Source organism: Centroberyx affinis, unplaced genomic scaffold (assembly GCF_046629955.1).
Source record: "Centroberyx affinis isolate AG114_WGS23_722 - 3 ecotype Tasmania unplaced genomic scaffold, CSIRO-AGI_Caff_v1 ptg000969l_1, whole genome shotgun sequence".
NCBI classification, from domain to species: Eukaryota; Metazoa; Chordata; class Actinopteri; order Beryciformes; family Berycidae; genus Centroberyx; species Centroberyx affinis.
In genome coordinates, this window is record NW_027279540.1 from 128,027 (window position 1) to 200,115 (window position 72,089).

The following is a 72,089-nucleotide window of genomic DNA, read 5'->3' on the forward strand; positions in this document are numbered from 1 at the left end:
GTGGGATTTGGGAGATTGTGGTTCACTTCAGTCGATGTTAAAACTGGAAACATTAGCACATTAACACATTTTTTTATAATATGAAATGACAACAGCACAGGTGTTGGACTTAGCCTTAACACAGAGATATGATATCTGGATAATGTTGCATCATATTACAATTATGATAAACACAGGCCAACATTCATCGTGGCAGTGACAGAATACTTGCCCCCTTCTCCACATACCAATCCGCCCTCTATCTGGCCTCCCTATCTGAGTGAATCCAACCTGTGGGTGGGGTGAATTTCCCAACAGTTTTATGTTCACCAATTGCCATAAACCAAATTGCGCTGAACTATAAAAGTAGGGAGGAGATTCTTCGGAGTGCATCCGTTCATGCTAAAAGCTTGCCTGGCACCTGGCCTGCTGTCTGTGGTAATGCAGGCAGCTGGCACACAGAATAGGCTTCCCTTAGTGTTGTTACTGCCTTCCACTAATATCACAAAGAACCATTTTTACTGAACATGCTAACATACCTAACATGGAAATCTCATTTTGACATAACACTAACTATATAAGATGTTAAAGTGTGTGTTATGTTAGTTATGTTAGAATAATATTTATTCATGTGGTTTATTCATGTGGTCAATTCTATCTGTTTTTAGTTATATCTCTGTCTGTTTTCTATGTGCATCTCTTGTATTACCTTTTATTCCTATTTTTCATTTATGTATTTATTCTTCTTTATTCAACTTTATTTGATTTAATTGTGGTATTTTTACATGACTGTCTGTTAGGGTTTTATTGTATGCAAAGCACTTTGTAAACATTGTTTTTAGAAAAGTGCTATACAAATAAAGTTATTATTATTTACATGCTAGATCACATCAGAGGCACCAAGTGATTAGCAGAGACTGAAAAACAAGGTTTGATAGTAAAGACCAGTCTCTGATTTATATAGATTATCATATACCTCAGTGATATACTGATGGTTGTTCTCACATTTCATATAAGACAATGCTTCTGCACACAGCATGTTTATAACTTGACAAAACTATTTGTCACACGTAGGAAGTGTGTGTGAATTACAAGAGGAAGATTCAAAGACTCCCCTCCGCCTTGGCTCAGGAAAGATAGAGAGCGTCTGTTACTGTTTGATGCATGGGTGAATGATTAGCCAAACAAGTCAGTGATTTGAGCTTCCTCGTGTCTCAAGAGGAGAGGAAAAGGCCAAAGCTATTGCTTCTTAATCCTTTATGATTTTATGTTCACCTCGGCTAAATTTAGTGCCGTCTCAAGTCTGCAGCTGTGGATGATGTTGGGAATATGAAATATGAAGAGAACCAACATGTTGAGAGATTCACTTGATGTCATTTGGATTCATTTAGAGTTTTTTTGTTTATGAACGGTAGCTGGTTGTGGTTGTGGAATGACTATTGAATGACTAGAGATCTCTGGAGTTAAAAAGTTGAAGCAGGTGTTTGGCTCAGTTATCATTTATTGTTTTCATAATGCTAGTTCTATGAAGCCCTTTGAGACTGTAACTGTAATTAAGGACTATACAAATAAACTTGACTTTACTCTAGAGCTGCTGTGAATGTACACCAAACAAACTCAGATTCATAAACTACTCAACTGTAGAAACACACAGTGCAACCCAACATTTTCATCATATACTGTAAATTGATGCACAAAGGCCCAGTAATTAGTTTGTTCTGCATGTTAGTATGCCTGCCAGGAGAGGGGGCTGTTCTATAATTAGAAGCAGTTTAAATTAGCTCTTGCCCCCTCAGAAAACTACATTCTAGACTAGAAGAATAAAGCTCCAGTAATAAAATCTATAATAATAGCCTCATTAAGTTATTTTTCTCTCAACTTTCACTTGGTGAGACACATAAAAGCGTATCTTTCATGTGCTGAACTGAATCTATTGTGAATACATTATGGGCAACTTACATCTAAATCTTGTTGACAGTTTGAAATAATATTTTCTCAACAAATTTGTAAATTGTTGCTTGCGTGTATTTCTCAGTGCTGGATGTGAACTTTCTGGCCTTTCCCTGTGAGCCAAATACTCGGTGCAATGCATAATCTCCTCACTGTGTGCTGTTATGCTGCTGATGACGATTTTCACAGTCAGACACGCTTTAGTTTAGTTGCCCTATATAGGCCGTCTCCAAAAACGAAAGCCAATTCCTGTGTTAAAACCAAAGCCAAGCATCAATAATTCACACAGGAATCTTCTCTAGGTCTCCTACTGGTGATCAAATATAACCTGCCTTATCCTGCCAGAGTAAGACGCGTGTGAACACACATTAAATATGAATGTTGCTGCTCACATACACGCACACGCGCACAAACACTGACAGATAGACAGCCGCACAAACTGAAAGTAGAACTGTACACATTTTTATGATGATATGGGATTGGTCCACAGCAATGATCATTATACAATTATTGGTTGGTGATGTGACTAGACAGGAATCTTCAGCTTAGACTCACACTAGGAAGCAAAGATGATAAGGGAAAAGAATCAGAAATAGGGGAGTGAGGGGACATATTTGGAAAAGAGAGGTGTGTGGAGGGAAAGAGATGGGGCAGATGAGAGTGGAGGGACAGAGATGGTGGCGGTGGTGTTGGTGGTGGAGGTTAGTGGGGCAGGGAAGGAGAGGGCTCCACCCCCTGGTATAGACTGACACCTGTTTTCCACTTTGTGTCATTGAGAGCTAGCTCTGCTCCCCATCTGTAGCCCAGGCTAAATCAGAGCACAGGGCTCTAACCCTTACTGCTCACCTGGTCCACCTGCCACCTGGACCCACTCTCAGCTTCATCTACAGGAGGCAAACAAGGAAAAAAAAAAAAAAAAAAAAAACTACAGGGAGAGTCAGGAGACAAAAAGACCCATCAGGGACCAAAAGCTGAGGACATAAAGAACCAAGAGAGAAGACCAATCCAGAGAAGTTATCAAGGGTTTTTCTTCTTCTCTCTCTGGAGGATGTAGACCTCCAAGGCTGAGCAAAGGACTGTAGTCTTTCAAGTGGGGTATTCTTGACTTAACTAAGCAACAAGGTGACGACCAGAGCCAGGCACCATGTCCAGTGACGGTCAGGACAGAGACCCTGATATCGAACTCTTTGTCAAGGTAAGATAGAGACAGCATAAGGCTTATGGTATTTTAGTTTTGATAGCGGATACAAGAGGTACATCAGCAGAGTTTTCAGTGTGGCATCAGTACCGCTGTGTGTTGTGGAAAGCCTGTGTAACCCAATAGCGGAGGTAGAGTTTCAGTGGCACGTTCTGCTCTAAGTTGACCCAGGATTGTTGTGACAGTGATACTGTAGCTGCTTGCTGATAGTAGGAAGCTCGCATCGGGGCAGCGCTGTGGCACCATGACTTCATCCAATACAGTAGATTAGGAGTAGGCAAACTTTTTTACATCAAGGACTGCATCATGTAATTGGCTAAGGTGCTATTTTTAGATTTAACGTTGCAGTGCATAGTGGGATACTGGAGAATAAATACCTATTTGTACTAACTGGTAAATTAAATAATAGAAATATGGAGGTTTTCTTCAGTTTGCTTTGAACCGTCTCGATCCCATTAAATCAGCCACTCTTTTCTTTTATATTCAAGTATTCCAAATATATCCAACTTTAATTTGGCTCTAGTTTGCGCTGATCCGTTGATGCTCCAGCTCATCATCTGGAATAGAGCAAAAATGATAAAAGCACCGGTTTTGAAGTGCCACCTACATACTGCAGTGTTGTTTTGTTCCTCATCAGTGATTGCTCTTGAGCCCCCCTGAGAAAAGTTAGAGGCAGATGAATGTACCTGAGGCAGGTGAGGGGGAAGCAGGTGGAAAATCGCACGGTTCATGTGCTGCCTAGATGCGCTGACCCAATTAGCTGGTGAGCAGGGTGGATTCAGCCAATCTGCTAGCTAACCTTAGTCTCAAAGGGGCCGAAAGTTCACTGACATTTACAAACACAGTCTGTTTGCATCACCCTCAAGCCTCGCCATTTACAGCTTCCCTCTATGTTGTTACAGCACATGATTCTGTTATTCCTACTCAGCAGAATAATGTGGATGGGTATGCTTTGGCAAATGTAACGTGGGCCACGTCTCTGTGTCCCTGTTTCCATATAGTTCATGCACAAACATCCACACCATGTGTTATGTGCAATATTTGGTGAGAGTTGTAAAATGACAGAATTTTGTTTGCATTAAAAGAATTTCACCAAACTGATTTGCGGCTCTATGTGAAGTGTGTTGAGTTTAGAACTGGAGATGTAGCCCCATTTCAGCCTGACTGATGCACAAACCTGTTATGGACTGGGGTTTCCATAGTAGCTGCAACCCTGATATTAGGTTATTTCACCATGCTGCCATCTGAGATGTGACCTAGAAGCATCCTGCCTGGCTGCGACCCCTTTAATGCCCCCAACCCCACATAGCATTAGACTTTCCACTGAACAATTTATTCAAGATATCTTGACACAGTTTGAATATTTTGTAGGTTAATGAAACACTTGCTGGACTGCGGAGTTGAATCTTAGCTCTGTTTATTCGACTTAAGGAGGGAAGTGGTTCACATGCTGTAGGTGAGCATGTGTAAGCGTGGACAGAGGCCTCATCAGTAACTAAATTTGTTCAAATGCTGAATCTCAAAACTCATGATTGAGTCATAAGCCCGTCCTGAGCAGCAAAACTCAGGAAAGTGTTAGTAGATTGCCCCCCACAGTTGTCATATCAGTAGAGAGGCCTGTAAACACTAGGTAATTTTGCTTAGAATATTTTTCTGGGTAGCCAAGGAACTTCACTATCTTTGTCATTTCTGATGGGATTAGAAGTTCAGAAGTTCCAGATCTTCCCTGGTAATCCCAGCGCTAACCAAAGTGGGCTATGATGATTTTTTGTTTTTTCTTATGAATACGAATTGACTTATCAATATGAATTGACTTCTAATGACAAAGGTGATGACATGGCATTCTCTAATGGCCTGCTGTGACCCTGCTCTGTGATTATGTTAAATAAGGAGGGTGCATTTTTCTGGCTGGACTGAAGAATTTGGAGTACATGGTCCAAATACAGTTATAATAATACAGTAATACAGTTCAGTTTGTACAATAAATTTAAATTCTGTGATATAGGCTACCATTAAAATGCCATTAAAATCATTTGGAAGAAAAAAACTTAATTGAGTTGGATATGCAACATATTATTTATCCCAAGGCATCCTCTGAGCCCTGTTATATAATCTTCTGTTGGATCAATGCACCATTGTACAAGTCCAAACATGGCTGTAATATCAATTCATTACAGAACAAAAACTTAAAGATATGAGGAATTGAATTGATTGATTTATCCTGCCTTGCTAATGATATGTTACTGTTGAGGTCATTAACGTATGTAAGGACACCAATATAAGGCCATTGAAGTTTCTGAAATCAATTCAAATATAATTTTTCTACAGATCTGGTAATGGGTGTTGAAGTCTAGGAGGGATATTGCCTCCCGTGGATCCACTCATCATCAGATCACTCCGGGGCTGCATGCACTCACTTTCCATTTGCCTACAGGCCCAGTTGTGTGTGACAGCTTTTGTCCTCCATGTTCTAGATCTTGATTGGCTATTATCAGCGGCTGTGTATTGTGTTACCCCCGTGCCATTGAGCCCAGCCACAACAATGCACAGATAGAAGCTTCACAGGCCGCACGGCAGAACTGGGCATCAATGGCTGGCATACATACAGTTGGCTCAGCTACTTTTAGACTGACATCTCTGTTTTCTGGTGTTTGCTAGGAGCTGTGGACTGGTGGTTACATATTACAAAATGTGATCTGCCATTTTTGAAAATGTGACACCTATTCTTATGAAATGACTGCTGGCACTGCAGGAAAGTCAAACACGTGGAATGGTATTTGTGATATTAGCCATCTCAAGACCTTTACATACAGGATAATAACATTTTACACCATGTAATTATCTGTATTGTTGATGCATTTGAGCAAAGAGCATATCAATAATAAATAAATAAATAAAAGAAATATAGAAAGATATGTTGATTAAGCACATTGAGCAGTAGAATCCTCATTGTTTTGATCATATTTTGACCAATAAAATGATAGACGGATAAAAAGGTTTCAAACGAGCTTGCAAGGTTTAAGTTCTATAGTTGGACCGATGTGCCAAATTAAAAAAAAAATCCATTTATGATTGGCAAAGCTATTGAATTGCTTTTCGCACATTAAAATCCACCAGAAATGAAGGCTAAATCACCTCTTTAGATCTCCTGTTTATCAAATCCGAATTGAATAGATATTTAGGATTATTGTGGTGATGCCAGAGATGTTTTTGTTATAATATTTCTCTCTGGGAAATAACAACATGAAAACCAGATCTTCAGAATGAAGACTATGCAAGACTCTAATAACTCATTAGTCTACCAGTCAACTAGCATAGAGCCTACACCTACAGTAAAGAAAAGCACTCAAACTTTTTACTGTCAATCTTAGCTGAGAGTGGATATTTGTAGGATTTAAAGGATTGTGCTGAATTTTGTCAAATAAGCTCTTTGATCAGCTTATTCCTCTGCATGTCCAGTATCTATTATGCTTGCCATTGTGTATAATAATGGCTTAAAGAGTGGTGTTTGTATGGTTTGTGGATTGTATGCATTAGCTTTGCACCACGTCAAAAGCACTGCAGCATGTTAAATCCTGAACACACAGAAAAATCGAACTGCTGAAGTTGGTTAAAGAGAGTTTATTTACCAAATCCTCAATGCATCCCATCTCAATGAGGAGGACCATCTGACTTGACAAGTAAAATCTCTGCTTAACCCGCTGACCTAGTGGTCAATGCACCTGCAGGCCTGATGTGGGCCTGTCCTGCGTTACTCTGCCTAAAGGTCTGACCCTGCACTCTGTGTCCTAGTGGCCAGTGAACCAGGTAATGGAATCACTATGTATAATTCAGCTGGTCCACTGGATCAGGTGTCACTGTTAGTCCTCTAGTTCATATCCATACACGCAGACACATGATCTCACCTCATGTACACAGCTATGTCACAGAAAGGAAAAGATTCTTTCAATAGTGCCGCTGTCGGATAAAAACCTTGTAACTCCAATTTTGGTGTCATGTTTTCACTTCAGCTGAAGGATCACATGGTCCTCTGTAGGGTGAGAAAATTCTAAAACCATTCATGAAATCCTTTCAAAACCATGTTCAAGTTCAAGTTCTATTTATTTAAAGTGCATTATCACAAGTCCCAACACACTTTACAAAAGAGAAATTTAAAACAACAGTAAAAACAGCTCATATCACATAGAATATGATAGAATATCATATAACATAGTATAAAACAAGGATGAAACAATACAAAGGAAATAAAGCAGCACATAAGAATGTAGAATGTTACATGATGTTGGGCCAGCTAGACTATTCAGGGTACACCATATAATTTAGAGAATAAATATGTATATGGACATTATTTAGTTTAAATTTGAATATTATTACTAGGGTAGAATGTACAAGCAGATCTGCAGAGAGCTCTAGTTTTGGTTTTGACTCTGTCCTTATCATAGGTTTATAATGGGGATTTTACATGTGTGACTGCCTGCATAAGTGTTTACTTTTACACACCACATGACCAGGCTCTTCCCCGATCGACCTTACTAGTCAAATAAAGTCTCACAGATAACAGTTATCTCATCCAAGTGCGTATTTAATTGGAAGTGGCGAGATTGCCAGGTTGTCAGAGAGACGACCTCACGACCAGAGGGTCACAGATTTGATTTTCATGACAAGATGGCAGCAGGAGGGCTTAGCGAGTAGGGAGACCGTCCTTCAACCCCACCGCTCGGGTTCAAGCCCTCTGTGACCTGGAGCAGGACATTTAATCCCTCCCAGCTCTAGGGGTGCTGCTCTGTAGCTGAACCTGGGCTCTGACCCCCCCCCCTGTGGAGGTCAGAAATTTATCCTACAGGGATTAATAGAGTATCACAAAAGAAGAGAAAAGGCTGCTATGCCAAATACTGAACCTCTACCTGCTTATTTATGTGTGACTTGAGAGAATTACATATACAGTATGTGTGTGTGTGACACTCAGGATCATATGTAAATGTTATCCACATATACATGATCTTTGAATATTACTTTATTCTCATGTGGTGTTATTTTTTGGGTTAAATATTTAAGAAGGTAGAAAGTATATAACAGTTTTACCTGCTGGGTTGCCAAAACTGACGCTCAGTATACTGCTCTCCACTCAAATATAACTTTATAATTCCAAGATCACGAAATATCTAACTACACTATGTGTAATATGGCAATCTGGAGTCCTATATTCCTAAAACACATCTTCAACAAGTTCTAAATACTCCTCATCTCTTCCTCCTGTTCCACTGATTCTGATCACTGAAGCAATGATTAACACCAACACTGTCGTGACAGAAGTCAGGACTAGAAAAAAGTGTGACTCATAAAATATAAAAAATTGGGTCATTTACTGCATCTCAAGTACATGGTGATGGATTGTGCTCAGTGCATCTGCTTGTGTGTGTGTGTGATAGAACCATGAAACAGAAAAAACAGAATGCTCAGACAGGCTGTGGGATAAAAACCTAAAAACTTAATCCATGAGATTAATGTAGAAGAGCTTGGGCATTGGCCTCCTGTGTGGCTGCTGCAGCGCTCTGACTTGTGTTCTGCTGTGTTTCTGTGCAGGCTGGCACCGATGGAGAGAGCATTGGCAACTGTCCCTTCTCTCAGCGCCTCTTCATGATCCTCTGGCTTAAAGGAGTGGTGTTCAACGTCACCACGGTTGACCTCAAGAGGTAAGGAGCAACACACACACACACACACACACACACACAAACCCAACCACACACTTACACATGCATTGATTTTCTCATAATACACTGCTTTCCTTATTTCTTTTGCAGAAAGCCAGCAGATCTGCATAACCTCGCTCCAGGGACGCACCCTCCCTTCCTGACCTTCAACGGAGAGGTCAAGACTGATATCAACAAGATCGAAGAGTTCCTTGAGGAAATGCTGAGTCCTCCAAAGTAAATCACTGGAAAAACACTCATTCTACAATATCACATGTGCAGAACTGACTACGCACACAGTCTAGTTAATTCATTTTAGTAACTAAGGAGTCATGCTTATTGCTAGATCCATTTAATTTCAGCAGCACTGTTGAAAGTCTATGAAACATTTTACTGCAGTAAAAGGTGAGTATATGGTGTATGGTGTAAACTCCCCCTCTGGACTGGAACTTGATAACTGGCTGATTTTAGTGATCTTGTTTCTTTGATGATCTTATTCTTCTGTTGACACTGTTCCTCTGTAATGACTGTTCAAACTGTTGCTGTTTGTCATTGATGGCTGTTGTAAATGTTCTGTGAATGAGAATTTTCCTCTTCAGGGCAGTAAACTAAACAAACTCAAAAGATATTAAAACAGAAGATAAATCAGAGGATAGATGCTCCACTGACTAACAGCCAAAGCCTTTCTGAAATTTTAGCAAAAGCAAGCCAGGTTCACCGTCTTTTCCTGCTGACATTCCAAAAAGTTGCAGCCAGTGTGCGAGCAGTCACAGAGAATGTTACATGAAGTCAATCTTTATTTTATTGCCTGTAAAGTTTTTCGCATTAGAAATGGCGCTCGGTGTGAGAAAGCTTAAAGGGTGGGCAGCCGGCTCAGTGTGACTGTGTAACATGTTTTCAGTCTGAGCAGAGCGCCAGCCCAGGTGTTAATACTATCCAGATGGCTCCGTCTGCGTCTCTGACTGCGTCTGCTGCCTCTGTCCCCGTCTCCTCAGGTATCCCAAACTGTCCGCCAAGCAGAGAGAGTCCAACACAGCTGGAAATGACATCTTCGCCAAGTTCTCAGCCTACATCAAGAACACCAAGCCAGACGCCAACGCTGGTGGGCTGCTCATTTAGTCCTAGTTATGATTGTGTGCATAGACACACATGTACACACACAACACACACACACACACACACACAACAGAACAAGCTAAAAAAAATAGGCCAGCCATTATTATGTTCTTCCACTAGGTAGTAGCAGAGTCCAGTACATGAGGATCTGACTCATATGAGTTGCTTTGCTGCCACCTAGTGAACTTTTCAAATGCCAGCGAGAACAAAAACTCTTCAGTAAGCCCTCTGCAAAACCCCCTTGCCCACACACTGAGGAATCTACACAATCTGCACACTCCATAAGCCTAGAAGCATTCAGCTGCCCAATTCATCACACACAGTTTTGATGGAGTTGCTTGCATCCCACGCTAATACTGTATCCGTGCCTAACTGTCCTATGTGTTTGTGTGTGTTTGTGTATTGTGCGTTCAGCTCTAGAGAAAGGTTTGACCAAGGCCCTGAGGAAGCTGGACGACTACCTGAGCAGCCCCTTGCCAGATGAGATCGATGCAGACAGCATGGAGGAGGAGAAGGGCTCTAACCGGCGCTTCTTGGACGGGGATGAGCTCACTCTGGCAGACTGCAACCTGCTGCCCAAACTGCACATAGTCAAGGTCAGGGAGGTTTATACCTGAGTAAAATTGTAGTTGACTTTAGGTACTTTACTTAAAAAAGACCAGCACTTGATTTACATTATCTTGCAAGTGCTGAGTCCACTTTGAAGGCTGTTTAAAGGAAAGATCCACCCTAAAACCTTGTATTTCTGGGCCCTTTTTGTTTGATGGTGGTGTATTTTTCTTATTCCTGCAGATGACTTGACACAGATAGACAACATGTCATAATATTGCGTTAGTGCAGCTACAATGGAGTTTGATAGCAGAAAATCTTTCAACAATCTAAAACATCAATGTGAGTCTAAATGTCAGACTTTAGTGGTTTTAGTGTCAGCCCCTCACAATCAAAGAGCAAGGGCTTCTTTCTAGACTCACCATTTTCCACTGACATTCAACAATCATACAGGGAGAAATACATCATAGAAGTGAAATATGATTTCCGCTTTACTGTTTTTTTTATTTTATTTGAACAACCAGGTACAGCAACACCACAGCATTACTCTCTCTCTATTCTCACTTTATCTCACTTTTTCTGTGGAAAAATGTAATTGCTATCGCTCTCTCCTCCTACACATATGCAGCACAGAAACCCTGGGGCTGGGAAATATAGGAAATCACTAACTGAATAAGAAGTAGACAAGGCAGGTTGAGGGAAAGTAAATTACCAAAAACTCAACAACACTTCATCACAAAATAACTCTTGGAGTGCATTGTGCATCACAGATAGATGATACATAACAGTGTAAGAGTATCTGAGGGTGGATTGTTTTCCTTTAGGTGTCTAGCCAGATAAATCTTCTTCGTTTCTTCATTGCATTAATAGTTTTGTCTTCTCCCCTAGGTTGTTGCTAAGAAATACCGCAACTACGACATTCCTTCAGACATGACGGGGGTGTGGCGGTATCTGAAGAATGCCTACACACGCGATGAGTTCACCAACACCTGCGCTGCTGACGCTGAGATCGAGATCGCCTACAAAGATGTGGCTCGGAGGCTGGCCAAGTAACTCACCCAGCAGCCCAAGCTCAGACAAAAGAAACTACCAGTGCAGCCCGCTTCACACAAACAAAACCATCGGTGTCACGCAGCTGTGAATATCCTCTTGAGTTATCATGAGTGGCATTTTCAGGAACCCTCAGATTTTGTCCATCATAGTGAATAGTGAGCTAATAGTGAGTGAACAGATTCAAATTTTGCTCAGGCCCCCTGTGAATGCTCTGACACAAGGCTTTCGCTCAAACCCGATTGTGTCTGTCCATATTTATTTCTCGTAACACAAAGCTCTCTTTCAACAGTGACTGCACTTTGCAGCCATAGGCCTTCTCTCCCGGTCCACAGCCAAACGTTTTACCAGCTGCTGATGTTATGGCCGTTCAGTTTATTTATTCCTAAGCCTACAGAAGTCTAGTCGGACTCCACAGTGTGTATTATCAAGCTTTTGCTCCTGAAGAGACACCTTGATTCATCCATGATTGATGATAGTGTTCCTAATTGTGTGCTGAATATGGCTGTAGCAATCTCAAGATTAATTTGATTGTCACTCATTAGGTGTTGCTGTAGTTGTTTTGTTTCACTGATCTTAAAAAATTACTTTTACCCTCTGAAAGATTGATTTTGAAAATAAGCTATGCTTTATGATGTTAGCTCACAAAGAACAGGACTAAGGCGATGAGGGCATTTTGCCTGAAGTCAGCAGTCAACTTTGGTGGAGTTGATATGATAGCCCAGAACAAAGCTTGCTTCTGAATGGTTTGCATGCATGAATCTCTTCCTGTGTTGTAATTTTCTAAATTTGAAATCAGAGCTTCTTTTTAAAATATGAAAAATCAGTTGCCTAAACTATGTGCCTTTATTTGGAAATATCAAAAGTCCATGCCAACGTCACTGATTGACTCATTATGAAAAATGTATTTCAACCAAAACTAAGACATTTGTTTTGCCTCTAGCTATTAGTGTTCAGTCTAGGTATTGATTTTGTCTTAAGTTACACATGATATTATGAATGGAGCGAGTATTTATTTAGCAGCCCAATCAGGCCTGATTAGGCAGAGCCATTAGTGCTGCGATGAAAAGCGCCTTCCAGGCCAGGTCCACTATGGTCAGGAGCCCTGCCCTCCAGCCCTTCATCAGAGAGACATTTCCTCCGCTCTGAGGAGTCTATCAACATCCACAGAGCCCAAAGTTCAAGTTCAAAAGTTTCATCGTCCATGCAGAGTAGGATGGAAATTTGTCTTGGGGCTTATCGTCTTTGGCTTGGTCTCAGGCTGCAGCTATAGCGAGACTTCCTTGAAGAACCATAAGGCTCTTGTGTGGTTTGGACAAACATATGATATGAAATTGGAGCATGATGACTGAGAGGCTTGCTCATTGCGAAGCTCTACAAATAAAATAATATTTTCACAGATCTGCTTCTGCCTTTTCTTTCCTTCTCTTTCCAGCTAGGTGATCAATCAACACTGATACATTCTAGGTTGTCGTGAAGGCAGGGGTGAGTGGTCTGTCTCGGTGATAGCATGGTGGTGGTGGAGCCTGGGTCCTGTCCTATACTGTGCTGGTCCTGAAAGGGTTAAGTGCGCCTGACTGAGTTGATCAAATCCAGTGGTGCAGGTCTGTTTCTTCATCCATACCAGAGAGAGAGAGAGAGAGAGAGAGAGAGAGAGAGAGAGGGAGAGAGAGAGAGAGAGAGAGGGAGAGAGAGAGTGATGACCGTTGACAGGCTTAAATAGAGGCTTCCATGCCAGGGATCAAACGCCATCCCTCTTCTCCACTCTCTCATTAAGACGGAAAACCCGAGCGCCGCCATCCGATCTGTCTCCATTTTTCCTCAAAGGAGTCTAACTTGAAAGATCTGCGCCTGTCGGATTTACAATGGTGGGCGAGTGGTGTTTACTGAGACGCGGCCTTGCCAGAAACAACAGTCAAAGAAAATAAATGGAGCCTGCCTAGTGTTTCCACAGGAGTAAGGAAATATGGAGCGAGACTTGTGCCTTGCTGTTTGGTAATTAGTACCTAAACATCCCTGTCCTTGGATCCCATCGCTCACATCCAACATTTCTGCGAGCTGGATAATATACAGTGGAGCATTAACGTCAAACACGTCTGGTCATGGGGCCTGGCACGCCACATTAATCTGTTATTACACTCCCAGTGGATCTACCAGTCGCTGGCCTTGGCCACCATAGCACAGGGGAGTGCATATAGGTTGACAGGGACTCACACACAGCATACTTTTATAGCCAGGTTTACGAAACCTTTTCAGGCCAAGCACAAATTGAGCCTTGGGACCCAAGCTAATTAAAACAAACTAGTACATTTGATGTGTGAGGACCTACCAGAAACAGGCCTATGATCCAATTAAGGTCCAGACCCATAGTTTAAGAAATGCTGCCATATAGAACTCAATGTCCCTTGCAAATACAGAACAAAGTTAGCCGCCGCTTACCATGAATATTGCACCCTAGAGACAGACCCATATGTAGATCAGCTTGAGGTGAAATTTGGTTTTACCTCCTACCACTAAATGTACACACTACCTTTGTGTTCTTTTAAGTGCTATATAAATAAAGTTGACTTTACTACTGTACTGATACTCTGGTGGTAGCCCTATTTAGTTTATTTATCATCTATGTAGTTTTACTGCAGTAATAGCAGTGAGGATTCATTTCATTTCCCAATCTAAGCACTATGCAACACACCAGTGAAGAACTCTGTCTTTAGTCTATCTCAAAAGAGATAGAGACTAAATTCCCATTTCTATTGCCACTGAAATAGCTCCCTTATTCACTAATTGCTGTGATGTTGGGTAATGACTTGTGACATCTACGTCAACGTATTCAGGTGACGGCTGAAGTCCTACAGGCCTGAGGAGGAAGTGTCTAATCAGAGCGCAGCTGAGACAGACAGGAACCATGTCATAACAGGAGATCATGTTTAAAAGAGACAGAGCCGAGGAAGACGAGTCCTCATCTCTTCCACACCGAGACGGAGAGCATCTAAGAGAGTATCAAATTCTCAGCAGGTCCCCCAACCCTCCTCCGCCTGCCTGCCCTTGGAGGTTTGAGTGACTTGCGGTGTAGCTTGATGGGGATTATTGATCTGCCTGGCGCGCGCCTGCGGTTTCGGCGTAAGACTGACGACCTCACCAGAGAGAGTTCTTGGCACAGACCGCCCCAGTCTTCAGTGGAAGAGCTGTGCGGAGGCTGAGCCACCAGGACAGGCCTGTCGCGGCCTGATGTTTGGACTCAGCGGCACCGCATTAGCTTAGAGCCAGGTGATCAAGACATTTCTTAGTGTACTTCAAATAATCAGGCCTAAAATTAGGCACAAGATAACAATAAACTATCTGATTGGCTTTTTGGAGAGGAGACCATATACTTCAAATGAGTAGCCATGTCTGCAGACAGCAGAGCCCGAGGGTATTTATGCTCTTGGTTAAATTTGTTGGTTAGGGTTTCAGTTCCAGTTGTGAACCACATCAAATAATCCATGGTCACTGGAGCAGGATGTGCACACTGTGCTAATTATGTGAGATGATGATGTCAGGTATGGATACCTACCAGCAAGCCAGAACTTTTCCCCTATGGTGTGTTCCAATGTATATAACCACATTTTGTGGTGACCACACTCACTATACGACCACACTCACATCCAGTCGGACATGTCTGGATTCTCAGCAGCCCTCACACATCCGCGCTGTCAGGCAAGCGCTCACTTTATCATTCATAGTTGTAAATCATCGCTTTGCCTGCAGGAAACACACAGCATTTTATTTTCCAGTCATAAACCATAAAACCTGCCTCTAACACGAGTTATGATCCTTGGAGACAGAGAGGATGAATGCCTAAAGCAGAACCAGACATGATGGCGGGCATCCTTCATCCCTCTCGCCTGGCATCCACAGATGGGTATGGTCGTGCTGCGGATTTTCCAAAAAGCCCAACATGATCTAAATGTCACCAGGGTTGTATGTCATTCAGCAGCGAGCTTGATCACTGGCGGTATTATGTGACTGCTCTGAATTACCAGTCCATTAGTTCTCAATTAACACTCGCCTGATAAAGTTTTAACAGCCCTTCATCTGACAGGAAGAACACATAGGGCTCCTTCATGCTCGGCTTCAGGCGAAGATGGGGCCCCTGCCCAAATTTTTGAAATTTTATTGCCTGGCTGAAACCTATGGAAAAGGCCTGTTTTGCATGAATATTTGGCACCAAACTGAGGTTTATCCTGTCTTATGTTCTGTACACTCAGTTATGCTGCAACAGTTTGCCATTTTTTGACAGTTGAGATGGTGTATAATTTGAAACATTGGCATGAAGCGGAGCCCTTGGACAAAGAGGCCTTTTGTTTGTGTGTTTGGTCGCTGTCCATGGTCCTGACACTTGCATTTTCACAGTAATTCCTTTTTTCAGGCAGTGTGGCCAGTATCATATTGCATAATCTGAACTGGCAGAACGCATTAAATCTAGGCATTTTATGTTTCATAAGTGCACTTTTCTGTGAGTTGCATTTCACTTAGCAGAAAATGGATTCATGGAATCAAATGTTTCCAAAGCAGGCTAAAGACACAGGCATGCTTTAATCTAGTGATGAATGGATTTCGGTGCAGAATGTCAGACTGTCTTACAGCATTGACCCTCCATGTCTATGAGGCTCTGGTCTGCTGCCTGAATGCAACTCGGCTGCCAATTGATCATTTCTTTTATTACAGGTCAAAAGACAAGTCATCGTTTACAGCCCGTTACTGCAAGAGTGAAAAACTAGACTGAAGTCTGCAGTGACACAAGATGGGGTGATGGAACATTTGTAGGTTTTGAAGTACCACCAATATAATAAGGACTAGTTTGGCCACATCCAGCCTGCCTTTGGCTGTATGGAGGACCATATGGGTGGGCCTCCCACCCCGGTCCCTGAGGTTAAATAAAAAGCCACTAGAGTGCGCCAAAGTACACAGTTATTGTTGACTCAGTTTGAAATTCTCCTGGACAAGGATAGGGTTGCTCAATTACACTCAGATCAAATTAAGATCAATTTTGTGTATTTTTTGGTGGGCATGAGCTGATCTCAAAGACTGTCTACCTCTAAGACACTAAGCTGGGCCTTTGCCATTGGCCAGAGCGGAGAGTGAGAATTAAGCTCAGATGACATCAGATCAGAGAGGTTCAGGGAGGTCAGGATTTCATGCTGATCCGATAGTCCAACCCCACACTGTAGAGCCCCTGCCCTGGGCTTATCTCAGCCCAAATGAGAAATCAAGATGCAGGCATTCCTGTTTAAGAGCAGAAAAGAGCGGGGGAAACACACACACAGTCCTCGACCCTGTTAGTGGAGACGGAAACATAGGGAGAGATATACAGCTCTGTATGGGGCCCTAGAGGACCACTTCCCGCCTGAGCTGCTCCTCTGAAACATTTGTAGAGGTCAAGTAAACAGTTTGTATTGGGCTGTCAGCTGTGTGTGTGTGTGTGTGTGTGTGTGTGTGTGTGTGTGTGTGTGCCTGCAAACCAACTGAATGGAGTCGTATTGGCCCCTCATAAACTCCTGTTTGTACTCACTCTGTTGATTGCACGACAATTGCATAATATAAGGGTTTGCACATGCACAGTCTGCTTTGTGCTGCTGCAAAACTACTTACAACCTGGTATAAAACTCAGCGATACATCAATGTTCAACCACCAAATTTAACAGAGGAGTAAAAACTCGATACCAACCTTCTTAAATGAGTCTGTCTCGGTGCTGCTGTCTCTCCCGTGCATGCGGGACATTATGCTAATTTCTCTGGGTGTCTGGGTCCCGTTGCTCCTCCGGAGTTCATTATTATAATTGCTAGACATGGCTGAGAACGCTGGGAATGTGAACCTGAAACCAACAGGAGCTTTTTCCACGCAATCTATATTCAGGGAAATCCCGAGAATGTTCCCAATCTGAACCTAAAAAACACATGGGATGGTGGAGCTCTCCCTCTCTCTCGCTCTCTCTCTCCCTTTCTGTGTGTGTACGTGTGTGTGCGCACACTTAAGATTGGCTCTGTTATGTCTTGGAATAATGTAAAACAGCTTCCCTGGTTCTCCCTGTCTCTGTTCCTGTCTCCCTCTCTCTGGTTTCCCACTGTACCTTTGAAACAAAGCCATGGCAGTGGCAGTAGCAGTAGTAGTCTGGTTGAGTGCATGGGCCCCAGCCCGCCTTACTCCCTGTCCAAAGACAATGTTGGTGCAGACTGAGCGGCAGACCAGGGATGACACTGCTAAATGTGCTTCTTATGTGCAACACCCTTGGAGATCTGCTCGTTAACTGCTTTAGAGAGGATTAAACAAGCGTAACTGCAGTTGTTATTATGTTATGTTATGCTAAATGTTCCTCGAGTTTTGTCTTTCAGTAACATGAGCAAGAATTAAATGAGTCAGTGGTGCAGTGGTGGTCCTATATTTTACAATGGCAATTAGGTTGACAGGGGAATCTAAATACCCAGGAAAAAGTGGTGGATAAGCTCTATATGCATGTATATACCCTCAACCCTAACACTGACTATACATATGGAAGATGATGATGAGGAGGTAGAGTGTGTGGCCGATTCAGTGAAACAGTCAGTGGAAACAGGAGATAAAGAGGAAAAATTACGTAACAAAATTCCTCTTTTATTCTTAAAACATAAACAAAATGTACAATCACAATGCCAATTTCACTCACTGTTGTCAGGTTGTTTGTCCCTTTTGATCAAACCCACTCCCGCCCAATGACCTTTGAGAAATGAAACGTACCAGCAAAATCTAATGGAGGCTCCATTAGTTTATATTTCCTGACAAGTGTTCATGAGAGAAGAAGCATAACAATAGACATAACAAGTAAAGAAGTTTACATAAGAGCGGGGTAAAGTACGGTTCCTGGATATCATACATGTTGGATCATTAAATAATACAAGGTCAGCATCTTTGATGATGTTTGTAAGCAATATTCACCCAAGGGCAAAAGTATCTTGTTTTATGTAAAAAAAAAAAAAAATTCGAAACGAACACAAACAAAAGCAGATGAGGACATAATGGGATGTCAGTGCTGCATTGATGTGTAAACAGTCTTAAAATACCATTTCCTGTTCAAACTCTGGAAAGACAAAAAGGAGATGAAATAAATTCCAACAGATGTGCATAGTTACCGTGGAGACACTGAATAAATTTGTGATTGGTAAAAAGCTATAGCTGTAACAATCTAATAGATTTTTTATTTGCTTTCTCGTGTTACACTATAATAGCAAAAATGCTTTTCCTTTGGGCTGAAGCAGTAGGGGAAATGTAGTGTGACATGTTCAATTCCATTAGCCGAGTTCAGACCATCCTCTGCAGAGTGGAAGAGAGGCACTGCGTGCAAACCTTCAATGAAAAGTTTGAAGTTTGATCCTTGGACAGGGCCATGTTTTTCTCAGCTTTTTAAAATTGGGTTATTATATTACCTACATGCACTGAATATCATATTGTATAAAAGCACAAAAATGTTTTTTTCAAACAAATGCCAACTGCCTTATGAGATCAGATTCAACTCCAATGTAAATGGCCTGTTTAGCCAAGTGTTATCCATTGTGTGTGTATGTGTGTGTGTGTGTGTGTGTGTGTGTGTGTGTGTGACTCCAGTGGCGTTACAACTGCACTGAGGACCAAAACCACTGCCCTGCTGGCAGCCAGCCGCAAGTGCTGCTAGAAATAAAACAAGAAATAAGTGCTTTATGAAACAAACATACACAAGTCTCCCATATTTTTCGGTTACCAGTTTGCTGCCAGCAGCTGCATCCAATCACCTTGTTTGTGCACTTTTTTTTTTTACTCCAACATTTTCTTTTGCATTTTTAAATCTCACAAAGTTGTAATTGCAAATTGGAAATATCTGAACTCCTCTCGGCCTGGTGCCACAATGCTAGAATCATCCTAATAGTTTATGACACTAGGCAGTGAGAAGGTATGACCCTTTTCGGTAAACCATGACACCAAAAGCAGAAAATGGAAAATAAATAAATGTCGGAAGGAGCGTCACAGTCTCTATTGTCTTTAACTGTGATGGGATATTTCCTTTTCAAACTCAGAGAGACTGAAAGAGAAAAATACAAAAAACTGTACTCGTAAGTGTCAGACACTAAGACAAACTTTTTGAAAGCCATCTTTTACACATGATATGAAAGCTATAATAGCCTTGGGATGTTTTCCCCATAATCTGACAGAGCATTCAGCTGCATCGGTTATGAAAAGGACATAGTGCAGATATAACAAGCCTGTGGGACTTCAGATCACCCAAGGATTATTCCAGTCCTGAGGAGGTCATGTATCATAAAATAACTGAACCTTGAGGTTTGACCCGCTACTTTGGAGTGCAGAACACCACTAGGCATGGCACCACCATAATCATCTTTGGGCTACATGTCAATCTGTGTATGAATCTATGATAATTTGTACCACAAAGCTTCTTATTCGGACTGCACATGAAAATACACATATATATATATAAAACTTGTATCTGTGTGCATGTCAGAATAGACAAACTAGAGAAATCAAGATGAATAGAATTTCCCCATGGGATAATTATTTTCCCCATTGAAGTGCTCTTTCATGGTATGTTGCCAAGAGGCACAATACAAGTTATTGCTCAATAAATACCGAAGGTTTAATTCCAAGCCAAATGTGTGTCAACGCCTAGCAAGGATGTTGGACGCTTAATGTGTGGAGCAGTTAAACTGAAAGTTATACCAGAAGAAACATGTTGCAATACTCTTTGGAAATTACATTTCATATTCCAAACAATTTAAATCTTTGGGTACTAAAAAATTAAACCTCTCACTCTTTAAATTACCTATCAAAAATTAATTTAAACTTAGTCATATAGATGCATCAAAAATATTCAGATTACACTTCTTCGACTCAAGTTTCAAATACAATACATAATTTATGGCTTTATAAGTTAAAACTCCTAAGAAAACGCCTCAATCTACATCAACGTTTCACCCACAATATACAAGTTAAATTAATTGGTTTGAAGCAAATTTACTGTTCATACCACTTAAGGTAACATACGCGTTACTCTCATCACTTGCTACTCAGTGCTCAACTTGCATCTTGATATTGTCGTAGTACAAAAACATGCTCTGCAAAAAGCCTTATAGAAATACAAACACTATACAAAAGAGGCAGTCTTTTACAAATATTGTGAAGCATCCCTTAGCTTGTGGATTATAATAAAACAGAAATAATGTCTTATCCACTTGGGCCTAGTAAACCAAAATTGTCTAGTGTCTTTCTCATTATTGCTGTGAGAATAACTCCCTTTGTAGTGCCTTGGTCAAAACACATTCCAGGAAGTCAAGTCCATACAAGTCTGGTCTTTTTTTTTTTTATCTCAACCTTAATTTCCAAGCAAAAGGGAGAGACAGTTCTTTGCTGATGATAGCTCAAAATTCCCCTTTTCAAAAAAAAGGTTTTGTGCTTTCAAACCATGACATCAGTTGACTTCTTGTTTCCGCCTCCGGTCTTCTTCAGTACGGCCTCCAGACGGCCTCATCCATGCGCCCTCCGGGGTTGAGTACGGTGGGGGAGTTACTGTGGCTCCCGTCGCCCTCCACCCCGCCCTCCGTCTGGCTGGGCAGGTTGGGATTCACCAGGGAGCTGCCTGTCGAGGCGCTAGTGCAAGGCGGTATCATCCGGGAGGGCGAGCGATCCCCGCCAGGAACCATGGAGAACTGGTAGGAGCCGGAGGAAGCGCCGTAGTAGAGATAGGGCGTGCTGCTGGTCTGGAAGGGTCCACTCTGGCTCTGGGTGGAGCCGGGGTAGGGAGGGGGAAGGTAGGTGTGGTAATGGGCGCTGCCCAGCGACATGGCGGAGGTGACGGGCGGGGTGTAGGTGAAGGTGGCTGGGTAGTGCATCCGGGGGCTGGAGAAACGACTCTCCGTCAGGGAGGAGAGGCCCGGGAACTGACGCTCAAACTGACCGGGGAACGGGCTCAGGTCAGACGAACCTAAGGACAGATGTACACACACACACACACATACACACACACACACACACACACACACACACACACACACACATTCATTTGTTTAGTATTCCCTAAGACAGTATAGTAGATATCATCATGTAAGCCTAAATCATTACGACAATTCCATTTTAATTCTTTCTACCAGTTTGTCAGTCTTGATCATGTGAGATGTGGCTTTGGACTCGAACAAAATACTTTGTCTTGTACAGTAATCGAATTTAACGAATAAGTCCCTTGGGACACCAAACAGTAGTAAACTGAATTGTATAGCAGCGAGCACGAAAGCCAGATATTTCAAGCCAGATATTTCCAACTGTGTGTTAAACAATTAGGAAAAGACTTTGGATAATGGATTTTGCGGGCACAGTTATGGAGCAGCATTTATCTAAAAATTTCAGTGTATTCATCAAGTCCAGTGCTGTTTTTCACTTCTCCTTCTGAGTTTTGATAAAATTAGCAAGCACATCAGTGAAGTCCTAAGCGTGCATACGCGTTAATATGTTTACACTTCTGCATATTTATAACCGTATGTGTGTGTTGGCGCATGTTTATGTGTATCTGTATGATTGTTTATGCATGCAAATGTGTGTGTATATGTGTGTGCGTGTGCGCAACCGTGCGTATATGTGTGTGGGGGGTGTATGTGTGTGAATACTGTATGCACATAAAAAAGCAGTTGGGATGAATCAGGAGCTGCACATGTGGAAACACTTTGAGCAGAAACAGTTTCCATGAGATCCATAATGAGGCAGGGCTGAGCTCTGATGTGGCTCCTCTCCTCGCCTCCCATCGGCTCCAGTGTGTGTGTGTATGTATGTGTATGTGTGTGTGTGTGTGTGTGTGTCCGTGTGCGCGTGTGTGTATGCTATTGAGAGAGAGAGAGCAAGAGAGAGCGAGAGAGAGAGAGAGCTGAGAAAAAGCTGCTCCATCTCTCCCTCCGTTCCTCTCTTCGCTTCATCCCTAAAAAATACCCAAAAACCACTAACTGGCTGCGGCGAGCATCGCGCTGGGCGCAGAGTTTAAGGAGAATAGGAGGTCCTCCCCTCTCACACTCCCTCCCCCTGTCTCCTCTCAGTGGTTTAGTCCAGCCATGGCGCTCTTATCATAAATCACTAGGCGTCTTCCGTGTCACCATGTCTGCTGTGAGAGGACGGGGGTGGCGGGGAGGGGAGAGGAGGGGGGGTGAAGGGGGGGTGGAGGGGGGGCAGTGTTTATGTGCAGGGAGAAATTGCGAAGCCGGGTTTGTCGCTAGCGTCAGATAGCATATGCTGCCAATTAAGGCCTTTAAACTTCCTCTCTCCACAAGATCTGTTTGATTTTTATACAAAATAGTAGGTGATTGTCTCTGCCGTGGAGGAGCAGTGTGATCTCAGAAGTGAATGCCGTTGTTCAATAAACTCCTGACTCCTGCTTTTAACATTTGGACCTATTTTAGTGCACAAAGGGGCCCTGTGATGATGAGCCAGATCAAGCTTCATTAGTTTAAATGAAACCAGAGTCTCACATTGTCTAAATATTTGGAAGTATTTTACAAACCCAAACTCTTGAGCGTCACTTCCGAATTCGGTGTTTGACTTGACTGATGAACTTTTGGAACGGGCTCCTACCAACTGTAACATTTCAACACGCGGGTTGTGTTGTGCGAGGAAGGTGTGTGTGGGGGTTGGAGGGGCGGGCCGGGGCGAAATGCAGTGTGCAGAATTTGCAGTGTAGCATACATATCGGCTTCTGCTTGTACTTGTCGGTATGTTCTTTGGCTGGATACTGTTACAGGTACTGCTAGTGTAGCCTGGCGAGGTGTCAACATGATCTCCAGAGATCTGAGAGCCTTAGTCACATCACTTAGGAGGCATTAAGCGCTAGAGGTGTGCGAGTGGGTGGGGGAGTTGCGCCTGTGCTTGTGTGTGTGTACACGTGCACGCTCAAATGTGCATGTGTGTCACTTTGAGAACAAAGCCTGACGCTCACGAGATGAAAGCTGAAGGGAAAGACCAAGTTAATCAAAGTTGACAAGGCAGCTGGCTGGATTTTAAACCGTCTAATGCACAGTCACACTGCTGCGTCTCTTAATCACTCACCCTTGCTCCGGGCACACGGAGGAGGAATTAGGGTGTAGTGCATTAGTACAAGGAAACAGAGGAAAAAAAAAATGCAGGGTAGAAAAAAAAAAATCATATGGCAGCGAGTCAAACAGGTGTATGGGGGAGAAAACTTGTCTGGCCACATTTAGGGATTTTAAAGGAGCGCTCACATTGGGGGGAAAAGAGACAAATTGGAACACAGATGCTGCTGTTATGGCGAAGAGGCTGGTTAATGCGATTACCCAGAATGCCTTGTGAGAGTGGCGTATCGCTATAAAGACACTTTATTTGTCAGTCACGAGCCTGTTATTATCCCTGGGCCTGTTATTACCCATACTCCTCTGGGATCAAAGGCTTGGAGCGAGGAAAAAAGGAAACAATCGTTTTTTTCCACTGTTTAAAAAAAGCCATCCAAACCGCTCTTTGGTGAGGCAGTCAAACTCTGACAACATGCCTCATTCCTCACGTTCATTTGAGAATGAGCTAATAGCAGCTCACTGCGGCTAAACAGACCTGTATTAGTCTCTGGCAAATAGTAGCATATACAAGTTTTTTTTTGCACACGGTTTACAGTACAAAGAACTAGTTTTTGTTAATGTTTCTGTTTTTGTCTGTGTGTGTGATTGTGTGTGAGTGTGTTTGTCTCTCTCTCCTTCCCTGCTTCTCTCACATAAGAAAATGTGCGTAAGAGTCTTTGTGATACCAGCAGCAGATTGGGCAGTTGTGATGGAAGACTAGGTGGTTTCACACAGTTCAGTTCAGATCTTTATTGTCCCTCGAGACAATAAAGACAGTAGGTCAGGTGGGTCAAAAGTATATGCACTGTATAGTGTGTAGAGCAGTGGGCCTACCTGGTAAGCGTCTAGGTACATCACTGATGGCAGGCAGGCCCGTGGCTCGGCTGGAGGAGAGGGGGGTGGTGGAGTGGACCGAGGGGGATGCCATGGGACTCAGGTAGGACGGGTACGTCTGTTCGTACGACCAGGGAGGAGAGGACTGGGACTGACGTGGGTCTGGTGGGGAGGGAGAGAGAGAGGGAGAACGAGACAGACAGACAGAAAGAGAGACAGAAAGAGAAAGAATGATTAGCCGTGGAGTGTCAACTGAGCAACCCCAGCTTGGTACTAGTGCGGTTCAAATGTTCCAATTCATTGACAGGTCACTGAAATGGATAGCAATCGACAATAGTGTTAAAGACAATTCTAGACGTTGTTAGTGTCTTATTCTGTCAGTGTGCCTCTGTGCTTGTGTTTAGAGGTAAGTATCAGTTGGGCCTCTTATGCAACATCCTCCGTAATGACACATCTAATGTTTACCTTTGAAGAGAAGATCTTCCTGTTTGCCTTATAAAACATTGTGCTGCAGCTGAGGCACAGAGAGCCTTGCTGGCACACACCCAGGGTGTAAACACACCAGCAGACACACAAGAAAATAACTGCCACACGCACTTTAACAACGTGTCTGCGCTCCAACAGAGTATTTCGCATTAAATACGTTTGAAAAACAGTAAGATTGTATAACTGCAGTTGTGATTGTGATGTTTTATGATGACATTTCGCGATGAAATGTTTTAATGTTATTTACGGTCTCCGGTAACTAACACTGCCCTTGGGTATAGAATTCAGGCTTGACCTCAAAATATTTACACTCGAATAGCAGTTCACTCACACGGAATAAATGTCCATTCCGGTCTATAATTTACTCTACTCCCAGCTACACTGCTACAGAGATATCTGCTTAACCAAGCCTCAAATGATCCACTAAGTAACACTACAAAGCAATGCCAGAGAGTAACTAAGAGCTAAATGACGAGCTGTGACGAGCCTGCAGAGGCGCGGGTGATCAGGTAGCAGACATCCCAAGGCGTGAGAGATGGTGTTACCTTCTAGGATGTAGATTGATAGATCTAGAGAGAGACAGATGATCCCAGAGGCAATCTAACATACTGCGCTGGCTGTTCTGTGGCACAACCAATGGTCCTGTCAGGATGTGCACATGGCTCCCGTTGGGGTATGACATTTCACCTTATGTAAACGTTCCCTTGCTCAGTCTGTGGCTCAGCCTGCACTGACTCATTCACTGATACCCTATAGGACATTGTTCTGATCAGTACCGCACATTTAATGGAAACAGAGTGGTGGTAATCGCAGATGTTTTCCGCCATCCTAAATCTATTCTCTACTACTGATGTGTTAGGATTTTCTAATTAATTACTCTTGGATGCAGGAGGCATGTAGTGAAAAAACAAAACAAAAATGCCAAAACACCATCTGTAGCAGCATTTAAAAAAAAAAAACCTTTACATCCTTGGATTTAAGTATCTCTTATCCTTGGATCCAGGCTCATTAAAACATCACATGGCAACCCAGCAGAAAGGGCCCACAACTCATTTTGATTTTGGATGCAAAGTAAATAGAATATAAGGGGAATACACATTCAGTTATTGTTATATATGCAGTAAAGGTAAATGATATACAGGTATCGGTATCACTTTATGACATTCCTGATAGCTGAAATGGGCTGTGTTTCCAGTGTGGGAATTGATTTTACTGCAAATGGTTATGCAGTAAAAGCATTTTGCAATATAAACCTATAGCAAAATAAACTACCTGACTCTCCTCAACAAGGGTGCAGCACTTTGATTAAAGTGTTGGAGGCAACTTCCATTTATGAAGCACTATCAACTCCTAACCATATAATCTCTTCTTGTGATACCATATTGATCCCAGAAGGAGGAATTCTCTCTTCCATGGGCCCCTCCACAGGGAGGTCAGAGGTCACGGTCAGCTATAGAGAAGCCATCCTGGAGCTGGTAGGGATTCAGTGTCTTGCTCAAGGACACTTCAGCAGGGCGGGTGCTTGCTGTCATCGGGCTTGAACCTGCTCTCAAGTCTCCCTACTCACTACACCACGCTGCTACCTATCTGTTGCAATATAGTTGTAAATGGGACAGTGAAAACAAAGCAGTAGTATTAAGGCTACACTTTTTGAATTTATTAATTTCTTAAGATTAGTTTTTGATAGAAACAGCAGAGAAAGACAGGAAAGACGGGAGAAAGAGAGAGAAGTAAGACCAACTGAGCCACCAGGACGCCCCTTGTTTGAATTCGTAATGTGTCTCAGGTAAAAGCTGCGTTTGGGAGCCTCACCTGTTATCTGCGTCTGTCCCTGTGGGTTGAAGGAGTTGGGCCCAGCGTTGAGGGTCGGCCGGGGGGCTTGAGTGGGCACAGTCACCCTCATGGTGGTCTGGCGTATCCTCTCCAGCTCACTGAGGCGGTCTGAGAACAGGCCTGTTTTGGGGGGATCCTCGAGCTTCTGACGATGCCCTGCGGACACACACTGCATGTCAGCCCTCGACCGCCTACAAAACAGCTTTTCCTCACTGCAGAGTTTCACCAGTTATTGGTGGGATTCCAGAATTCATACTGTAATATGCTGTTGTACAACATTTTCATCGATGTAAGATGACACTGGGGCGGCACGGTGACTCAGTGGTTAGTACTGTCGCCTAACAGCAAGAAGGTCCTGGGGTTGAATCTTGGCCCTGGTCCTTTCTGTGTGGAGTTTGCGTGTTTGTGTGGGTTTCCTCCCACAGTCCAAAGACATGCAAGTCAAGTGGATTAGAGACTCTAAATTGCCTGTGAGCATGTTTGTCTATGTTTTAGCCCTTTGATGGATTGGCAATCCTGAATAAGAATAAGTGGGTATGCAAAACGAATGATTCACTATCAACATTCAGTTCTGCAGCTGACTCATGATGTCTGTTTGTTTGCTGTTAACTTGGCATAGCCTAGTTATCCCATCTATTGTACATTTGAGTCAGTTCTTCTGTGTGCCGTGCCGTGCCTCGCTTGGTAAACACAGTTTGTACTCCAACACAAAGAGGATCTCCGCTGGGAGCTAAAGAGGCTTCTCACTGGGAAGGGGATGCTATATCCTGCTAGCAACAAAGACTTGGAGCTAGGCACTTGTCCAGCATCACCCTGCCTGGGAGACAGAGAGAGAGCGAGAGAGAGAGAGAGAGAGTCTTCTTCCTCAGGTAAACACCGGCTCTCACGCCATCGCCCCATTATCCCCACAGGAGCCGTAACCTATGCCAAATATATTGTGCCTGTTCTTTTTCCAGCATTCCTCTGCTGATAATTTTACATCCTTTATATCCATGATTCTACTCTCATCCCTCTTTCAGGTCGGTAACTCTATACTGGCTCCTACTCCTGCGATATACACCTACACGCACATGCAAATACATAATGTGCGCACGCAAACACACACAACACAATGTCTCACTTGCTCTGTCTGGGCCAGCCCATCTCTATCCCAGCAACCCTACCCCATAAACCCCACTGGCCCTGTAGTGGGAACCACAACAAATCTTTCCTGGGAGCCCAGGTGTAGACTATAGAGTTTAGCAAAGGTGGGGTAGAAAGAGACGCCTATGCGCACACAGTCCTTTTAACTACTGACGCGGGTCTGTGTCAGTGTGTCTGTCTGGTCCCGCACTGGTTCCCCTGTAAAGGCGGTAAAGTAAATATCAAACAGAGGAGAGTAGAAACTCCTGCTGTGCTTGGCAGGACTCCAGCTGGCCCACGCAGAAACAGCTAGCTACTTCAGAATCCTGTCCAACCTGCCTGCTGCCTGGGCTGGGAACAAAGGCCTGGCACTAACCCGAGCACTGGGTGGGTATGAAGAGAGGAGAGGGCAGGGGAGGAGAGGAGAGGAGACGCGAGGGGAGGAGAGGAGACGCGAGGAGAGGAGAGGAGAGGAGACGCGAGGAGAGGAGAGGGGAGGAGAGGAGAGGGGAGGAGAGGAGGAAGACAAGAGGAGGTAGAATAAGATGACTCAGAGTCTAGTTAATTAAGAATTAATGACAGAGGTTAAGATGAATCATACAATAATTTGCATAAATGAAGCACCACAACAAAGATCAAAGGTGACATGAAACAACCGCCTTGTTTTCACTGTAGCATTTTTTTTTTACTATTGCAATTGTGAAAAAAAATCAACCTCATAAACAGTAATATTAAACTATCTGACCCTTCACAACAAAGGGATGCATTCTGAAGCCGTTGTTTGCAATGTCAATATCTAGCATTGTATTGTATTGTATAGTGTAAGTATTTTCCTAGCTTAAGCTCTCCTAGCTTAGAATGGTTGCAAACAGGCCAGTGACAAACCATGACTTTCATCAGAATGACGTTACTGGACTGGCACCAACCAGTTCAAAATAAACACACAATCTCATCATCAGCCTCCTTCACATGGTCGCTTTGGAACGTGAAAAATATCTGCTGTTTGAAAACCGCAGCCATATGACCAGAGAGCTTGTTTTAGAACATAATTCACATCTATATTTCATTAATAATATTTCTCCATCATTGCTGTGGATAATTTGTGCCTCTTCCTGGCATTCCTCATTTCTCTCTGTGCAGGCAGTGCCCAGTCAATCATAGCGTTTCCATTTGCAACAGACTGAATTTCTATTCTAAAAAAGCCACGGGACACAGTGCAGGCTTTGTGCACAGTCGTTTCCTAGCGATGGGAATAAATAGCACGGGAGACGATGGGAGATGAGGGCGAGACTGACGGGGGAGACAGAGGGGGACAGACACGAGGGGAGGAGGCGCAGCAAGAGGAAGAGACCCTGATGACCAGTAAATTAAGAGCTCTGGATGGGCTGCACCAGTCAGGAGACATCTCTGCGAAGAGTGCTGAGCACAGGGCTACAGGATCCTCCCTGTAGTACAGCGAATGGTGAAATAGTTAGGGCCGCGTTTTGGATTTCGACACCCTTGAGGAAGCCCCCAAAATACAGATTTCCTTAAAAATACTACATGTATATTTAAGGAGATAAAGACAAATTCGATCTGCCTGAGAAGCCAGAGACTGAGTCCAGAGTCGTTATTCTGATGCTCTCTGTCACCGCTGAGACATTTTGGAGAATTCGCAAGGATTTATTTCACAACGGCATTTTCACAAACTCTTGTTTTGTACTTTCAGAAACCCTCAGCTTCCACTCTGGGCTACCAAAGCGTAAAGAAACCTATGGATGTAACCCAGAGTAAGGAAACCTACGCATTTCTCTGGTATAGGAATGCAGCATGTCAACCACCATATTAAGGTCCAATTTACACTCCAAACAGCCAGACCTCAAGTCCATTAGTTTAGCGGCCTTGACAGTAAATACAGTTTTTCATGAGCTAATTACACCTTTTAGACGACAACTGTTGCCAAACACAAGACGTCTCAGCTGTTTTATCGGAACCCTAGCAGGGCGGAGGAATGAGCCGGGGTATTTAAAGGAGCGGGAAAGGCGGATGATTTCACTGCCGTAGGGAAAGTCCCTGAGATTCCCATCATCCCTGTGAAAACAGCGGAGATTTTCGATAGCGCCTGCCACTTCCCTGCCCAGCCAGCAGCCGGAAACATGGACAGATTCAGACCAGATGTGAGCAACTCACACACACATATACACACCCACAATAATGGACACATGCAGACACATGTATGCACATGCATATATGCACACACACACACACACACACTAACACACACACACGCATGCACACTTGCATATGCGCACACAGGCTCACACACATACACACACACACACTCACTCGAATGGATTCATATTCAGTAGATAACACCTCTATAGATAGTATCTCTAACGACACACTCACACACTGATCCCAGAATAGTATTATTTCAGCCTTCACAGAGACATAAGTCTTGATTCAACTCGCCTTTCCTGATCTGATAACAGTTAGTAAGAGCAAGTAGGTAAACAGTGTGCAAGTCCTCCGTAATTAATGGCAGATATAGACGCGATCTTTGATGGACGACTAGCTGAGATACTGCTAAAATGCCTAGTTTCTTCAGCTATGGTTTGCACCGCAGTCTTCTTGTGTTGAGTCTCCACATTACAGGAGTAGCAATATACTTTCATTTGGGTTTGGGGTTCCAGAGTGAGACTAAACTTCTCAAACTTGGGTTCAGGGTGAAAAAGTTTAACTGTCAACTGTCACTATAGACAAATCATGTGGAAATTCTCCTGCCGCTTGACTAGGGAACATGTGAGGAAGAAGTGGAAAGCCAGAAAATCCTGAATAAATGGGATAATTTATAAATTTGATGTCACCTCATGCCCCCCATGCCCTTCAGTCTGGTTTATGATCACTGGGTGAGCTTGGATGAATATATCTTTGGGGCTGATTCAGAAAGCCCCATGCTCGCGGAACCTGGGTTGAATCAGTCAGTCTGTGTGTGTGTGTGTGTATCAGTCATCTCACGGTGGAACGGCCAGTAAAGCCGATGAATGAATACACTGGGTCCATATTTCACTTTTTTATTTGGAGCCCTCACAGTGGCCATGTTGTTTTTGTGAGCGGTCAGAAACAATGAATTATTTCAGGTGGCAATCTGAAGCTGGCAGAGCGTGGCTAGAGAGGAAAAGCGCTGAGTGGGTGACAGCCAGACGCCCGTCTACCATGGGGGTCTGGTCTGAAGAAATAAGGAGAGAGAGAGAGAGAGAGAGAGAGAGAGAGAGAGAGAGAGGAGCAGAGAGGGAGAAATGGGGGAGAGAGAAGAGAGAAAAGGAGAGGGAACAATGAGGAGGGGAGAGAGGGAAAAATGGGAGAGAGCAAAGAGAAAGGAGGGGAGGAGAGGAGAGGGAGAGGAGACAGAGAGGAGGGGAGAGAAAGAGAGGAGAGAGAGAGAGAGAGAGAGAGAGATAGAGGAAAGAGAGTGAGCGGGAGCAGAGGGGAGAGAGAGAGAGAGAGAGAGAGAGAGGGAGAGGGCGAGAGAGAGAGCCAGGCTGTCGTGGAGCGCTGCCAGCCGTCTGTGTGGTCCATGCGTTCCAGCCTGGAGGAAGCAAGCCAGGCCGGGGAAGGGCACACACACACACACACACACACACACACACACACACACACACACACACACACACACACACACACACACACACAAAGATTCCCATAGGCGATACATTTATTGAACACAAACACACACATTATATACGCACTTATACAGTATTGCACATACTTTCACGAAAAACGCAGACACACACACACACACACACACACACACACACACAGTTTGGCTTGTGTGTGTGTCAGGCAGGCTCCCTCATCACCTCTTTGCTCACATTAAAGTGTTTTGATTCAGAACAGAGTAGAATAAATCCCTCTGAGATGTTTTGATGCTGCACTGGGCCAACCCATGACCTGAGACTGCTGTCTCTCTCTCTCTCTCTCTCTCTCTCTCCCTCTCTGGGTCTGTTTGTCTCTCTTTCTGCCTCCCTCTCTGTCTCTCTCTCTTTCTCTCTCCCCTCTCTCTTCTGCTGTCTCTCTCTCTGTCTCTCTCTCCCACTGAATGATTTTGTTTTGTGTTTCACAGCCTTGGCACCTCTTCATGGAACTTCACAAGACATTCAACTGACTGACTGCCTCTGGATTAGCCTGAAGTCTTTTTTCTCTTGCGCTTTCCTTCTCTTACTATTTTTTTTCCCTGCCTCCCCATTTCATTCCTTTTTTCCTCCTGATGTTCGGTTGAGTTTTATTTGTCCGGCTCCCATTGTTAAAGGCTGCTCTGAATGAGGCAGCGGCTGCGCCAGATACGCCACTGACTAGATGTGTGTGAGTCTGTGTGCGTCTGAGAGAGAGAGAGAGAGAGAGAGAGAGAGAGAGAGAGTGTTGAATCTTCTCTAGACACATGAAAGCAGACTGGAATCCTCTTTAACTTTGATCTTGTACAAAACTATGTTCTACTTTTTGTACAATGCTCTTGAGGCAGCCACCAAGTAGTCGTAGACAGCGTGTGATAATCCAGAAAAACCCTTGAACAAGGGCCCTCACCCCTGTGCATAAGTGGGCGAGTTACGAAAACCAGCTACCATTATCTAAATATTACCACGCAATTAGTATCTCTGAAGTATCTGAGCTCTGAGGATCTTTGCACTGCAAAATAAAGCACAATGACTGTTTTGGGAAACCAAGCCCAGGACATTCAGCAGGTAATACCACACTACGAGTGCATGTAATGGCATGTGTATGTGATGACACTATTTAGAGATGGTGGTGGATTGCCCGATCGTGTCATCATGACAGACGTGTTGATGAATGCACCTCGCTTACTCATGCTTTTCCAAGGAGTAACAGCGCTCAGTGTAGAAGAAGAGTGGCGGTGCCGGTAATAAGGTGTAGCTTTTTGGCAATATTTCTGACATCGTACTAATACAATAAGGTTGTTTAGCCGTGTGTGGATGTGTGTGTGTGTTTGGATGGGAAGTGTGTCTACATGAGCTGTTATCTATATGTGTGTGTGTGTGTGCGCGAGAGAGACAGAGAGAGAGAGACCTAAGTCACAAAAGAGTTTGGCTTGGCAGACAGGTCTCCTGAACCACTAATATTGTCTGCAGGCCTGTAAGTAACCAGGGCCTCTTCACCAGGCTTGTTAACACCCCGACCAAAGCCGAACCAAAAAAACCCGACCTCGTCCCTGAGCCCAGACCCCGACCCAGTGGCTTCAAACACCAGCGGCAAGAGCAGAGAGGGGTCTGACCGCTAACCTCCACCGCTGACACACACACACACACACACACACACACACTCAGGGACACACACTTATCCACCAGGCACAAGGGCATACACATTCATTAACTCTCTCTCTCTCACACACGCACACACATAACCACTGCAATATACCACAGCAATATATGTGTGACGCCACAATGGTTTTTGTCACCTCCCATGTTTGTCTGTCACCAATTAACTGTAATGGGAATAGTGGGTTTGGACAGAAAGCCTTGTATATTGTGTTATTACGGCTTGGCTATTATCACTCAGGAAGTTTGTCTCAGCTGGCCACAGTCACCGACAGGAGCAGCTGAGAGGAGACAGAACCTCCTATAAAAGCATATTGGTTTAAGCAACCACTCCCTGTCTATTAGCCCAAAATGACATTTAATGAGACCTATTAGCGCTGCTCGAAATCAGCACTGCTGCTACACTAGACTAATGACACCAATAACACATACTCTCTCTGAGACTCATGTCGCGGGGGTGCACACACACACACACACACACACACACACGCGCGCACGCACACATAAAAACACAGACACTAACACACATAAACATACACGCATACACAGATTTGTGCACACATGCAATAATATAAATTCATATACGCATGCATGAAAAAACACGCGTGTACATGCACATGTGCAGACATAGACATACAGATATACGTACATGCTCATACACACACACGCTGGGCTGTTGGTGCAGCGGCAAACCACAGGGTAACCAAGAGCTGTCAACCGATTAAACACAATGAGAGCCACAGAAACCGAGTTAGCCTCCCGCTAATAACACGGTGGCCAGAGGGACCTGACTAACCGCTCACCATACCCACCGTACCCACACACACACTCACTATAGGCCTCTGGAGAAGGAGAGGAGAATCATACCGCAGATCTCTATAGTAGGCCTTGCTGATATTAGTCACTCTGACCGCACAATTAATGAACAACAGCTCAGCTACAAAGTTCAGAGATATGAGCCTCATTTATTCTCCGGAGGACCTAGTTCCTCCCGCGCTGATATTGGATAAGGAACAACTGGGGAAGTCACATCCCTCATGAAGACTCATATGGCTACCATAAGGCTCATCAAACACACCAACACAAAATATCCTTCCTGAATGAGACAACCACAGCGAGGCAAGATATTAACAAGAGGCCAGGGCTAAAAAACTCCCAACAACATCAGAAAGGGGGGTGCAAAAAAATCAATAAAAATATAAAGAGTGGTTGGGTAGTTAAGATAACTGAGTAATTATAGCCCTTCACACCCTGAATTGCGGCCAGTCTCCGGGCCCTGTTGAAATCTACTCTTATTGTCAGCTTGTTTCCCAGAAACAACGTAGTGTTTTTACAGAGGAGGGACACAGACTGCCAGTGTATGTCAGGCTTAGACAGCCCACTGTTGTTTCTCTGCGTGTCTCCGCGGACCCCTCCCTGTGGGCCCCCTCCCTGGCCCGGTGTACCACAGGCCTCCTAATTACCCACTCGTTTAACACAAAATAGAGCTGTAATGGCCGACAAAGCCCCCATGTGTCAATGAAGCGTTCACAGATAGAATCACAGCTTGGAGACAGCCGGTTGCTCTCTGCGCTGAGGCCCGGAGGAGAGAGAGAGGCGCGGTTGAGAGGGCACATGTGTGTTTTGCCACCCTCCGACCTGGGCTTAATGACCCCTGAGAGGGAGACGTGTTCTGGCTGTAGTTTCGGGGTAAATTACACCAGCGCTGCAATTCGGACCACTTAACAACAAACTAAAGAAGTTCAAGGGTTACGTATGATGACATACTTTTTATTAGCTAAATTACTGTCCTGAGAAAGTACTTGTCTAATATGCAAAGGAAGATGTTGAAAAGAAAATGAGTTCAGCTCCACATTTTTTTTTTAAAGCTGTCTCCAGTCCGCCACAAATGGGGCAGCCAAATGATAGAGGGGAAGAACAATGGATGGCTAAACTGTGACGTACCGTAACTATGCCAGAATGTAGTGTCATGCTTATGGCATGACCTGAGATTAGGTGGTTTTATGCATGTCTATTCAGTGACTTAACCTCAATTCACGTATGTCCAGGCTCCCAGTAAGGCTTTTTGGACAAGAATGCAGACTTGTTGTTGAGACGAAATTCGGCTTTTATAAACAAATTCCGTTCTGACTCCCATCTGCCCGTCACCAAATAACAGGAGTTGTTTGGAAGTCATCTGAGGGGGGACAGCAGATGCACAGGAAATGCTTTTGATCAAACAAGATGGCTAGAGAGAGAGTGAGCGAGACAGAGAGAAACAGGGTGCGACTGTGTGTGTGTGTGTGTGTGTGTGCGTGTGTACACGTGCATTTGAGGACATACATGTGCCTTTGTTTCAGTGTGCATGAGCCAATGAACGCTGAATGTGTGCGTGTGTGTTTTTGTGCGCGCGAGGCATTTCTGGCGCCATGGGCAGGTTTCCTACAGCAGAGAATGATGGTGGTACTAATCCCAGTGTCTCCAGGCTCCTCTGTGTCTCTGTGCGTCCTCGTGCCATATGTGACGGGGCGGGTGGAGGGTTGTTTGTGATGTGATATTGTTCATTCAGACGCCATGAGATGAGAATATGTTTTTTTTATGAATAGGGAGGAGGGTTGGGGAAACAGCTGCATGCCAGACCAGTTGGCACTGACGGCTATAGTAAAGTTTTTTTTTCCTCCTCAGTTGTTTTTATATGGCCCATTAAAATGAGCTGATGCTAGCACTCTGCTACCCAGTGTACCCTCTCAGGAATACTCTCTCTCTCTCTCTTTCTCCTTCTTTCTCTCTCTCTCTAAAACCATCACATGAGAGGCTAAGCTGTTTTCTGAGAAGTCAACTTAATTAAAAACCTGTTGATTGCTACTTAAAACAATCAAAACTTTTTTTCCAGTAAAACTCATTCTTTTTGTTAATTAACTTGTTTTATTAGCCTGTCACCATTTCAGGCGGGGATCCATTTTTACTCCAGTGCCTCCAGACCGCTGCTATTGGCCAGCTGAAAGGCCAGCCACGCCCACAGCTTCATCAAAGGCAAATGGGAACTGGGATGAGTTTGCTGTTTGGCTGTGTGTCTGTGTCACATATACAGTTTGTACAGATTGTGTATGTATACACCTGTGTTTATGGGTTTGTATGCTTATAATGTATGTGTGTTTTCCTGTGTGCATGCGAGTCCATATTCCCATACTGTATGTGCGTGCGTTTGTACTCACTCCTGGGCTCGCGCGGTCCGTCCACAGTGACCTTTATGGCTCGGTGGTAAGTGGCCACTTGTGGTGGGTTGGTGAATACTGTGATTGTCAGGGTGAAGCTCTTGCCTGTGGGAACATCAAACAACATCAAATGACAGGCCATCCACAAGGACAATGTCCTGCATTCATCGCTAAACCATCCCCAAGTCACAAGTGTGGTTGTGATCCCATAATAGCCAATACAAACTGGGACAAATCGGCTTTAAGTGGATTAACGGCAGACAACATTGGACGTTTGAGAGGGTCTATTTAGGTTCTTTGGCAGAGTCTAAATAGAAGATTGACTGAAGGAGCCAGTATCTTGTTATCCAGAATTTCTCCCTGTCTAACCCTCCTTGAGTGGGCGAGAGGCATTTTAATAGTCACTTCCTTTCTTGATAATCCCCAGCAGTTGTTGCCTTGGGGTTGAGTTTGTGTGTATGTGTGTGTGTGTGTGCGCGTGTGGGTGCATGTGTGCGAGCACAAGGAATGCTATGATTCAGAGCGCAACAGCCAACTCAGCACAAACACTAACGTCTGAGGTATGCATCGCGTAACCATGGTTACACACAGGAAACGGGAAGTGGGGGGCAGGTTGCAGCAGCGACTCATCAGAACAGCTGTCCTTCCAGCCACACCCCCCACCCCCCTCCGTACCAATCCGTGTCCTCCACTTCTCCCATCCCATGCTTTAACCCGCTGTGAATATGCCATTAAAAGCACTGATAAGATGAGCGTGGAAGATACCATCACAGATGCAACAGGTGGCCCACATATCTGATCTGATGCTCATGTGGGTGAAGTGGAGCAGGCTCAAACCAGTCATCTATGATAAAGTGGGACACCAACTCCATCGCCTCCATGCAATCCTCATTACTGTCATCTGTCATCGGCTATCCATCTTACTCAGATTTATTTACTTTATTCCTGTCAGCTTGTCCTCATCCACAGCTACTGTTGGTTTTCACATGTCTTACTACACTACTAAGTCTAATGATGTTATCAATCGTATCCGATTACTTGGGGTTATCTGTCCTATCCGTCAATGCTGATAACATACTGTGGCACAATTTCAGACCTCTAATTGTCGCTCCTTGTCCATCTCTGTTGGCTCTCTCCACCTCTCTGTGCATGGCTTTTAGCTATCTAACATCCTATCAGTTTGCTCTGCTTGTACTTATCCCTGTCATTGCAGGGTATTCATTTCAGACACCTCGTAGTCTGATCTCCCCTGGCTCCTATGTCATTTCCTGTGACTAGATTCTGTGTCACAGCGAAAGGACGCACAAGGTCTCCATGGCAACAGGTCCTCCACCATGCCTCCTCCACTCTCTATACTCTGTCACCCCCTCTTCCCTCCCTCCTGCCTCTGTTCCTCCTTGGTCCTCCTCCCTCTTTGACAGCTACTACAGCGAAGGAAACTGAGAAGAAAACTTTAGTCACCTCAGCACTGGTGGACATGTTGACAGCCCTTATCACTGACAACTCATCGGAGAGGCCATTTTGGCACGTTTTACAGCTTATAGAAAATAAAAAATCTCTGAGAAAATATTTCCAGAATGCTGGGAGACGGTGAAATTCACTACATTGCATGTCGCTGCAGAGAGAAAACGTCCTCAGTGCCAAACCTCTTACCGTAAATGAGATGATTTAGTTACACAACGTGTAATTGATGCAAAGAGCAACTCGGGCAATGCCAAATATTCAGGGAATGCCATTTGCCCCAATAGGACTGCGCCACTGCCTAGCTCCCTCAGAGCCTGAGGACATGTGGAGAGAGTGATCAGCCGCCGGGCTGCGGCACCACCCAGCATGTTTATTAGCTTGAATTGTGCTGTGTCATGCCAGGTAAATATAAAGGTCACACAAGGACTCGGGTGAAAAAAAATGACTGTTTTTTTTCTCATCAGATGAACAGTTTCTTATGCAGCTGATGCTGGACAGATGCACTTTCTGTCTTGTTCAAAGCTCTGTTTCTTAAACTCTGGGCCTGGACCCAAAATAGGACACGGGTCGGTTTCAAGTAGGTCTCCATATGAGCGCGATAATATGTTTTAGAGAGCTTGACTCTCAGGGCAAAACTAAATTTCTCACCTGGGTCCCAGGATAAAAAGTTCAAGGAGTCTCATTTTAAAAGAACAAGAGCGGGAGCGATATGAATCACCACTCAGACACAAGGAGACGGGCGGTGGGATTTGATCCTGGAGTGAGAGAGATCATTATGTGGTTGCCACGTAGGGAATGTGACCACTAATCCACACCACTGAACCTAATAGCTCCTCCTGAGTAGTAACGCTCGGTGAATGGAGCACAGAGCGTTTGGGCCTCACCTCTCCCACTGCGGCCCACGAAGCGCAGATCGTTGAAGCGCGCTACCTGGTTCTTCATCACCCCCGAGGCGTTCCGCAGCTCGGCAGAGTAGTTCTCATCGTTCCCCGCCATTACCGTGACAACGGTGCCGTCAGGTATGTCTCCCAGTGCCACCACCTGTCAGGGAGCATAAGGATGTCAAAGGTCAAAGGGCAGCAATAACATACACTATTTAGATCAGTGGTTATTAAACTTTTATGGGTAAATATGACATTTAATCTCTTATCCTGGGACCCAAAATAATGAAAATATACTGCTGGTCTGTATTATGACCCATTCTATTTCTCTCTCTTTAAGAAACTGGGAAAAATGGTCATCCAAAAAAATAAAAAATAAATAAACATTATTATCATACGGGTGACTACTCTTTTCTATGAATGCAGAGTTCAAATGCCAAAAGCTGCACATCAAAAATTCTGTTATCATTCTCAATTTCAGAAAAAAAAAAAAAAACTAAAGATAATGTTACAGAATTATGTTACATCATATGATCCTGCTAGACTTGCTTCCAAATTATGTTGATAAATTGGTTTAATTTCGTAGTCTCACTCCTGAAGCAGCCATGTCTGATAAGATGATAAATGTGATTAGAATCACTTATCAATTTAAGAGGTCTTTAAAATAAAAGGCCTTGTGTTATCATTTAGACTGTTGGATGCAGATAAAAGGCAATGAGTAGGCCTACAGAGGTGCAATAATTACAGAGAAGAAATAATAACAGTTAAATAAAAAAAAGTGTCACATTTGATTTTGAGCCAAGACTATAGCTACAAAGTTTTCACTTGTGTCTTTGATCCATCCTTGAAATAATATCTGACAGGTAATTAATAGGCCCTTTCCTGTAAAATAGAAAATAGTCAAGCCTTCAGAAACACCTATAGGCCTTAAATGTACAAAAAACAAATAAACCATTACTCTTTGGTGTATGTTAAAATTAAGTATTTTTATCTCTGCATTTCTGCATATTACAAGATCAGTGAAAGTCAACATAGCAAAGACTGACCACATGATTCAGTATTTTTTCTAAACGTTCTATTGAAAACTAATTATTAAAGCAGTGTTTATAATGACTTAATTTTTTCTTATAATTTTCACGTATGATGAAAACTATTGACCAAAATACTAAATTGCAATTTATAATCTTGAAGACAAGTTGTTCATTGTTACAGTATTCAATAAAGGGTTTTATGAATAAGACACTGCTTGGTAAATTAAAATATTACTGGCAATAAATATAATTTAGTTATTCTGACCTTAAAAATTTGGGAAGAAAACAATACTGACATGTGATTCCATTATTTTGTTTACAACTTGATACATTTCACTAAACAGCCACACTTTCTCAGAAAATGTTTCTAACCCAATAAACACAACATGCCGTTTTTCCTTAATACTTCCTCATTTAAAATGAATTGAGGAGGAAAAATTTAGTAAACTAAGATACCATTAATAAAAACATACCAAAACAACACATTGCAGCATCCAAGCCTGCTGGTGATGTTTTGATCATGATTTATCATTTTTAATAACAGGCCACATTCGTTATTTTTCAGAAGCTGTAATAAATTCAGGTGGGATAACAACTATGAAAATCGTATAAATGGGGCCAGAGCGTGGAGGATTAACCCACACCAGCTCAGTTTACCAGCGTTTCATGCTGCTACAAATAAAAAATGATACGAAATCCATATTACATGTGATATAAAATAGTATCAAACTAATGTAAGTTATGAACATAGGATCTTTTAGGGAAAGATCATGCAGTCATTCTTTTCTAAAAATAATTTTGTTGATATTGGTGGTTGTTTGCCTTATGATGATGATCGACTGGAGGTCACACTGTATACTGTAGTTTACCCACCTTTTTATTTACCACCACATCAGTGAGTGGGATCTTACCTTAAAGGCGACGGGTAGCGTTTTGTTGCACCGCCAGTGGGAGGGCAGGACCGAGCAGAGAAAATTGGGGCTGTCGGTCCGCACCAGCTCGGCCGGGTGGTCGGCGATGATCTCGGCCATGCTGCGGTTTTCGTGGGGACGCAGTCTTGGCACCGCCGCCGCTGCGTCCGGCTGACCGGCTGGAGAGCTCACATCGTTCATCTTCCCCGGGACCGGCTGGAGGCTACTGGACGGCGGACTGAACCTCCGACTGGCGCTGGGATCTACGGGAATTCGCATCACAACAGCCTGGATTATCAAAAAAGGCACCAAATGGCTCTCCAACTCCTCTCCCTCTCTCTCTTTCTCTCTCTCTCTCTCAGGGCGAAACTCCGAGTGTGCGCCGCTGCTTGCTGAACCTCAGCGCGTCTGCCAACGGAAAATGGGACTTGGTGAGCGCACTCAGCGTTTCAAAACCCTCTCCACTACAAACTTTAGTGGGCGCCTTCAAACGACATAAAATATACTTCTCCGGCTAGAAAAACACCCCTTGAAAGCTTGATGATGTTGTTTAATGACACGGTCTTTTCAAACTTCTCGGGGGAAGCGTCCATGCACCATCACGCAGGCGTAGTCGTTCATGTGTGGATATAAATAACTTCAAATAAATGTCCAAGCGCGTAATAGCCTATACAATTATAAAAAAAGACGTCTAAAATGGAACAGTCGACCCAGATGCTCAAAAAGTTTTTGTCTCTCTCCTTCAGTGAAAACTCAAAGCGCTGCTCCAGGTGCGTCATTGAAGTCTTTGTGCCAAACTGAAAAGCTTTCCCAGAGCCCGCAGGCTATGTACACACAAAAAAGTTTTCAAAGTCAGAGGAATAAGCTTTTTTTTTTTAAACAATACTTAAGAGTACTATTTATAGCCGCGCGTCGCCAAATAATTGTTCATATTTTGCCATGAAGCCGCTCGGTCGAACCGCACGTTTTGCATATAGGGTTAAAAAAGGTTGATGAAGTGGAAAAAAAGAAAATCATCGCCGGTGAGATGAAGGAGGCGGAAAAACGAGAGCCGTTTTTGTAGCCGTAAATGTGGTTAGTGTTTGGAGGCCGGGGTTTCCCGTGCTCAGGCTTTTTGTGGTTTATATAGCTCAAGCGCCCAGCAATTATTGCGCTGATGCGACTCCAACACGTGGTGTCTGGAGTCAGATCCATTCCCTCCACCATAATCTATCACGCCTATAGACGGCCGGACAGGTCTATATCTAATGTCTGCACCCACATAAAACACACAGGGGCTACGCTTCAGGCATGCATCTTTTCTGCTGTTATTCAGTAAACAGTTTAACATACCGACATGTTACCATTCCCCTGGACGATCCATGCACTCCTGACTTTGGAAGTGATCATTTTGAGTCAGTAACACGAATCAGTCCATCAGCCGTGTAGTATTACCACTATCTGACAATATGCGGTTCAGAAGATCGAGAGATCAAGAGAGCCGAGCTGAGGTAAGAACAGAAGTTGCTCTCTATACGGTAAGAGTGAATGAGTCACCGGAGAGCCGGGACTCAGGTAGAGGTGCAGGAGTAGAGTTTCACTCGGTCGCAGGGGAGAGCTGTTGTGCAGGTATCCAGGTACTCAGCTCCGCACAAATGTTATTTTATGGTGATTCACCCGTGTGGCCGTTTGCTGTAAACCTGTTGCGCCTTTTATGTAAAATCAAATTTGACACTTTGATTTTCCACTTACACCACCTATTATGAAAATTAAATAATATAAAAAAAAATGTAGTTGAGGATAATGTATCAAACGGAGCGCCTCATGGCACCGTTTGGAGCCTTTTGACAATGCGTAATTACGCACAACTTACACATGGAATCATCCTTACTTAAACTTATTGCCTATTCATATGTATCTCTCAAAACGAATAATGCAAAATATTTTATTCACAGCATATAAGTTGACATATGAGTTTTTCCACGGGCCAAAGTAAGACAAAAAACAAAACAAAGAAAAATAAAACTTGCACATACATGAAAATATCACTTTGCTTTTTTGCTGGGAAAAAAAAAAAAAAAAAAAAAATCAACAACAAATTGCATCCCTACATAATTACAGTTTCCCATTTGGAGTGAACATTAAACACTAAAATGAGACCTTCTAATCAAATAAATAAATACATGTGCTATACTCTGATATTCAAAGCTGAAATGTTCCATGTTTTAGTATAGGAATCGATGTGCAGAGGTTCAGATGGTGTGTGAGTGAGCAGGCCTGTTTGCCTGCCCCTCATGTGTCTACTGTAGAGGGCATCCTCTACCCTCTCTGAGCTCCTTCAGACTCCATATCTCAAACAGCTCTCGCTACTCATCACAGCTCAGTCTGCTCACCCCCCCCCCCCCCCCCCCCCACCACCCCCTGCCCCCCCCCCCCCAAACCCACTCCACCCTCCGCCCTGATTACCCATCAGTCTCCCAATGAGTCTTGGAGTGCCACATCACACAACAGCAGTGTGACACCACAACATGTGCAACGCCACTCTGTGTTCCCTTTCCACTGCTCCCAAACACGCTTTATTGCACTGTCTTTATGACAAAGGCCTTTGATACTCTGGGCTTATTTCAAAATGAAAGAGACTACTAGGAGGCACAGCTGTCAGGTTATTTGTATCCTTTCAGGTTTTTGCAGCTTGTTTTGATGCTGTTAAGTTGGATATAGCTTTATACATTTCACGTTAAGATTCATGTATTAAGACAAAAAAGGTTTATATGCAGTACCACAGCCTAAGTACTTGAATAACTTGAAATAACTTGACTTCTTGTGTTTCATATGAGTATGTATGTGTGTGCGTGTGCGTGTGTGTGTGTTGCGTCAAATCGTGTTTATGTGTGTGCGCATGTGCACGCGCGTACACATATGTGTGCGTGTGTGGTGGCTGTGTGTGTGAGGATGTGGGAGGGATATATATAAAGTCTGAAAGCACTGACACGCATCTGGCACCTCGTCATGTGGACGGGAGGAAAAAAAAAAGAGTGATTGAGTTACACTTCCCCTCAGTGTGCCCCAAACGGCAGAAATATGGTTCACATTGTCCAACATTCTCAAAGATCAGCTAACAATTTATGGATGGATAAATGTGAATAGTAGTAATTAAATCTGTAATAGTGATAAACATGGCCTTGCAGGAACCGTGGAGCCAGTTATTCCAACAGAGTTAAGTTTCAGCTCCGATAATATCAGTTCTTCACCACTGAATACATTTGGAGTAATGTGGAAAACATCCTAAACGTTGCAGTGGAATTTCATTTTGGAACTGTTTATATGTATGGTTTAGAGATGACAGAAATATCAACACGCAAGTCAATTTCATATCATCAATTTGATCAACGTTAATACATTTATTGTGTGCTGATTTGATTGAAGTTTGCACTGGAATTTCATTTTGGTTATGAGTAAAAGAAATATCAACGCGTGCATCAGTTTCACATCCCCAGTTTGATCAAGCCGATCAGATTCGATGCATATTCATTGTATGCTGATACTCACATTTTTAGGGCCAACTAATCAGCTTTAAATGTAGATATGCTGCTCTCTGTTATCGTCCCATAAGAGGCAGCGGCAGTCAGAGCCCCCTTTTCTTCCCAGCCCTCTGCAGGCCCCTGCCGCCCCCTCCACCCCGGTGTAGTCGTGACTTAAGCTCTGACAAGCTCAACTCATCAAAGAGTGTTTGTCCCATCTGACTCCGCTTTGCCTCTCCGCTGTACATCCAGCATCTGTCTTCCAGCTCCCTACAGGATACGGCCCGCATTCATACTGCAAGACCCGCTGTCTGGCTCTCTGTCATTCAGAGGTAGGGTGACCTCTGTTCAAGTTTAAACTCTGCTGTTTGATGTCCCGGAGATGTGAGGGAGACAGCGGAGAGGGGCGTTAATGTGCCAGAATACGCTGTTCAATCAAAAATACCACTTCCCCGCTTCAGTGTCCTGGTTTTAACCCGGCCAGCAATCAACTTTTGATCGAATGTGAATGTTCCAACATTCATACACAGAATGGTGTATTTTAGTACTGGACGTATCAGATATTTGACTTACAACTTATCACACTTAATATTAAACAGACTTAATATTGCAGAGTAATGAATATAGCATAATGCTGTTCAATCAATGGGACTGCTGCTCGCCTGGTGCACAGCTGGATCGTCTCTCTCAGCTCTGGTATTATTCATCTACTGTGTTACACTGGCTTGGAGTCATTGCACAGTAGGAGAAGTCACTAACAGTGAAGAACCACAGTATACCACATTGAACAGAATGTTCATTTTGTGATTTATGGTAATATTGTATTTCTGCTCCTACTGCCACAGTTTCAATTATTTGTTTCCAATAAAATCAAACTCAGCTGACGCTCGCTGACTAATTCTGCTGTTGAGATATCAAGCATGTAATAAAAGTTTCTGTTCCCGTTCCCAATGGGAATGACTAGGACAGTGAGAACCACTAATATGCACGCACACAAACACACATGCTGTGTATAACCTTGACAGTAAACTAACCAAGCAGAATCTCTCCCTCTTTCTTTCTCTCTCTGCCCTCTTTTTCCAACTGTATGTCTGTCAATCTCTTTACATCTCTCTCTTTCTCTCTCTCTCACACACACACACACACACACACACAGAAAGAGAAAGTAAGCGGAGAGAGGCCCACATGTCCTCACTATTAACAACACCTCATTAGGAAAGATGACAGGACACACAGAGCTCATTGCTGATGGCAAAATGTAGATAAACACACAGTCAGTCCAGCAGTTTAGGCAGGACACACCCATACGGGCACACACAACACACACACATACACACATGCACACACACACACACTTTTACATTCGACTTAAAAGCAACTCCTTCATGTGAATGTAAAATAAAGCAGGGGTGAGCAGCATTACGCTCTCTCCATACCACTCTTCCTCCCTCCTTCTCCTTCTCTCCAGCATATACTCTCATCATTCTAGAGGAAAAGTACAGCCACTTAAGACTCAGGATTAGGGCTCCATTTCACAGTGGTGCATTTTTCAAGACACTTAATTATAGCTTTCTAGAAGAGGGGCTGTGACGAGGCCCAGGCTTTCAGCTCTAACGGGATGTTTCCATGTTTGGCAGGCCACCAGCCAACCGGCTTGCCAACCGACCAATCAGTCAGCCCACCGGCTAGGCGGCTAACCGGCCTGCCAGCCAACCATCCAGTCAACCAGCCAATCACCAAACCAACCAGGAGGGCAGCCTTCCAGCCAGCTAGCTAACCAAAGCTTGCAAACCAGCCTGCCGGACAGACAGACAGACTGATAACCAGCCAACCAGGCGGCCAATTAGTAAAGCAGGCGGCCAGCAGTGCAGAACAGGGAAAAGGAGGATGATGATGATGGCCAGAAACCCAATTCCTCCTTACCTCATCAACACAACCTCGCCGACTCACATCCACGCACTGATCCCAGATCACAGCTAAGCCCATAATGACTGTTTGTCACTGAGCCCGTGACATCACCATGAACTGTTCGGACAAGGAAGGCACGTTCTGTGGTGTGTGTGAGTGTGTGTGGGTCCCTGTGTGAGCATTTAGGTGGTGTATAAAGAAGAAGACGTGTATTAAGAGTTTTGTATTAGGCTAGGCAGATGACCTAAGAGATGGCCAGGGTGACTGTATCAATACACCTTTGGCTTTTTATTTATTCAGTGCTCTCTCTGTGTGCGTGTGCGTGTGTGTGTGTGTGAGGGAGAGAGAGAGAGAGAGGGAGAGAGAGAGAGAGAGAGAGAGTGAGAGAGGCAGGCAGAGAGAGAGAAAAAATTAGAGAGTATATTCTGCGTTCAGTTTGTCTGATATTTCACTCTGTTCTCGAAATGGCAGAGAGCAGCATGGAAAGCCAGGCAGGGAGAGAGATGGAGGGGGTGGCTGCTCACTGCTTGTGGCAGGAGGGGAGGAGGGGGGGAGGGAGAGGGGGGTATAAAGACAATTTCCTCTCTGCTCTTATTGCTCTGACTGTCTGCCGCCTACCGCCTTCATGGAGGTCCCTAATTGAGATCACTTGTACTTAAAAATAGGAACAAAAAAGGAACTTCTGTGGGTTGGGAGATGGAGAGGAGAAAATAAAGCAGTAATATGTGACGAAGGCTGCCATTAAAGAGTCCCAATGATAGATCTGAGCCACTGGGGCAGAGAGCTGAGACTCTTTCTGCGTCTGCCAGGGAGCCTTCAGATGTTGACGTGTCACACACCACCTGCTGTCACAGCGATGTGTGTGTGTGTGTGTGTAAAATTGTGCATGTGTAAGTGACTGTGTTTAAGTGAGCGCGTGTGTGTGTATATGTTTTGTGTGTGTGGGACTCTTTGATGGGATAGGGTGACAGTGCCCGGGGCTGAGTCCAGAAACAAGCCAAAAAGGGGGATTTCAGAGTTTCCACTCTTTTGTGTGTGTGTGTGTGTGGTACGTGTGCAGAAATTGTGTATGTTACAGTTTGTTTTTAATTCATAGCTGCAACAAAATATCGTTACAGTCATCAGGCATATTTGGCCGCTCCATTCTATGCAGCCTTTGTGTCATTAGCTACGCTAGTATTAGTCCTTCACTTTAATTCAGGCTTTCCACCAATCAAATCCTCCCTAGAGCAGCCTTTCCCAGACTCGGTCCCAGAGTATCCCTAAGGCGTACTGGTTTTCCCTTAAAACCATCTATCACTCAATCAGGTCTGATCGTGCTATTAATCAAACAATGAGCCCGCTCCTTGGAGGCTAGTTTGAAGGATTGGCTTGAAGGAAACTCAGCGTATCCAGGAGTGGTACCGCACCGCGGCTGGGAACGGGAACCCTGTAAAGAGCGTTTATCTTGGACGGAGAACCTCTGTAGGTGCTAAAGACAATACAGACACTTGGGCTAGGCCAACATTCCACTTTACACTTTCCCCTTCCTCTGTGTATTTCACTGGTCTACTTCCCCTCTGCAAACTAGCCGGCTAGTTTCAAAATATTTATAGTACATCTGCAAGACATGCTGTTCTCATGTATCCAGGACCGTTTAGCCCCGTATTCATTATGCGAGGTAAAACTAATACCAGATTTATAGGGGGAGATTTCTCTCTGTTCTCCCTGTCCGTGTAGTAGATTGAGGATGATTTATGTGAGGTAGGGAGGCACAGGCGAGATGGATAGAGTGACTACAGAGAGAGGCAAACAGGCAGCGCCCCAGACTAGCGCTCGCAGGGGGGCTATCGGCTATCACTCGCCCGTTTCCACTGCCCCGGTTTCCCCCCAGAAGGTAAGAGAGGACCGAGGTTTGGAGGGACAGAGGCAGGAGACGGGGAGGGAAACGGGAGGAAAGGGAAGGAGGGAGACAGGAGACAAGGATGTATGTATGTATGTATATGCATGGAGGCAGGGTGGAGGAATGTCCAGGTGCACTGGGTCCAAACCAATGTAAGGAACTATAGAAGAGGGCCAAACCGGGGAAAAAAAAGTCTGTCGTGGATGCTCAATTGCACACAGACATAAACATTTAACTATAGACACAGTAAACCCACGCCTGGAAATGTACTGCACGCTAATGGTTTTTCTTGTGTGCAAATGTATTGAATATATCTGTTTAGCTTGGCCACCTTCTCAGAATGGGTGGTGGATGCTAAGAGAATGGCCATTTACTGACAGCAAGCGAGCCCTAAAGATGAAGTTCGCCTGGCACTGCTTCGCTTCCCTGCTCTGTTTCAGGGGGGTAATCTACATCAAAACTGTCAGTCAGTCAGTATGTCCAGCACTCAGAAAACAGCCAATCAGATAAACAGGAAATGAAAATAGCTCTGAACGGTACCGGGCAGGCACCACAAGCAGCCGCAGCACTGGGCGTGCATCGAGCAACAGCGCTCCGCTTCCGAGGGTTTGGATCTCGCTCTCTTTTTCTCTCTCTCACTCTCTCTCCCCTGATCTCTTCCTGATCATCGTCCAGCTCCCTCTCATTCACCGTGGAGCCGCTCCAAACTACCGAGCCTGAACTCTGCAACCTGGAGCCGTACACACTAGATTGAATTCCACACCATTTAAATGTCAAAATGGCCCAGGGAAGCCTTGGCCTGTGTAATTCCGATGACTTGGAGAGGCTTCGACACGGGGCTTTGCGTGTAACATCGGATGCCCCGTGTGCCTCCGGGTGCCCGCCCCGAGTCCCAGGGGAGTGTGCTGAATGAGTTAACGAATGAAGATGACAGCGTCACGGCTGATCCAGTTCACTCAGAGATGGACCTGTGCCTAAAGCCTTAGCCTGTAATTACACCGAGGCTATTAGGCTACTGGTCAGCGATGACTCACACCAAGGTGGGGGTGAAGAGGGGGAAGGGGACGGGTGGATGCAGTTCACTTTCGTAGCTTCCAGCCAGAGATGTGCTCAGACAAATCAATTCCAGTCATCTCTCAAAGAGAAGAAAGGGTTTAATGAAAAAAACATCTTGAATGTTGGGGGAAAACATGATTTCACAGCAGATAAATGGCTATTGTCTGATTATGTGACCTGTGACCTTGTTTTTTCCACACAAGTCAAAACTCTCCGGTTATTCCAGGACAGGGCCTTTTCATGTCGTGTCTGCTCTGCCCCTAGCTGCGATTCAGATGACGCCAACTTTATGGTATTAAAACGAGTCCTGAGCAGAGAGACTCAGTGACTGCTGAGTCCCACGGGGAACATCAATTACATTGTGAAACACTGTCCTTCAAATGTGATCCATTCTGTGGTGTTGCGTTATGGCATAGTTGAGAATCTGAATGTCACACACATAAAAATCCGTCTCTGGCAACAGGGCTGTTGGGATGTGGTCTCGGGCTGACAATTAAATTGTCCGCTTGGAATACGCTGTCACTGTGGAAGCATGAGATTTATAGTGAATAATTTCTCTAGAATTGATAATGTTAAATGTATAAACTGGATTTTATGGCGTCATAGATCATTGTGATAGATTCTGGCATCCCAGAGGGACAGAAAACTGTCCCCAGTAGTTGCAGAACTCATTTACAGACCATAAAACAATTAAACAAGCTCTAAACAATACAACCTCCTCTCCTTAGACTTTTGTAAAAAGAGTATGCTGTACCACAATATAAGTGTTGTTTTAGCGCTATTGTATAAATAGTGGATACATAGATAATTTCTGAAAAAAGAGGCAAGAATCGGACTTCTCACAAACCACAAAGTATTATCAAATTCCAATTCAAAGGTAATTTGAATTGGTGATTGCTTCTTTCAGTCTAACAAAGCAACCTCTGCCTTGAAACAGCTATAGAAGTATGTTTACATACTGAGGGCTTTTTTTTTTTTTAAATTTTTTATCAGTAATCACCTCACACTGTGAGCCTTTATGACAGGCCCTTAGGGTGTGCTTCTGCTTCTCTCTCTCTCTCTTGTTTATTAATGTGTGTGTGTGTGTGTGTGTCTATAGTAGGCAATGTGCATATGTGTGCATATGTATGTGACGTGGGTGTGTATGTATGTGTGTAGCAGTAAAGGGGCTGGCTCAGAGACTCTGGTTAACCAGACTATAATTTGGAGGCCCAGTGAAGACTCCCAGCAGCCTCTCACTGTTTGTTTACCAGAGAGACCGACTCTACTGTTTCTGCTGCTTTTGCAGGGTCCGGGAGGGAAGGGCCACAGTCTGTGTGTATCTGTCTGTCTGTGTGTGTGTGCATGTGTGTGTAGGTGTGATGATGTGTGCAATAGACCATTCATGTGAGAGTGATATATTGTAAAATAGGTGAAGCCAATGCCGTCTGTGGGTTTGTGTGGGAGCCTTGAAGTGTTTTTGTTCAGTGTAGCCGCATTCGTTCTGAATTTCTTGAGTCCTAACTAATCCTCATCCGGCGCTTTTGGGTATTACAGACAGTGATGCTGGGGTAATATTAGGGTAATGTTAAGGCCATTTGGACTATCAAATTTCGTTAAAGTAACATATTTTGTATGTCACACTGCTTTTTTGGCACTCACAGCAGGAAAGGAATTAAGTGTTCCCAATTAAGCTAAAGAACAGCGACATCCCTCATTCCCTGTTATTTTTCTCATACATCTTTAAGCTACAGTACAGTAATTCAAGGCAGCAATATACATACATCCCCCTTGTTTCCTGAAATGGTAGCTTTGTCATGAATAAGAAAACAAAAAGAGCTCAACTTCACACACAAAAAAACCTCTTGCGTTAAAAAATGTTTGTCAGCAAAAAATGACTGCTATTTTTGTTTGTGCCGAGAGTAATTCTCCCGAGACTAAACTGCACGCTTTCTGTCCCAATTGGGCTTTTTTTTCCTTCTTCCACTCCCAAGCAGGAATAAAAAGAAAACAATACAATTCAAAAGACCAGAGCTCCTAGCCTGTCATTTAGCTGTAACTCTGAATTGTCTTTGCTCTCTGTGAGCTGTTTTCTTTCACACACACAGAGAATTGTTGCAGCATCCTAAAATTCCATGACGAGAGAGGAAGAGAGAGAAAGACTGAGGAGGAGAGGAGCTTTCAGAATATCACTCTAATAAAATATTCCTGCTCCTCTGGGATCTCCTTTGCTCATTCAGCATCGGGAGAAGTTAGTGGAAAAGGCCTGTTATTGGTCTTGGCCCAAAAAGAGCGAGAGACAGAGAGAAAGAGTGAGAGAGAGGGGAAAGAGAGAGACCTATTTCCTTTGGGGAAAGACAAAAAATAAAGTTGGAGGAGAACAGAGCAACAGTTATTGATGGAAAAACTTTTAACAGAAAATACAAAATGAACTACAGACTACTGTAAGAGGGCAGCTTCCTGGGTGAGTGACAGGATTCAACTAGAGATCGAAAGCCTGTTCCACTGAAGATCAGGCAATATACTGCAGACTTTGATCACACAGGGCTGCTTGTTACAGCAATAGGATGCGATTGAAAGAGAGTATAAATTGGAACGGATCAAAAATTAACATAAAAGTGCCAGCTACAAGGTTTTACAAGATGCCTGACTCATAGGAAAGAGCAAGGAAACTACCTGAAATCTGATTTCCATTTTTTTTTTTTTTTGCAGTTTTTGGACATTGCTGTACCAGCAGAAATCGTTTGAAAGTTTGTTTTTTAGCACAGAGAGTACAGAGATTTTTCAAACTTCTGGAAATCTGCAGCAAGTTGCCAATGTATCGAAGTTGTGAGACGGATAACTTAATCTCTGAGCTTTTCAGTTCTTAGTCCCACTGATCTGCATGTTTGTTTGCAGGTCCCTTTGTTTCCTTTGTCGGTAATGGAGCAGGGGGCGAGGAATCCCCATCTCTCTCTCTCTCTCTGTGTGTGTGTGTTTCTCTCTCTCTCTCACACACACACACACACACACTCTCTCTCTCTGGAGGCCACTTTACAAATGAGAGCTGCCATTGCTGGCTTCCCTCTCCTCCCCAGAGACTTGTCACTATCAGCTACACACCCCATTGTAGAGTTCAAAGACCAGCATCCTGCTACACACACCTACACACACTCTCCTTCTAGCCCCTTTGTGTCTCTGGGGCATATTTAATTTCACTGTGTGTGCGCATGTGAACACTCTCCTGCCTATTTAAGTGTGTGTACGGCTGTATGTGTGTGTGTGTGTGTGTGTGTGTGTGTGTGTGCGCGCGCGTGTGTGCCACAGGTGGTAAGGTGCTGGTGACTCTGGCCTGATTATTGCGGTGACCAAAGCAGCGCCGCCTCCCCTCCCATTTGTCATCACCCTTTTCCTGAAAGCGTGGGTGGGAGGGGAAGGATGGAGGGAGGACAGGAGGAGAAGGGGATGGAGGAAGGGAAGAAGGGAGAAGAGGAGGGCATGATGGTAAATGGCCACCCCCGCAGTGCCAGATGGGAGGTGGTTTGGTTTGAAAGAGACGGTCTCTTGTGTTGCTCTTATGCTATGCCTCACGAGCGCAAGCCGATCCTTCCCTTTGTATCGTATCTCTTTCTCCGTTTCACTCCCATTTTTTCTGTCTTGCTGTCAAATTCTCTCTCTATCTGTTTCCCTCTCTCTTTCTCTTTCTCCTTCTCATACACACACACACACACACACACACAGTCTTTCCCTTTCCTGCCGATGGTCGGAGTCGACAGATCACCATAAAAGGCTTGCGTGGGCGTCGCCGGGTGGGTGGGCACTCTGATTTTCAGGTGTGCATTTGATCTGTTGTGTTCACACCTCACTGCTGGCAGGGGGCCCAATGTGTGGGCAGGTAATTTGAGCAAATTAGGAGATGGGGCCTGTGTGCTATTAATGACACTCCATACCCTCTACTGTACGTCCACCTATTGTTCCTTTCTCCGCACACACCTTTCTTTTCTTCCGCTCTGCGTCCCCCCAATCCCATCTGCGCCTCCCTCCCAACACCCACCCTCGGCCCCTCTGAATGCATAGTGTATGGAATGCACATGCATACACACACACACAAGTGTAGACACACACACACACACACACACGGTGCGCATGGGAAGGGGGCGGCAGGAGGGGGGATTGGTTCCAGGTGCCAGTTTGAGTGAGAGCATTAATCAACCAGACAGATCTTCCTGTCACAGACACCTTGAGCCCCCCCATCTCTCTCACACACAGATACACACATACACACACACACACACACACACACACACACACACTGCTGTACATGTACACACCTATCTGACATACACTTTACAGTACTGTGCTTACATAGTGGTCGCTACAGAACACCCTGACCATTACTCTGTGACACTGGCACATACCAAAATGTCATTTAGAAAAACAAAAACACAATTTCTCTTTCAGTTTTCCATTTTTTTTTTATCAATGTTCTGAGTGATAAATGATTATGACTTGTGAGAAAGTGAGCGTTGAGATGCGCGTCTGAAGACACGTAGTAACAGGGTGTACTTATCCGCTCTGACAGTCCCAGTGATCTGCTGCCAAGCTATTGATCATAGTCAGAGCTCAGCGTAACTCTTTGATGCTCCTTCGCCCCGTCATTTCACCTTCTCCCTCTAAAAGCCCAATCCAGGGTATTAACATTGTCGGAGAAGCAGCATCAGTCGCAACTGAATCAGAATTTTGCATCATGACAGGAACCGAAAGTTGAAAAAAACCCTATCGTTCAATGTTTACACACTGGGTGTCTATGTGAGACTATATGTAGATCATCTAAATTGCTTAAGAAAATATGGATTGTGGCTCTAACACATCCAAGGCGTACTGCTCTTTTCGTGACCTGTTGGTAAGTAGGCTTATATACTGTATTTGGGAGTTCTGCCTCAGTCAGAGGGGATCCCGCATTCCGTTAAGATTAAACTAACAAGGGGAAAAACCTGCCCTTTCTCCAGCGTGGGGCAGAACAGGTAAGGCCTTGTGTAGGTGCTGCGGCTGCACTCTCACTCACATCGTTACAGGCCGAACCCAAACATCCAGGAGGCTCGACACTCCATATTTCCCCCCCTTATAGAAATACGGACCGTGGAAGCGAAGCCGCCTCTCGCCCTCTCACAGAGAAGCGAGAAGGTAACGGTGAACAATACTGTTCTGGCCTCCTGGGGCTTCAGTCTGCTGTATCGGCTCGGTCCAAAGCCTCAATATTTTCATCTTCTGTCTTAAATAACTCTAAAATATAATCCCGCTGAATGCTTAAATGGAGGAGAAACAATATAAAGTGTCTAAGACAGAGTGGCAGAGTGAAAGGAGTATGCGATTCTGAGTTATAATACTGGTGTTCTGTTTCATTAGGGTGAGTTGGTTCCAAGATAGACCAATTTTCAAAGTGTTAGGTAGTTACTTCCTCTCTGAGGGCTTATATCGGATAACTGTAATTCGCCCAGCATGATGCAATTGAAATGGATGAAGGGCTGCAGGATCTTGTAAAGTGTGAAAATAGCACAGTGCAGCATTAAAAGCTTCACAGGCTAACGCAATGGCATTAAGCTACCTGGTAATTATGGTGTATTCAAAAATCATAGCTGTAGACCAAGTGGGAGTCTGCAGAGCTTTCCAAAAAGATACAGTTTACAGAGGTCTTTTTTTTTTCTAATTTGGCACGTGGCTTGACTTAAACACTGCAAAGATATTGACCATTCACAGTGATTTATGGGAAGATTTAGCTTGTGAATGATTAAAAAGCATAGCACGCTAACACTCGCAGCACAAAACAACTAGGCATTATCAGTCCTTTGAGAAGATTGTTTATGGGTAAAACCTGTGTATATACCAGCACTTTGAATTGAGAGAAACTTAGAGTAAGCAAAGTCAATTGGCAGATATCCTTACCATAATACTGTAATTAGCCCTGGAGCATGTGGATAGCAGCTACTGTATATGAGGATAAAACCAGGGATAACACACAGTGCCTTGGGAGTATTTACACTGTGCTCTGCGTTTGTTGTTGCAGTCTCGACGTTACAGGAGCGTATGTAATCTCACTCTGCCGTAAGGCTTTTTTTCCTCCCACGTTTCACTGCGTTTCACAACTCCTCAATGCTTTATTTGGCAAGAGGAGACAGAGATTGAATATGAATCAGTAGTTCGGAGTCGGTGGCTGACTGATCTGCTCTTATCTATTCATGATCCATGTATGCTTGTTGGATATGAAATCAATTAACATTATGAGAGCAAAGTTGCAACAAAGCATGCTGTATATTAATCAATCAAACTGTTTTTATAAGGGACTTCATCAACAGATTGAATAGTTATTCTTTCTCACCATTTCAGATGTGACAATGAAAGAAAATATGTACTGAAAGTAATTTTAATGCCTTACTATGACCACCCAAATACCCAAATAAAACACAAACACACAACTTTCACAGCCTTAACAGCAAGAATTATTTCAGGCCATTACGATCACAGGTTGTAGTGTTCCCATGGCACACACATTTAGACCTTAATAACTGCCTACAGCCTACATTTAGGGCCATAATCAACCACACCATTCAACGCTACTACAGGCTACTGAAAATACAGACCAATTAATCTATCTTTGATTAAACACTGATCACATTAACAGTCTACACCTCCCTGATTACCCCCAGGAATTATGCAGACTAATGCGAACCTCTAGCACTAATAAGTCTTAATAGCTGGTGCCTTCATCACTGTGCAATTCACAAACACACATGCACCATTTTACTCCATCAATATGACCCTGCTGGGATTAAATAACATGTTTGCCTCAGAGGTACAATTAAGCAGCGCTAAATAGAGTTCCTTTGAGCCTGGAGTTAAGGGAAGAGTCTTCGCTGCACAGTAGCAGCCAGTGAAGCGCTCAGATTTTTCCCCCTGGCTTTTTCAAATTACCTATTGATGAGTGGGCTTCACGTCTCCCGGGCTGGGGAGGAGGGAGGATGTCTGGTTCACTTTTAAGATGTCTCCTTACGTCTCCAAGAAGCAGGCCTGTGGTTAGATCTAAAGGCAACACTTATGCAACAGAAGCTGCCTTTCTCAAATACATATACGGTTTCCCTGCAAATTATCTGAGATTTTCTTTTGGGGAAAGTTTTCCGCCCCGAGTCTTCAGATATTTACCCACATCGTCCCGCTTTCTTTTGATCGTGTTGATTTGGGGTCCGTCTGTGTAAGCATTTTTTTTTTCTCCTACGACTGCACAACTTTACTAAACGATAATTGCTCCCATGACTTAATTGTCTATATGTAATTAAGTTTGTAATAGAGAAAATAGGCACTTAAATGTTCCCCAGAGAGGCATGGTGGTTGAGTGGGTGCCACACATGTTGAAGATTATTCCGCCCTCCCCATCTGCCAGTATGAGAAGTTATAAAAAATGTATCTGAGCCAATTAAATGAAAATTGCTTGATCTAAATGCCAAGACAAATTTTAATGAGCCCTTTTCTCAATCTGAGTATTTGCCCTCTCCCTCAATCTGCTCGATTTATCGCTGGGAATGTAAACTCAGGCCTAAATTAAAAATGTCCTTGAAACGCAAATCTATGGGATTGGAGTTATGTGGCTTTTTAACCAACAAAACAATATTTTCTAACTTGTTGTCTCAGCATCTGGCTGACAAAGTATAAAAAGATCCAGGAGAAACATGTGAAAAGAAGCACTCAAAAATATAAAAACTAAAAAAAACAACAAAACAAAACAAAGCAAGACTTGACCTCAGTTATACAATTTTTTAAAATTAAAGGCCACATTAGATCATACTTTTCACCAAATGGATTTAACTTGTGAACAACCGACAAGGGAAGATAAATCCTGCTCCTTCTAATTCGAGATGAACAGAAATAAATGTATGTGTCAAAATTACTGTCCTAAAACTTACAGTATATCCATTTTAAAGTTCAAGCCCAATTCAATTTGATAAATGCTCAACAATCAAACACAACTCAAAAAAACTTTCACCCAGTCTCTGTAAATCCTCGTCTGACCAAAACAAAAATGTTTAGATTGCCAAGATTTTCCAACCCTCATATTCTACAATTCTGTTTTTCAAATTATAAATACAACAGAAAGCGCTCGTGGTCTTAGGCTCCAAAATCACATTGCGCTGTTAAAGAGCATCTACTGTATGTGTAGTTGCGCTGACAGATTTTCTAATCAGATATCCCCAAACAGACAAACATCAATCAACCACTTGCCTTGTTCATTGATCAGCACATCAATCAACAATACATTGATCGATCATTGATCATCTTTTCTCTCAGGCAGAGTCTCCCCTCCTGAACATCAGCACACATCTGCTCCCCTTTCTCTCTCTCCCTATACTACAGCATGCTTTCAATTTCCTGTGGCGCTGGTCCTCTCCACGCTCTCCTATGGTTCGACCCCAGAGACACACCAAGAGGTCAGAGGTTAACATGGTAATAGGTGGTGGTGATTGGTAGAAGAAGCTCACTCTCCCTTGGCTTTCAGAGCATATTAAGCCACCGTGCTTCTGTGGAGCAGGAGAGCGAGGCCAGCACAGCTGTGTCTGACCACGGAGCGTTCCCTCCGACTTCTTAAAAACATCTTTTAAACATTTGATTTGGACAGAAGAGCGGAGGCTATGGACCGGAGCGAGAGGAGGAATCTATTAAATTGAGCCTCTCTCTCGGTGTGGCATGGGAATGAAAATGTTTCTGTTTGAATTTCAAAATTCATCTGGTAAACCTAAAACATCATTTATTTTGCGCTGATTAAATTAGATTGTGTAAAGAGGCTGTCACAATAGAAACGCCAGACCCAAAACAGAGGCCACAAATTACAACATACAAGTTGGCCTCCACAGGTAATTGAAAATCATAAAGTTGACACTGGGGCCTTATTTATCCCTTGATATCCACTGCTACTGTTCAGAAGTCTTGAATCTATTATAACTCTTCTTTTCTATAGGTTCACTCTGTGAGTCGAGCAGGATCACGATCTTGAATATGAGCTCGGTCAAATATATGGCAAAAGAATAAATTGAATTGAACTGAAAAGAATAATTATACAATTCTTTGAAAAAACAAATATTCATACGTGAGGAAAATATATGTAGGTGTTTCAGGAAGGTTTTGTCAACAAATCGATTGCCTACTTAGTCCATTTAAAACAAAGTGTTTTCTATCAGCTGAAGGCTGTAGGTAATATGCATCTGTGTATCAAGAGCTCATAGGCAAAAAAAATCCTACTTTCTCTTTTCAATAATTTGTGGAGAAGCAACAACTCAGAATAAGATGAGCTGTATAAATTCAAATGAATTCCAGTACTTGAATTATGAATTCAAAAAGTTGGAAGTTGACATAGAGTGACTTCTTGTTGAATGTAGATTTATGTCTGTCAACTGAATGTTCTCTGGAGGATGTAGAGATCTGCACTCAGCAGCCTGAATGAACAAGTTCAGTAAGTTCAGAAAGACCTTTCTTGGCAAACTAATCGATACTTCTGCCCTACGCACTTAGACCCAACACAGACACCCAACACAAGCTCTGGGGGCCAAACAACCCGCTAATCCCACATCTTGTTTCAATGCTCAACTGTAAACTCTCTCTTGCGCAGTGACTGTTTACGTTTGTCAGAAATATCACCCATGCTTTTGTTTTTGGTTCCGCAATGGCATCGCTTTGTAAATCTAGGGGTATGTTGCACAAACATGTCATCTGCCCCTTTCAGAAATATTTATAAACAATACACAGAGTAAATACTGGAATCTCTAAATGCGGAGAGCGTTTTTTTTATATTTGCGCACCACAAAACCCTTGATGATAGCTGGGTCTTTCTTCTACCACAAAATCTTGGACCTTGATAGCAGGGTCTTCAATGACCTTAGCTGATCCCCTCCACTCAACTGGACCCAAACCCCCAATACAGATCCAAAATCCGTAACCTTGACCCAAACCCTTTCCGCCTCTTCCCAAACCTGAACACCTGACCCAAAGCTCTACCCATGACCCAAGCCCTTAACCCTAATGCAAACCCAACTGCAGACACAACAGTAATCAGCCAGCGAGTACTCACCCCAGAAGAAGTTTTGTTGACATGGTGTCACTGTGCTGAAAAGACTGTTAGATGCCATAGCCGCCTCTGGTTGCAGCAAACCCCACTTTTGTTCCTCTGTGGTTTCCGTGACCCTTGACACGTCCTAAACCAAGAGCACGCAGCATGTCATGAAGACGTTAAAAAAAAAAAGGAAAAGCCATCCACAAGAAATGCTTTTTCGTATCAACTATTTAGATGACCACAAGTAACAACCAGGTCTGGTTTTATAGAAAAAAAAATGAAGAGGCAAATATCGCCTCTGCGGATAGATCAGATGGTGTCGGACTTGCTTGCTTGGCGAGTGTGGTTGGAACGTACTTACTCGCTTAGCGCCGTCCTTGTGACTGGTGCTGGCCCGCGACGATTAACCATTTACACTCCAGGTCGCCCTCAAACACCAACCCCGAGCCGCACGTCTGTGGTTCTGTGGTTGTTTGGGAGGCGAGCAGAGCCCTCACACAACCCAAAAGGCACCAGCTTTAAAACTCGTCTCTTTCCTGCCCTCCATGTGCTGTCACTGGAGAGCCTGGGTCACATGCCCTCTGACGTCATCACGGCACAACAGTTGAGTGGGACAGCCTACCGTTGTGGCTTTCTTCCCTCTCCTCTCCACTTTTTTCCTCCCCCCTTTCTCTTCTCTCCTCTTCTTCTTCTTCTCTGGGTCCCTCTCTCTCTCTCTCTCTCTCTCTCTCCCTCTACGCGTGGTTCGGCAGCTTTTCCAGGCTCTCTGGGGGATCGGGGTCTGAGGCTCCCATGAGTCAGGAGGCTTCAGTGGGGGCAGCTTGTTCAACCGCCCAAGCCTCCTCAGCATATGGGGAACAGCGCTCTCTGCTTTGCCTCCCTTCACGCTTTCATCCCCCCTCCCTCTCTCTTCCTCCTATTTCTCTCTCTCTCTCCCTCTCCCTCTCTGCTGCTCGTTCTCTCAATTCCTTTAACTGGCTGGCGCGCTGCTCCTGTCTGCCTCTGAGTAGGGAGAGCTGAGCTTGGTAAGATTTGAGGGTGTGAGTGAGGAGCGAATGGCTGGCTCGGGGTGTGAGGCTGGGTGTTTGCGTGCAAGCGTGCGTGTGCGGCATGTGTGTGTGTGTGTGTGTGTGTGTGTTTGGGGGAGGCAGGAGGGGAGGTTGGTTGTCTGTGTATGCATGTGTAGGAGAGAGACAGAGGGAAGAGAGAGACAGAACACTACTGGGCTGGGTGAGTGTGTGTATCTGTGTGAATGCCAGAGAGAGAGAGAGAGAGAGAGAGAGAGAGAGAGAGAGAGAGAGAGAGAGAGAGAGAGAGAGAGAGAGAGAGAGACAAGCGGAGGTGGTGTGAAACTCAGAAGCTGCTTATTTACAGAGGAGTGTGTTTGCAGCGCTGGTTCAGAGTCTCTGAGCGTCACTTTTGCAGCGTGGATTCTTTCTCTCTCTCCAAGTCTCTTTCTTTCTTCTGTTTTACGCTCCTATGTCTTTATGTTGCTGTGTCACAGACAGTAGTTACGCTATTGTGTGCCTATGTTAAGTAGTATAATGTTTGTGTGTGTGTGTGTGTGTGTGTGTGTGTGTGTGTGCTTGTGCGCACGTCTCTACTGTGCTTTAATTGGCTCTCACAGAAGCGACAGACGGGGGCGATTCCTGTAAGAGGCCGTAAATCATGGCCACCTGTCTCCCCTCTGAAAGAGATGCCTTCTCACTCTCTCGCTAACACTCGGACACACACACACACATACATGCACACACACACGCACATAGACACACACACACACACACACACACACACACACACACAGATACCCTGCAAGAATGGCCTGCCAGCCAGATCCTCTGCAGTGCAGGCAGCTCATGACAATCACCCATGATGAATCATCACACAAACACACGGCCATGCACACACACACTCATACCCACACCCACACACACATGCACACACACACACACACACACACACACACACACACACACACACACACACACACACACACACCCTCGGTGGCGTCTCATTGCGTCTCTTTGATCAGTGATCACAGGTGTTTGTTACAACAGATCAAATATGCAGACGGAGTGTTAGTATAGAAGGAGTGGAATGTGTGGAATGAGATCGGCCGTTCAGTCAGGTTTGTAAGTGTTCGAGTATCACAGTGCTTGTCATTAGCCAGTGGGCAAGGGTGACTAAGCAGTTTCAAAGAGGTGGAACATTCACTCCGACTCTCTCTTTATCATTTTCTTCAGTCAGTGGAAATTTACCACCCTTCAATCAATAATTTGCCTTAAACTACGGTGCTAATCACAGGGTATGCTGTTTATTTGTAGCCTGTCATTAATCTGTCGTTATAATATATGATCACATTTTTTAGGCATAGATTCACCATTTCTAGGAATAACCTTTGTCTTTAAGTATCAGTGAATGTAGTATTATCACAGTTAATTTAATGCTGGAAGCACCAAGTAAAAACTCCTTTATTATAACTGTGTAACTGTGTAACTGCCATTACAGGTTCGAGATGAGATAGACAGTCGATGTACAATACTGATGTACATTTATATTGTTATATTTTACAATATAATTACATCACATATAACTACACCACTAAAAACTAATTTATAACACAAATAATAAATAATACCCCTATTTGGATGGATTAAGTGAAAGTGACATTAAATCCAAGTGAGGCTAATCATCTAAATTAGTAATTGAAAGTCCTGCTCTGTCTTGCATACCCAGGGGATATGAACTCGTTTGAGATCAAAAAAACATTTGTCTGAGTAATTAAGTTGTACCACAAACCAAATAAAAATATTAATTTTATTTTGATGTTATCTGTCTAAATGCTGGTGGGGAAATTAATCAAACTAATCACTCAGTGATGGATTTCTAAGAATTATTTATTTCCATTAAGGCAATCTTCATCCATCTTCCTATAGGTTTAGATTAAAAAACGAAATAAAAAAACCTAAAACATAAAATATAAACAATCCCCTAAAATTCTGAGGCACAACAGCAATTCCACAAGTCTTTGCCACCTAGCTTATTTTTGTGCAGTGAAACATTTTCCTTGGCCCAGTGCTTTGTCAATATTTGCTGTCTAAAACAAGAACATGCCTCTTGAGTTGCAGTGCATGTTACAGAATCCTTAGGGAAGGGCTATTCAAATGCTGCTATTGGCACTTAGCAAACACATTGAATATCATAGACCATACACAGTATCTACTTCCAATCTGAGATTTAATGTACTGTGTCATATAGTTTTACCTTTACACTAAATATATTCAAAACTCTTCAACAATTCTCTTCCTTAATAATTATTAGATTGCATATCATCTGGATCATCACAAGCTTTAGATTTAGTCAGATTTGGCTATTTCTGTACTTGATACTAAGGTTTAATAATAATAATACTGTTTGAGACTGGTTTATAAGGATATTGCAAACTGATGCTTTGCTGTAACTTAACAGAAGCATAAAACTGGAGGCTGGGGTGTTGCTGCAGGACAAAGCACAGTGCTGATGTGAGTTCCACCACGCCACAATAAATTACCGACATTTTGATGGGAATATAATTGGCACATCATGATTGAATCTAAAACATGGAAACAGGGCAAATGCCAAATAAAGCATAAATGTCAAAACCAAGTCATATAGCATGAAACATAACTTCTTGTGTGGCATGAAATGTGGTAAACAATCTTGATGGTGAAAATCTGATCTATGATGATGTTGAAGTCTCAGATATCCCGGCCCGAATTCCTTGTGAATTGCAGAGATTGCGACTGAAAGGAATGTGCAATGTTTTCGTCTGATACAACGGCAAAGTTTGGTTAAAGTCGGCCAAATGTTGTTTTGCTTGCCTAACCCTCGGTCAGTGGTTCCTCTGCATTAAGATAACCACAACTAACCCTTTCCATAACCACAACCTTGACCACAACTGTTGCTCTTGCCTAGACTTAACCAAACAAACCCTATCTAACCCAGGGAGCATGCAAGTTAAATTAAAGTTAAATTATCCAGTTTTCATGGTTTTCTTTTCATGCATACTATGGAATAATGTTCAAATGTATTATGGAATAATGTTCATGATGTTTTGAAAATAAATGTAGCTAGTTTAGTTAAATGGGTATTTATTGGTTGAATTTGAAGACTAAGTCCTCACAGGCAGAAGAGTCACAATACTGGACCCTGATTGGCCGTCAATACCAGATCCTCTAATTCAAATCAGGTAAACCTGCTAGAGGGAGTGGCGATGGGTCTGGTGTGTGGAGTGTGTATGTGTGTGTGTGTGTGTGTGGGTGTGTGGTGTGTGTTTGTGTGTGTGTGTGTGTGTGGGGGGGGGGGGGTTTGCTGTAGCCTTGCCTGATTGGAAGAATTTTTAGCAATTGCTTAGTGAAGGGAGCCAACCAAGACCGAGTTCAATAACTTTATATTTAACCGCTCTAAAAAAAAAAATCCCATTTAACTATGTCTACATTAAACATCTTTGATCATATAGATAAATAGAGGAAAATTTGAATCCCTCTAACAGGGCCCCTTTAAGGAGGGAGGTTTATTCAGTATGTCTTGACACACGACTTGAGGGAGGTACTGCCGACTTTGAAGGCTCTTCAGTTTGTTGGAGCGGCAGTTTTTGTAATATATGTAAGCTTTATAGAAAAAACATTGTGAAAAAATATTGTGAGAACAAGTTTTATATCCTGACGACAATAATGTTAAAGGTTGGAATATGATGCTGTTTCATCCATTACTAGTTCTCCATTGGTGGTCGTACATTATACTTAATATACTTGAGTGTGTGTGTGTGTGTGCAGAGCTGTAGGCAGGGATGTGAGGAGCTTGGCCATACTCTGAGCTCTGGCCAAGGTCTGCCCTGAGGACTGTGGTCTATGGCCCACCCTGCCAGATACTCTCTCTCCTACCACCAAGGACCACACACCTTCAAATGGACTCACTTTGTTATCACAAGCTCTCATAGAAACATAATAGAGGTATCATGTGTTGGAACATGCTTAAAATTACACATGCTATTAACACAGAGTGTAATGTAGTGCTGCTGGGTAAAATGGTGGACGATTTCCTTGTTTTGTCCCAGCATATGAAATGTGCAGTGCACTGTTTTCGTAGAAAATTATTTCTTGCAACAGAGTATTTCTGGAAAAATATTGGGGGATAATGACACCTAAGATGGGTTAAAATTAACTCAGATTGAGGCTGTGTGTGTAGGGCTGTCTGTATTCGTCTCTCTGCAAAGGCTAAAAATGACGTGACATAATTAGCCCAGAGCAGACATTACACACACGTAGGTATTTCAGTATTAGAAAAGGAAGGGCTTATTAATAGCCGTTTTGGCTCGTGCTGTGTACTCTCTCTGGCGAGGCATCAGAACGGCCCAGCCGGGCAAACAGGCAGGTACAGTGATTCACTTTAACAGGCGACATCTGTAAAACGCCAAGGTAGTTTACACTGCGGCCGAGCCCGAATTAACATGCTTTCATTGGAAACAAACACCACTTGCAATCAGCTTCTGTTGGCTGCTGTGCCACTGGTGTGAACGTAAATATCTCCTTACAGCACTGCTCAGGCAGGAAAGTGACCTGCAGCCATAGAGCGAACCGAGAGTCATGGAGAGGTTCGCTTCAACATAGTCCAAAACTCATCTGAGGGGCGAAACTTAATCTACGACCCAGCGTCGCCAAAGAGGATGTTGATGTTCTATGTGAATTGTTTGGTATGGTACGGTATGGTATAATCTTAATGAAAAGTAGATATTTTTCTTTTGGAGTCCAGCAGTGGTATCTACATCTTCCAGTGACTTCAGGTCCTTTCTTGTGGTGTCTGGACAGCTGTTTTTGGAGTCACAGCTTTGAGGGAAAATAAAGTCGGCCTTTAAGTAATAAGGGGAAATGTTTAATATCGAATGGCGCGCGCACAACTTAAACACACATTAAAAATAGCTCTTAGAGTTGTGATTACATAAAATTGCAAAAGGGGAAAGTCAGATCATTGGTGGAGGCTGCGATGAGGAGGCTGTGGCTGACCACTGAGAGACTGAGCCATTTCTTTTTTCCTCCATTCCTCATTTTAATCAAGGTCCCGGTCCAGGATAAACAGCGCCTACCTACACTGCAGTTCAAACAGCAAGGCCCACTGAGACCCAAGCGATGATTTCTAAACGTTCACTGACAAGTTGGTTTAATTTGTGTGCTAAGTAGATGGGGGTGGACTTATATATATCTTCCTAACTTGGCGCACATACCACCGTACCACCATTTCTCCACCTCTGTGAAACTTAATGATACTTCTCTGTCTGAAAAGCACACTGGTCCTCCACAAGTCCTGCTCCCTGGTTTGTACATGCCATGCTGTGTTAAAGGTGAGGACAGGTCCAGCCGCTGTGACCTCTATAATAGGACCGAAAGCAGCTGCACCATACCAAAGACTCACTGACCGTGACGGAGGACCTGGGTGTTGGTGCTCCTGATGTGGTGCACAAGCAAACCTACTCTCGTTCTCTTTCTGCTGGCCTCTCCGCTCCATGGGCATGCCTCTGCAGCCCATGTCCAGTGAGGTTGGTACAGTATAGTTGTGGCCACTGGAAACCCTGTCATTGTGTGGTCAGTTGTCAACAGCTGAGAGATTTTACAATAGTTGCCAGGCTGAGGTCGACAGAGTTCAAGTGGCTGAATTGCTAAGTCAGCATTACAATTACATCTTGCTGATGATACAACTACACTACAAGGCCGAGAGTCACATGACGCCCCCAGTCACATGATGCCGTCACTCTGGGGAAATGTCAATAACAGAAATGACTCTGTGTCATGCATATGGGGAGTGTGAGGAGGAATAAGTTAACTCTGCGCTGGCCGTGACTCAAATCTGGGGGTCACGGCAGCCAATCGTAACCTGAATGAGCTTATACATAAGCTGCCCATTATGTGTCTCAGAAACTCAGTTTACTTGCTGCCGAGAACAAAGTATGCCTGATAAAGACAGACAGCTCGCTGGAGAAACAAGCCATTATGAGGAGGAGTTCGGCACTGTGTCACTGACAATGGGACAAACAAAAGGCCCTGTTGTCTTCCCAAGCCGGTGGGTTTTTTTTTTTTCTGTGAGGCTTTTGTGATGGATAATTGGCCTCCTCACATGATTTCATAACGCTGTGACTCGTCTTTCAGTCCCTGTGTAACACAATAACAAGATAAAGAAAAAGGGGATCTAAATCTGAATTTTTGACATTGTTTAGAAGTGGCCGCTTTTCTTCATTGTGGTGTATAATTTTAGAAAGATGTATGAGCAGGACGCTGACTTGAACCAGTCATAATACAGCCTGGAGCACAGGCAGGCAGGCCAACTCCCAGAGTTCACTGGCTGTATTGTCTGAGGATAATCATTTAAAAGTGCTCTCACAACTGCACCACGGTTTATGGCTTTATGTCTTATTGCTGTCTGAATATCAAATTCGAATCAGATGGGAATACTCCAAGTGTACCCAGATTTAAACTAAATAAAAAAAAATTGCCATAGCATTTTAAAATTACAGAATAATAAAACTGCAATTCTCTTTTTGTATATGGATGTATAAGATGATATTTATCAATTGAACTTTTTTTTTTTCCAGATGAATTCTTCTCTTATTTCTTGCTGACAGCAGAATACTGTACACTGCAGCAATAGTGAGTAAATGAGCCTCTGTGTTGCTACCCCAAGGACTGGGTTGAACTGTAAACATTGTTCTCCACACAAAGCCGTCTGCACATGTACCTGCACAGGAGTAACCCAGGGGCATTGTCTATTAGACGCTCGGTAGGTATGCAATCATTCTTCTGAGTCAGCAGAGATCAATCCAGGACAAGCCAGCCGTGGAATGTATTTGCTCTTCATGGAAATAACACTTAACTTCAAACAGAGTGCATCTAGCACATTTGAGTCTTTGCTGGAATTTGATTCTACTCCAGCTATTTATTGACATGGAGGAATGCATATGTAGTTGGGTAGTAAGGGAATACTAGTAACACCGTTGCATATTCTAAATACAATAAAAGTATTCATTGTTTTCATTTACATTACCTAAAAAAGAATGCATTTTGATAATACATGCTTGTGAAAAATCAGAAGATTACTTCAGGGAATACTTTTAAAATGAAAGCGAGAAACTCAGCCGGCCATTTAAATAGTGTCAAGTGAAACTTTGGATGCAAACTTTAAATACATTTTGTAAACTTTCACTTTTTCTTATACTGTAGAGTATGTAATGTTATATATCTGATGAACTGTTAAAATCTATGATTTTTCATTTATTTGAATCATGATCACATGGTTGGCTATCCACTTTTTCAAATTAAAGATATTTAAACAAAACATTTCTGTGTCTTTCCAACTATCCAAAGATTAGAATCCATATATTTATTATCACATATAATATTTACATGTCTTTCATATGGAAAGTAGGAGCCGGCTGTGGATGGGGGTATTCTGAATTCAGAAGCAGCAGGAAAAAGCAATATGCCAGTGTCCTACAGTAGAAGTTGTATTAGTAGCAGGCTACTGATGAATCTCACCTCCCAGTAGCATGCTGTACTGAAAAAGAGAGCAGTCCTATAACAGTGAACAGAATTGGATGTTACGGCTCCCCTTTTTTCCCCACACGGCTCTCGATTGTTCCGAAAACTGTAGGGAGTACCTAAATTATCTACAGTTGAATGAGGTTTCTAATATGTGTGCTTTGAACAATGCTCTCACATAGTGTTGTCTCTCAAACATTATTTTACAGAGGGTGGTTTTGGGATGTGTATTTGTGAATTACAATGACTCCCTTTTTCACTCTAAAAACATTCCAGCAGCCTGCAAGATGAAATGCTGGAATCTGCGGAATGATGCTAATTTGAAGACAGAATAAATCTATAAATCTGACTTAGTCTCTTGCCTGAGGATATACAGCCATGATAATTACAGGTTGAGTTTACAGTCATGCAGACATCTCTCATCTGTATTGCTAATGGTATAACCAGCAGGCTGCTATGTGCTTACTCAATGTCTAGCAGTAGGGGTGAGCAGAGGTAAGCTGTAACAATGATATCATTATAAAGTAGAAATTGGTTGGTTCAAATTGCATGTTGTTATGACAAAGATTTACTGCAGTTTAAAAAGAAAAATCTGTTTGTCATTACAGTGCGTGTCAGTTGTAGGATTAACCATTAATTATCATTCATGAATAATTCAGAAATCAGAAATGAAAATAACGTTCGGAGGGATGCGAAACCAGATGTTCGGTGTGTACCACGGTATGAGTTGGCAGCCAGCATTAAACCATATTTGTGAATACATGTTAAGATGCTTTGATTGTCCCTTGTGAACAAACAAACAGGCATCCCCTTCCACTGGCAGCACAACTATCTGAGGAAGATCTAACACAAAGCATAATGGATGATCTGAGAGGACAGTGCTACATCTGGTTCTGGTTAAATCCTTGTTTTGCTGTGTCCTTCAGACTTGATGCCATAGGCCCAACTGCTCAAGCTAGTAGAGTTCATATGGACACAAAACCAATATGTGGTGCCTGGAAGACTCCCCACAGAGGTCAGCGTTAGGACTCACCGGCCCAGGAGACAGCGGATCAGAACCGGGTGGACTGGATCACTGGTAGAGACTACAGGAGAAATACTAGACAGGCTTAGAGCAACATTTCTGAAACTACGACTGGAGACATAAAATGGACCGTTGGCCCGATTCTCAAGATTCCCCATGTGGTACGAGTGCTAGTATGCTTTATTGAGCTAGGATCATAGAGATGAAGCTAAATGTAGGCCTGCTAGATTTAAATATACGCTGTTGAAAATTTCATGCTAACAACTCTCTTTTTCCTCTCCTTTTCCTGTTTCTCACTTTATTTCTACACGGACTTCTGAGTTTTCTCAGCTGACTGGGTGGGCTGGATGAGTTCCACTCTAGTAACCAATCAGAACAGGTGAGTCCTCGATCCAACCCAAATCAAGCCCTCGGCGCCCTCAAATTCTCTAACGAATCTCTGTGCACAGCGCTGACATGCCCTCTCTTCTGACAATGGTTTCACCCTGGATCGTTCAGGCTTTCTGTCTCTCATTCTGCATTCGTAAGAGTTCATCAGAGGCAGTTATATTGTTTTTGCATGGTCAGACTTTTCCGGGTATTTTTGCGGCCTCCTGTTTGCACACCTGGCGGAATTGTGAAAGTTTGTCTTGGGTCATGTGTGTTTACCCACCCCAGGCCCCAGAGGTGACCCCATCACGCCACCGACAGGGAGGCCTGCACTTGCGTGTGGCGATTTCCAAAGTGGCCAGGCTTGGAGATGGGCCACACTGCCTGTGCTGCCTTTCAGCAATCTGGCCCCGCTCTGGCTGCGCCTGAGGGGGGGAGGGAGGGGGGGGGGGATTGGCAGGGCCCTGCAATGTTTTCAGAAGCACAGGCTTCTGGCAGCATCGCTCAATATGATGGAGAAAAATGCCTGCTGCTAATGAAAGCCAGCAGTGTCTCTCAGATTGGACTACAACCCGAAAGGCATTATGTAACTGAGATACCGTAAACATTTCAAAATTGTCTCTCAACAAATTATCAGTGTTTATTTTTTCCACATTATATCTGATATTTTTGAAATAGTTCTTAATTGAAGGCACTGCTCTCAATTGGACATTCTTAGACTACGTTTCTTTTGAAACCAAGGGCATTTTGTCTGTAATTATTTTTCTATTTCATTATGGAACAGTACTACGGCAAATACTTTTCAAGACGTCAAGTACTATGCGTAGTTTTAGACTTAATGTACACTTGCCAAGATGTTATTTTGTAACATCTTCATTAGTAATCATAAATAATCAACATACAAAGATTTTCTTCTTCCATTTTTGATGATTTAATCAGGACATGTAAATTAACGGACTTCAATCCCTGTAACAAAATCAAGATCGCGGCTTATCCGACGGAGATGTGCAAACGTTGCATCTGCAATAATCAGCGAAGTGGTGAATGCTCCCCTTTCACTCGTGTTTTGATAGTGGTGCTTTTGGCCTAAGCCCAGTGCTGCACCTACAGTATGTATTAGTCAAATATTTATCCTGTTCAGAAATACGTGGCTATATTGAGATGGGAATAGGGTAAGATGATTTAATGGGCACACCAGAGGACCTTCTTGGGTGCCAAAGATCCGCAATTCTGGTGGTCTTCTCTCAAAGATCAGACACCCACAGGGTCGTTTAGGAGACCACGAGATGCCATGATTCAAGACCCACTGAGTGTACATGAAAGTGTGCAGAAGATGGAAGAGTCTGGCTGGCAATTACTGCTCATCAAGGCAAAATTCAAAGGGTGACTAAATTGTTAGGAGTCTTGCATATGATAGATTTACAGTTGTTTTTTTTCTCAGCATTTTCTAGTTTCCTCCCTTAAGAGTCAGGGTGGGGAAGCAACATTTTTGTGTCAGTGCCATCATCACTACACTATGAACTATATGCTCTTCATTGGAAAGGGATTTTTTATCATGAAGCTAATTGAAACGTCCACTTGAAACGCAGAGGTATCACTGCCAGTCCAACATACATATTTGCCATACTGTTTACTGACGGCTCCTCAAGCAAAGCACAGTAAAACCATTTGATCCTGCTGAAATAACAAAAATGGAGACATTAAAGACAAAATTTGTCTCAGTCTTTATTTGGAATTCTAAAACTTCCTCTCTTTGACTTTTATGCTGCTGACCAGCATAGAAAATGTGATTTTCCAGCATGTTTAATGAACTAACTTTCACTCAAAATAGATTGAAGGAACATTTCATGCTTAAATCTGTTTCCTCTGGAAGATTCCTTGCTGTATTTGAGAACTGAAAAAATGTTTTAACTTGGACATTGCACTTCATATATCAACTTTAATGTCAAGTGTCATAAACTTAAAAATAATATTTGTCTAGTTGTATTTTTCTCCATGTCATGAAATTTGATGAAATGTTCTAAAATGTCTTTTGTGTTGTCCTTTGGATAGGCAGCCAGAGGAATAGTCGTTTCCAGAAGGTACCGCTGGAGTTACAGCATGAGGGGAATTAATCAATATACCAGAGTTCTGCTTTCTCACTTTAAAATGTAATAACACTTAATCGCTATATAAGTCTTGATTTAAACCCATTGTAAGTACTTCTAAATTCATTCATCAATGGCAAGTTAATAATTAATGCAACGTTAATTAGTAGCCGAGTTAAACAGTGCCCAATAAATCCAACCTGAGGTCAGTTCTTAGGTACTGATGAAATTTGTAGTGTACTGTCCTGTAATGTAGTGTAAAGTGCAGCCCAATTTCACTTTGACCTCAACACCCAACAGAATATAATAAGATACTGCAATTTAAAATAATTTGCATGATACAAGGCTTCTCATACCTCTCTTGAAATCCATGCAGATGTGTTGCTGAAGCGGCTTTTCATACGGATTGAAAGCTCAGACTTGCTGCTGAGAGCTGATATTCTGCGATTGCTTGGTTTGGAAGTCATAGGGCAAAACTTGGAGTGTCAGGGAGCCCGGATTTAGTGTGTATTTCAAAAGAGACACTATTACTACCCGGCGTAGGAAACGTGTTATTTTACTCCCTTTAATATTTCCACTTTTACGATTTCAGGGCTTGTGTGTGTGGTCAAGAGCAGAACTCATGTAGCTTTCTGATAATCCTCAGAGAAACTTCCTGAAGGTTTCATAACTTGGAGAAACTTGGGTGGCCATGATAAATGACATTTGACATTTAGAATTGCTTGCGTTCATAATAGTCATTACATCAGTGTTCCCTAATGGTGGTTCTTATTTTAATGGGCAGGATTATATGAAAGGCTGTGACGTTTATATTGAATCTGTTGCACCTAATTAGAGTGGAATGGTGGATGGAAGGGTCTGCTTATTCACAGGCACAAACGGCCCCTCCAGATTCACAAATATCCTTTCCTCTCAAGGAAATACACTCACATACTGTATGTTCTTTTAG

At 43.4% G+C, this 72,089-nt stretch overlaps 2 protein-coding genes across 5 annotated transcripts; one reads left to right on the plus strand and one right to left on the minus strand.

Moving 5' to 3' along the window:
• The first annotated feature begins 3,073 nt into the window (after window positions 1-3,073).
• On the plus strand, window positions 3,074-11,535 carry clic5b (chloride intracellular channel 5b). Of its 2 annotated transcripts, none has more exons than XM_071522244.1 (6): window positions 3,074-3,124; window positions 8,711-8,820; window positions 8,929-9,054; window positions 9,813-9,919; window positions 10,348-10,529; window positions 11,371-11,535. In XM_071522244.1, exons 1-6 carry the CDS (start codon window positions 3,074-3,076, stop codon window positions 11,533-11,535), a joined length of 741 nt encoding a protein of 246 aa, XP_071378345.1. The 2 variants fall into 2 exon arrangements, with proteins under 2 accessions (XP_071378345.1, XP_071378346.1); XM_071522245.1 differs by having other exon boundaries at window positions 3,095-3,124; window positions 10,354-10,529.
• Window positions 11,536-20,248: 8,713 nt separating this feature from the next.
• On the minus strand, window positions 20,249-59,537 carry runx2b (RUNX family transcription factor 2b). Of its 3 annotated transcripts, XM_071522237.1 has the most exons (8): window positions 59,454-59,537; window positions 59,115-59,238; window positions 40,700-40,962; window positions 38,761-38,917; window positions 36,413-36,517; window positions 26,767-26,943; window positions 24,469-24,630; window positions 20,249-21,515 (listed from the first exon to the last, which is right to left on the minus strand). In XM_071522237.1, exons 2-8 carry the CDS (start codon window positions 59,170-59,172, stop codon window positions 21,037-21,039), a joined length of 1,401 nt encoding a protein of 466 aa, XP_071378338.1. In that variant the 5' UTR covers window positions 59,173-59,238; window positions 59,454-59,537; the 3' UTR covers window positions 20,249-21,036. The 3 variants fall into 3 exon arrangements, with proteins under 3 accessions (XP_071378338.1, XP_071378339.1, XP_071378340.1); XM_071522238.1 differs by lacking the exons at window positions 59,115-59,238; window positions 59,454-59,537 and adding an exon at window positions 42,032-42,201; XM_071522239.1 differs by lacking the exons at window positions 59,115-59,238; window positions 59,454-59,537 and having other exon boundaries at window positions 20,249-21,304; window positions 24,585-24,630; window positions 40,700-41,622.
• Window positions 59,538-72,089: the final 12,552 nt, after the last annotated feature.

Bases quoted from the DNA above. Each gene is read 5' to 3' on its own strand.
- clic5b (XM_071522244.1), top strand. From the start codon at position 3,074: ATGTCCAGTGACGGTCAGGACAGAGACCCTGATATCGAACTCTTTGTC. The intron at 8,821-8,928 runs GTAAGGAGCAAC...TTTCTTTTGCAG, and splicing joins ACCACGGTTGACCTCAAGAG to AAAGCCAGCAGATCTGCATA. The intron at 10,530-11,370 runs GTCAGGGAGGTT...CTTCTCCCCTAG, and splicing joins CCAAACTGCACATAGTCAAG to GTTGTTGCTAAGAAATACCG.
- runx2b (XM_071522237.1), bottom strand. From the start codon at position 59,172: ATGGCATCTAACAGTCTTTTCAGCACAGTGACACCATGTCAACAAAAC. The intron at 38,918-40,699 runs GTAAGATCCCAC...GCTCCCTGACAG, and splicing joins CGCTACCCGTCGCCTTTAAG to GTGGTGGCACTGGGAGACAT. The intron at 26,944-36,412 runs GTGAGTACAAAC...GTGTGTCCGCAG, and splicing joins CGGACCGCGCGAGCCCAGGA to GGCATCGTCAGAAGCTCGAG.